General features: G+C 50.2%; 1 protein-coding gene and 1 pseudogene across 1 annotated transcript in view; both read left to right on the top strand.

Annotated features, from left to right (window-relative positions):
* Nucleotides 1-949: 949 nt before the first annotated feature.
* Nucleotides 950-13,144, top strand: LOC129403437 (40S ribosomal protein S3a-like; annotated as a pseudogene).
* Nucleotides 13,145-42,529: 29,385 nt separating this feature from the next.
* GSN (gelsolin) overlaps nucleotides 42,530-61,638 on the top strand; it is a 63,402-nt gene continuing 44,293 nt past the window's right edge. Inside the window, exons 1-2 of the mRNA XM_055146494.1 lie at nucleotides 42,530-42,577; nucleotides 58,613-58,700. The gene's annotated coding sequence lies outside the window, so the exon portion shown is untranslated. The remainder of the gene's footprint in view (nucleotides 42,578-58,612; nucleotides 58,701-61,638) is intronic.

Raw genomic sequence — 61,638 nt, 5'->3', positions numbered from 1 at the left:
TTATTGGAGGATTGCCATACAACGCCCACCTATGCTAGCACACATAAAGTGCATTCACTCAACGTTTACTTATTGCGCTCTTTGTACATAAGAAGAAGGCACTCAGGTCCAACTATCCAGGTCCAACTATCCATAAACCCTTTTATTTGGTTGACAAAACTGAGCCCCAGGTCGGGTCACTTGTCTGAGATCATGCAGCAGGGAAGTCACACTATATGCACCCTTTGTTTTCACTTGTCCTTTTAACCCTCTTTGGGGGAGGTGCCTTTGGCAGGAAGATAAAATTATGACCATAGTTTCTAATGTGCGAATTAAGATCCATCGAGTGGACCTCACATGGTCCACCCTTGCTCTGCGTTCATCGTCCCAGAAAGGTCCGCCCATCGATTCAAGGACCAAGTAATGACTCGGCTCTGGGCACTTTTGTCTTGTGTAGGTGTATATAGATAGAATTCGTACTCAACAATTACATTGGTACAAAGATTTATGAAGTTATAAAACTTTCTTCCTCAAACTGAAAACTCATTTTCAGGGAGGTGGCGCAAGGGCTCTGCCTGGCATTGGGAGTTGTGCCCCAACATAGCGAGGGGGACCCAAAGTCACACCCCCCCGCCCCCCAGAGAAGAAAAAGAAAATTTTTTTAAAAAAAAGAACTTACGGTGCTTTTGTGGAGCCCCGAAAGCATTTGGAGCCCTAGGTTCTGTGCCTGTTAGGAGACAGCACCCCACACCCCGCCACACGCCCAAGTGAAGAGCGAGCGTCCACATCGCTTTCAAGACATTTTGTTCGCTGGTTATGCCACGGGAGAGTGAGATTTCATTAGAGGCATGTATGGCAATTTGAAAACCTCTTCTTTTCTGAAAGACCTGTGAATCCAGAAAGGCTGTGACTCCCTGCCCTGTAATTAACGCTACACCCTTAAGCATATCATTTCATTGCTCAGATAGGTATGCAAAATAAGAAGAAGAATATCGATTACATGAGTTCTTTTGAAAAATATGAGATGATATATGCCAAATACTTGGCATACAAGAATTTTATGCCAAATGGTTATTATGTAACAGACATGGCAGTGTTGAAATCTAGCCCTAAAGCTCTACCTACACTTCTTTTCCTGTATTCTCTAAGTCTGATAAATATAATTGATTCGTAGTCACCGTTCAACATCTTTAAAATCAAGAGATATGCCCATGCCAAATAGAGAAGAAAACTTTGAATCAACTCCAATTAATTGACCAGCTATTAACTTAGACTTCGCTAAATGAATTACTCATATTTTCTCATTGAATTCCTACACTATCTCTACAAGGTCCATATGTAGAGATGAATGAGAAAACTATATACATTATCAAAAGTTATATAGATGAAGGGGCCGGAGCGATAGCACAGCGGGTAGGGCGTTTGCCTTACACGCGGCCGACCCGGGTTCGATCCCCGGCATCCTATATGGTCCCCCAAGCACTGCCAGGAGTAATTCCTGAGTGCAGAACCAGGAGTAACCCCTGAGCATCGCTGGGTGTGACCCAAAAAGCAAAAAAAAAAAAAAAAAAGTTATATAGATGAAAATTAGCTGTGCTTGGAGTCCAAGGCAAACCCACATAACTTCCTATTCTTGACACAGTATTCTGCACTTTCAACTTCTCTTATTTGCACTTGAAGCAGCTAAAATGTCGAGTCCTAGTTGTTGCTTAAGTCTGTGCCAAAGTCATTACGCTTTGATGCGACATGGAAAAGACATTTCTGTGAATACAGAGAGCCTGTCTGCTGAGCAGTGCAAAATGTAGACAGAAGAGAAGTCAGTTCTCTGGGGCTTTATCGATAGCACATGGGCAGGGCGCTTGCCTTGCACGCGGTGTTCAATCCCTGGCATCTCATAAGATCTCCCGAGCACCGCCAGGAGTAATTCCTAAGAACAGAGCCAGGAGTAATCCCTGAGCACTGCCAGGTGTAACCATAAAAATAAAAAGTAAATAAAATGAAGTTAAAAGGAAAAGGCAGTTCTTATAACAAGTTAGTTTCTCAAAGATCAGTGTAATGTAACTAAGGGAAATGTAACTAATAACTGTTCTATGGATGTCAAACACCTGTAAGGATTTAACTTTCTTTTTTCTTTCTTTTTTTTTTTCTTCAGGCTACACCTGGCAGTGCTCAGGGCTAACTTCATGTTTAGAGATCATTCCTGATGCTCAGGGACTATATGTGATGCCAGGAGATCAAATCCAAGTTGGCTTCATGCGAGGCAAGCACCTGACCTGTTTCTCTGGCCCAGTTAGTTAATATTTTAAGAGGAAAAAAAATTTCCTTATATAAAAAGGGGGAAAAGGGTCCCATTTTGGACCCTCTTCCCAGAGGGTGAATAAATAGCCTCCTTTTTTGGGTTCTGAACAAGCTGAGTAATAAATCAAAAGGAATCAGAGACAGGTTCCATGATCAATCTTATTATTGGCAGAAGCCAGGTCGGAGAAGAAGCTCTTAGACAAATAGCTGATAATGAATCCCAGACCAGGACTGGCCCTTTGCTGAAGGGAACTGGAGCTCCAGGGATGCTCCCTTCTTGGATATTGCCACGTTGAGCATGGCCAGGTATTCTACAATATACCAAATGAACCTATTCCTAACCTGCCCAGAAATATATGAATTGAGCCAGATACCAGGAATATGCTCAGAACAGAAAAAAAATCAAACACCTGACACCTGCCAGTTGAAACCAGGGCTAGGGCAAAAGGACTCCCCTCTTGCACCCATGGCAAGTGAAGTGTCAGGCTGAGAAATAGCAGAGGAGGGTAGGAGCGATAGCCCAGCAGGGAGGGTGTTTGCCTTGCACGAGGCCAACCCGGGTTCGATTCCCAGTATCCCATATGGTTCCCTGAGTACCGCCAGGAGTAATTCCTGAGTGCAGAGCCAGAAGTAACCCCTGTGCATTGCCAGGTATGACCCTCCCCCCCAAAAAAAAGAAAAAAATAGCAGAGGAGGGGCTGGAGTGATAGCACAGCGGGTAGGGCGTTTCCCTTGCACGCGGCTGGCCCGGGTTCGATTCCCAGTATCCCATATGGTCCCCTGAGCACAGCCAGGAGTAATTCCTGAGTGCAGAGCCAGGAGTAACCCCTGTGCATTGCCGGTGTGACCCAAAAGAAAAAAAAAAGAAAAGAGAGAAAGAAATAGCAGAGGAAGTAACCAGAATAAAGCCTGCATTCACAAGAAGGACCTGAATTGACAATTTAGGAATTATCCCACGCATTAAATGAATTTTGGGCCCAATCTTGCCTCTTAGTAGCTCTGTGGCTTTAGATTAAGTTTTTGAGGCCTCTAATTCTTCATTGCCTCTAAAACCAGGAGAGAGTAGTAGCTAATTCCTATGGTAATTGTGGAGAGAAAATGAGGTAGAGCTCAGAAATGCAGTTAGCAGTGTGCCTGGTGGTAAGTCAGCCCGCTGGAAACAGGCGCTCCAATCAACAGCTCCAGAAGCACTTTCTCCATATAAAACTGGAAAAGCAGAACAGCTTTATCTGTAATCACGGAATGCAAGAGAGATTCGAAGGATTTCTGTAGGGTAATAAAACTAATTGGAGAAAAGGTGGAGGGGGAGAGGTAGAGGCAAGGAATGGGGAACAGGTGTCTGCAGGCTTGGAAGGTTTGAAAGAGAAACTGGAAGAAGGTTCCCTGGCAAAATAATGGTCCAGATGTTTTCTGTGTATACACACACACACACACACACACACACACACACACACACACACACACACCGGTACAAACCAAGAGTCTGAAATCAGACATCGGTACTCCCTGTCCCCAAGAGAAGATATTACTTTCATGTATCTATATTAGCTACAGAAGCTATATTTTGCAATGAGACAAATGAGCTCGAAAGCTTACTGGCTTACTCCAGGATCAGACCGGATTGATCAGACTGATGTCTTCTCTCTCCATCTCTCCCTCCCCCTCCTCTTCCCTTCCCATACCTCTCTGCATGTCAGTTGTCTACTTTTCAGATTTTAGAGCAGAAGGAAAAAGTGATACAGGGAAGAGCAGGCTGCTGGGTTCTCAAGTTTATCTTCCAAAGGAACATCACTGCCCCTCACGCTGCAAGAGCCAACACCAGTCTCATGAACTCCGGTGGTCGGAGCGGGGCACGACATTTCCCATGGTGGAGGAGCACGATAATCCAACCCACCACCAGGCCACCCTCCCCATCCAAAAAGCCACATGTCAAAGAGGGGAGAGAGCCATTGAGCGCCAGGGCTGACTGCCCTAAGCATTCTCTGCTCTGTGAAATGGATGGCCATATTTGTTTGGTGAGGCGCCAAGAAAGTGGAGACTTGAACATGGGATGTGAATTGTCAGGTAACAGTCCCAGGAGGGGGCCCTTGGGAGAGACGGATCAAGCTGTGCAGGGAATCCCTACCCAGCCCTCAGTAGTTAAACTTTTCTGCACACAGCCCAGGGCCACATTCAATGCTTGGTCCTCCTGCAAAGTCACTCATCACTGGCTAATGGATGCTCTTGGATTCGGACTCCCCTCTCCTGTCCAGCATAACCCCTCAGTGCCCCCTTAATGCATCTCTACACCCCACTAAAAGGTCTATGGGACCTTTGGAACTAAGCTGTCGTTGTGTAGATGAGAAAACAGTGGCCAAACAAGAGACTGACGTCTCTTGTTCCCTTTAACTATAAAAAATATGATGGGCTGGGGCTGGAGTGATAGCACAGCGGGTAGGGCATTTGCCTTGCACGCGGCCGACCCGGGTTCGATTCCCAGCATCCCATATGGTCCCTGAGCACCACCAGGGGTAATTCCTGAGTGCAGAGCCAGGAGTGACCCCTGTGTATTGCCGGGTGTGACCCAAAAAGCAAAAAAAAAAAAAAAAGATGGGCTGAAGAGATAGCACAAAAGATAAATCTCTTGCCTTGCATGTGGCAGGCCCTGGCTCATGCCCTAGCCCTAACAAATAAACAGAAACTTTTTTAAATTTTCTAGAATTGTTGGAGCTGGAGTGATAGCACAGCAGGTAGGGTATTTGCCTCACACGCAGCCGACCTGAGTTCGATTCCCAGCATCCCATATGATCCCCTGAGCATGGCCAGGAGTGATTCCTGAGTGCAAAGCCAGGAGTAACCCCCGAGCATCGCCGAGTGTGACCCAAAAAAAGCAAAAAAAAAAAAAATTCTAGAATTGTTTTACGTTAAGTGTCGTGGTCCCTAGCTTTTTACATTGTTGTGAAGACTGGACATTGATGTCAAATACTCCGTACCATAGTCCTTGACCCTCATTTCCACTCTGATTTCCCACCAGACGTCAGCAATTTCGGACAACTTTCAAGGCTGATCCTGGGCATGGTTTCTGTTCTGGAAGGCTCTCGGGGGGGGGGAAGCAGGAAAGACAAGGGGCCTATCAATCCCCTCCCTCATACTGCCTCAGTACAAAAAGATCTGAGTTATTCTAGAATCCCCAAACTTCTGAGAACATCACTGTATCACTGTATCACTATCATCCCGTTGCTCATCGATTTGCTCGAGCAGGCACCAGTAACGTCTCCATTGTGAGATTTGTTGTTACTGTTTCTGGCATATCAAATATGCCAAAGGGAGCTTTCCAGGCTCTACCGTATGGGCAAGATACTCTCGGTAGCTTGCCGGGCTGTCCGAGAGGGACTGAGGAATCGAACCCGGGTTGGCCACATGCAAAGCAAAACGCCCTATCCACTGTGCTATCGCTCCAGCCCTCTGAGAACATAATCTTAAGGTATTTTTAGATTTAAATATTTTGATGCCCCTCACAGCTTGGTCTTGCCCAAGATCCTGTCTCTTCCCCGTTGAGGAGAAATTCGAGAAGAAAAGGGGTGTGTGGAAGAAGAAGTCTTTCCTCCATCCATATTTACTTTGGATTTACAAGTTTGATGTCTGACTTTCCCCCAGCCCAGCTAAGGAGGAAAGGTGTCATTTGGGTCGGGGTCCCTGCTTCATACCTGGTCTAATGAGATAAGAGGTGTAAAAGCAGAGTCCCCCACACACACCCCCACCCCAAAGAATTTGTTTCATCGACCAATGAACACAGGCCCGCTGAGATTAACTTTAAAAAACCCAAAACTCTCAAACAGTTGCTAAGGTCATTAGTTTTCAAGAATGATTGGGAAAACCTTTAGCTGCTTCCCTGTCCCTTAATCTATTCTGATTTCAAACAGCAGCCCTGAACGGGGGTGAGCATCTCTTATGTACTCCACAAGGGGGCGTCGCAGGCCCTTGTGAAGCCAGTTTTGGTCCTCGACTTCCTTTGTATGACCCTGCAGATATGGTGGGCCCCAAGATTGCTTCTGTCGCTGTTTCAATTTCGCTTTCTTTGAGGGAGAACGGGCTCCACACCAGGCAATGATGGGATGGGGGGGGGGGGGGGAGGCAACTCCCAGCTGAGTGCTCCAAAGTCACGCCAGGTAGTGGTTGGGGGACCACAATGTGCCAGAGATCAAACCCATGAAAGCATGGGTTCCAGCCTCGCCTTCGTCTTTCAGTTCCCCTCTTTTCCCAACTTTGGAGTAAAAGGAGAAGCTTTGGGATCAGTAGATTTGCATTAAAATCCTGGCTCAGAAGCACTGGCAAGTTTGAAAAACACGAATTTGAACTACCCAGGTCCATTTATAAGCATATTTGACGATAGCTGTGGCTCAGGGCTTGCTCCTGGCTCTGTGACTTGGGATCTCTCTTTATAGGACTCAGGGATCATATGTGATGCTAGGGATCAAACTGGGGTTGGCTGCATGCATGACAAGTATCTTACCTGCTGTACTATCTCTCTGGCCCCCAAACACCTGTCTAAGAACAAAGAGGAATACACTTGCATTCCTACCCATTCTAAAGAGATACTGGGGAGCTGGAGTGATAGCACAGCAGGTAGGGCGTTTGCCTTGCACTCGGCCAACCCAGGTTCGATTCCCAGTATCCCAGATGGTCCCCTAAGCACCGCCAGGAGTAATTCCTGAGTGCAGAGCCAGGAGTAACCCCTGTGCATCGCCAGGTGTGACCCAAAAAGAAAAACAAAAACAAAACAAAAAAAGAGACACTGGGTGATGGAGTCGGAGAGATGGTACAGGAGTTGGAAAGATGGTTTGCCTTTGCACGTGGCCAACCCTGGGCTATCTGTGAGCACTGCCAGGTGTCTCTCTGAATCAGAGAGCCAGGAGTAGCCTCCAAACATCACTGGGTTCTTAAGAAGAAAATGGAAGAAAAAAAATAAAAGGAAAAAAAAGAACCAATATATGATCAGTGCTTTAAAGACAGTTTTTCTTAGTTTTTCCATGTTTCCCATTCCCAAAGAATCTTGTCCCAGGGTTTATTAAACCTTTAATAAATTTTAACTTAAAATATTATTAAACTTTTCCCGTTCGTGATCCCTTTTCACCTAAGAAATTTTTACCTGGGGCTGGAGCGATAGCACAGCAGGTAGGGCATTTGCGAACGTGGCCGACCTGGGTTCGGTTCCCAGCTTCCCATATGGTCCCCTGAGCACTGCCAGGAGTTAATTCCTGAGTGCGAAGACAGGAGTAACCCCTGTGCATCACCGGGTGTGACCCAAAAAGCAAAAACAAAAAAATTTACCTGACCTTGCACACCTAAACATATAGAATATGTATGCAAATATAAGGTTTGGTGACAATAAGTCTTTTTTTTTTTTTTTTTTTTTTGCTTTTTGGGACACACCTGGTGATGCACAGGGGTTACTCCTGGCTCATGCACTCAGGAATCACTCCTGGCGGTGCTCAGGGGACCATATGGGATGCTGGGAATCGAACCCAGGTCGACCGAGTGCAAGGCAAATGCCCTACCCATTGTGCTATCACTCCAGCCCCGACAATAAATCTTAAAGACATTTGTTTTTAAGCAAATTTTTAAGATTTTTACAGGGCCACATTCAGTTTCCTAATCCCATAGAGGGTCGTGACCCATGGCTTTAAAAGTTAGAGCCTAACCAATTCAGTGTCAAGACACGGAGACATGCATTCTTGTCACATAGTTGAGACCTGGTCTATTCTCCCCTGGACCATTGCTAGTAACTACCACAGCACCTGGAGATTCACCTCCAGAGGGCGCCCTTCTTTGGCACCAGAGCAGCACAGTAGGATGGGTTAAAATATCAGAAATGTACTTTTCTTCTTGGCATCACTGTATCACTGTATCACTGTCATCCCATTGCTCATCGATTTGCTCGAGCGGGCACCAGTAACGTCTCCAAGTGAGACTTGTTATTACTGTTTTTGGCATATCGAATACGCCACGGGTAACTTGCCAGGCTCTGCTGTGCGGGTGAGATACTCTCGGTAGCTTGCCGGGCTCTCGTGCATGATTTTGACTGATTAATACATTTATTATGCATTGAGCTATGATTGGAGCATTTTTGTTTGTGTGTTTTTCTTTTTGTTTGGGGGCCACACCTGGCAGTGCTCAGGGCACTCTGGCTCTGTGCTCAGGAATCACTCCTGGGAATACTCAGGGGACCATCGGCACAGGTCAGGTGTGTGCAAAATAGTCAGCTCACCCCTTGTACTATCTCTCTGGTCCAGCATTTGAAGAACTACTAAAACCAAGATGTAATCGAATAAAAAAAAAGCGACTATCACCAGCCCAAAATGTAGCCCAAACACCTGAAGGCTTAGTCCCTTTGGAGATGCAAAAACTGGGGTTTGATAGGATTCTAAATGATGCCAACCCAGAGAAAGATAGACCCCGCCACACACACCAGGAAAGAAGAAATAGCCAGAACTTAAAAAAAAAAAAAGAAAAGAAAACCAACAGAAAAAGGACCTGAGGGCTGGAGCGATAGCACAGCAGGTAGGGCGTTTGCCTTGCACGTGGATGACCTGGGTTCAATCCCCAGTATCCCATATGGTTCCCCAAGGACCTCCAGGAGTAATTCCTGAGTGCAGAGTCAGGAGTAACCCCTGAGCATCACCAGGTGTGACCCAAAAAGCAAAAAAAAAAAAAAGCCTAAAAGACCACCAAAATTTTAGTCTTTTCCTACTGACAATACCCTAGCAACAGACTCTCATCTACAGAGAAAGTCTTCAAAGCAGAAAAGTTTGGGGAAAGCCTGATAAAACCCACATTGCAATCAGCATGCTCCATTTTGATTTTCTTTGGGGGTCACATCCAGCGATGCACAGGGGTTACTCCTAGCTCTGGACACAGGAATTACCCCTGGCAGTGCTCAGGGAACCATATGGGATGCTGGGAATCGAACCCGGGTCGGCCTCGTGCAAGGCAAACGCCCTCCCCACTGTGCTATTGCCCCAGCCCCCAGCATGCATCATGCTCCATTTTGGAATGGCCCTCACTCCAACTTGGGATGTGTGATCCCTTTCACTTTATGGGATTCCCACCCTCCTCCCTCCCTCCCCTCATCTCTCTCTCTCTTTCTCTCTCTCTCTCTTTCTCTCTCTCTCTCTCTCTCTCTCTCTCTCTCTCTCTCTCTCTCTCTCTCTCTCTCTCTCTCTCTCTCTCTCTCTCTCTCTCTCTCTCTCATCTTTTGGTGAGGGTACACAACAAACACGGGCAACCAGAATGGAGGTGCAAACTGACTTTCCTTTTCCGGCAAAGAACAAGCCCTTGCTCCTGCCTGGGGCCATGGCTTCCTGACAGCTTGGGAGGAAGGGACCGTTTCCCATGCCAAGCAGATCAAATGCATCTCAGGTGCCTTATGGTGCTGACAGGACTTTCCTAGAGGCAGACTGACCTGGCCTAACATCCCTCCCCCACTCCCTTGTCCAGGCACCTTTTCCGGGAGTCTAAGTTGGTCAAGGAAAAGGGTAGTAGCCATACTCCCACTATTACTATCTTTCCGATTCCCTGCATCTCCCACCAACTTCACTCAGGGTAGGGCCAGGAATTCACTTATTAGGAAGTGTTTATTTAGTTCATCTTGATTCCCCTGAATCGTTGGTGCACCCAGAAATTCAGGTGCAACTGTATAACAGCAACCAGGAAGTAAACACTGTCTCCAAATTCTTGGTCCCAGCCTGATGTGGTGACTCTCCTTTGCCAAGTCTCAATTTCCCCCTCTCTGGCCATTATCTATGTTTAATCATTTGCTCACAAATGTCTTCTTTTACCGTCCTATGAGCTTCTCATGAGAAGAGAATGTTTTTCACCTTCTTTTTTTTTTTTTTTTTTACTTTTTGGGTCACACCTGGCGATGCACAGGGGTTACTCCTGGCTCTGCACTCAGGAATCACCCCTGGCGGTGCTCAGGGGACCATATGGGATGCTGGGATTCGAACCCGGGTCGGCCGCGTGCAAGGCAAACGCCCTACCCCTGCTGTGCTATCGCTCCAGCCCCGTTTTTCACCTTCTTTGATCTAGCTCCTAGCACAGACCTTGCCCATAAGAGGTTTTGTTGAGAGAATAATAAATAATCCTTTGCAAAGATTTATTCCACTGATCTTTAGTCACTAGCCCCCTGCATGTTTTACTGAGCATCAACTCTGTGCTAGGTCCATTACTATTGTCATCTAGTGAAATTACTTCTTAGAGATCAGCATTGTTTAAATTAATTAATTAATTTATTTACTTATTATTTAGAGAGAAGGATTGAATCACACAGCAAAGCTCAGGGTCTATTTCTGGCTTTGTGCTCATGAGCACTGCCTGGCAGTGCTTAGAGACCATATGTGGTACCAAGTGATTTCAATCAGGTCTGCGGTCAATATAGCCACATGCAAGACCTTACCTGCTGTACTATCTCTCTAGCCTCTGATTTGCACTATAGCACTGTCATCCCGTTGTTCATCGATTTGCTCGAGTGGGCACCAGTAACGTCTCCATTATGAGACTTGTTGTTACTGTTTTTGGCATATTGAATATGCCACAGGTAGCTTGCCAGGCTCTGCCATGTGGGCGGGATACTCTCAGTAGCTTGCCGGGCTCTCCGAGAGGGACGGAGGAATTGAACCTGGGTCAGCCACATGCACAGCAAACACCCTACCCACTGTGCTATTGCTCCAGCCAGTTGATTGGCACTATATTACTTTTTTTTAAAATACCCCACTTTTTAATTGGAAGAAATTCACATAAATGGAAAGTTTAAGGAATAATATAACAAACACCAGATACCCTTTGGGTAAATTTACTAACTTTGACAATTGCTTTAACTGAGTTCACATACACGTGTAGACACACATAATTTTTTCCCCTGAATCATTTTAAAGTTGCTCATTTATGACTCTTGATCTCCGAAATATTTCATTTTGGCATGGCCAAGACCTCTCACAATGCAAGACATGAGCTCTACCACTGAATCATGATCCAGGACCTCACTTCTAAAATCTTTAGCCCGAATCTTAAGTACAAGAACATTTTTCTACATTCTCCTGATGTCATTGCCGTGTTCCTGAATCCAAGGGCTGATACTTATTAGGCCAAAATTCAAGAGTAAAGAGTTGATGTGAGAAAAATAGGTTTGTTTGGGGACTAATGAAGATTCTACAAGGCCCACCTACCGTTTAATAACACCAGCTGCTCCTGGACGGCTCCTGGTGGGGACCACCAAGAGAACAGGGGACTTCTGTGGGCATTAGCTCATTACTGCTGTGCTGTGAAGTGAATTTCTTCACAAGAGGGACAATGCTGCGTGATAGTCTCTGACAGGACAACAGCTTTCTGGAACCCGGGACGTCTTAGTATTGGCAGAGGCAGGGAAGACAAATCAAAATGGAAAAAATTATATTTGTATATGAGCATTATGTTTATATACAAACATTCCTGTGAGAATGACCTTACCACTGGACAGTTTAATATTCTCTTTCCCTTTGTGCATGTCTATCTCTGTGTTATAAATATTTCCTTTTTAGGACACCAGTCATAATGAATTGGAGAACCTCCTCCCAAAGGAAAGGCTGCAGACAGAAGGAAGCAGGAAGAGATGCTCCCAATGCACGGAAACCTCCAGATAACCCCCGTCCTTTCCTGAATAGGACCCTGGCCAGCCTGTAACTCTCTAAGCAGCACTGGACCCATGGGCAAAAACAAGCACCTTACAAAAGGTGGGGGTGCCAGAGCTATAGTACAGTGGGTAGGGCACTTGCCTTGCACAAGGTGACCTGGATTCAATCCCTTAAAGCTCCCTGACCTCTACCAGCATTAGTCAGTAAGCACAGAGCCAGGACTAAGTCTTGAATACCAACAGGTGTAACATCCATCCCCGACAAAAAAAAAAAAAAAGATAGTGAAAAAAGGTAACCAAGATAAGAGTAGTGGATCCATTTTCTTTTTTTTTTCTTCTTTTTTTTTTTCTTTTTGAGTCACACCCAGCGATGCACAGGGCTTACTTCTGGCTCTGCACTCAGGAATCGAACCCGGGTTGGCCACGTGCAAGGCAAACACCCTACCCGCTGTGCTCTCATTTCAGCCCCAATGGGTCCATTTTCTAAGACAGACTGGTGTGTGGTAAAAGCACCAGAAATGATGAAGTGAAAGTGTCTAATATAAAAGCTATTCGGAAAAACACTAGTCACAAAAACTCCAGGAACCAAATTATCATCTGATGGCCTCAAGGGTCATGTAGAAGACCTGCAGAATGATGAAGAAGCCGCATCTAGGAAATTCAAGCTAATTATGGAGGATGTTCAGGGCAAACAAACAAATAAGCAAAAACCCTGCCTGACAAACTTTTATGGCATGGATTTCATTCATCACAAAATGCTCCTTGGTTTGGTTTTGTTTTAATGACTAATCATTTATGAAACTCACGTTGATGTCAAGACTTCCAGTGAATGTTGTGTCTGTTCTGTGTTGGTTTCACTAAGAAACACAACCATCAGTCAGGGGTAGGGATTGGGCAGTCCTGGAAGATTTCTGACACTCAACACCAGCAAGTCTGCCCAGTTCAGAAGATTATGGAAATCACATCTCAAGAGGTGCAGACAAATGACATGAAAGAGGAGACAGATTGATTCCTAGACAGCACTGAGAAAGATGTAAGAAAGGGTTGCTCATCTGTGTTCCCATCCCATGATGTCACAGTTAGAAAAGTAAAAATTCTCAAGAAGCCCGTGTTTGAATTGCAAAAACTCATGGAGCTTCAGGGAATTGTTACTGGGGATGAGATCACTGTAAAGTTGAACGAGCTGATGGGTTTGAGTCACCAGTGCAAGAATCTGTTTAAAATTCAGACTTCAGGGGCTGGAATGATAGCACATCGGGTAAGGCATTTGCCTTGCATGTGGCCGAACCAGGTTCAATTCCCAGCGATCCCATATGGTCCCCTGAGCACCGCCAGGGGTAATACCTGAGTGCAAAGCCAGGAGTAAGCCCTGTGCATCACCAGGTGTGATCCAAAAAGAAAAAAAAAATCAGACTTCAGGGACTGAGAGACCATTCACCGGTTAAGGGATCTGCCTTACATGTCACCAAACCAAATTTGATGCCTGACACTGCATATGGTTCCCCAAGCACCAACAGGAGTGACCCAAGAGCACAGAGCCAGAAGTAACCCCTGAGCATTGCCAGGTATTGTCCAATGTTGCCCCCCGCCCTCGGCAAATAAATTTTTTCAGAATGTGTTGGTAAGATAGAGTTTTACTCGTGCAAAAAACAAAAATAAAACACTCTGGCCAAATCATGCGGTCAGCTAACACTGAAATTCAATAACATCCTGAATCTCAATTTGAATTTTTGCAAGTTCGAGTAAGCTTCCATCTTCGTTCTAATTCTCCTTGCTGGTTTCAGTATCTCTCATCTCCCTTTAGGGTTGCTGAGATTTGGAATCATATCTTATTCAAGAGTCTCCAGAGATTTAAAGGGATCATTTATTTAAGCACTGTCTTCCCTGTCCTGTTAGTTTTTATTTTTGAATAATATCAAGATGCTCCTTTGAGCTGGAGCAATTGAGCAGCAGATAGGGTGCTCGGCTTGCACGCAGCTAACCCAGGTTCGATCCCCAGCATTCTGTATGGTCCCCCAACACCGCTAGGAGTATTTCCTGAGAGCAGAACGCCAAGAGTAGGCCATGAACACTGCCAGGTGTGGCCTCAAAATGAAATTAAACTAAACTGAAAAAAAAAATTCAGATTCTCGGGGCTGGAGCGATAGTACAGTGGGTAGGGTGGTTGCCTTGCACGCGGCCGACCCGGGTTCGATTCCCAGCATCCCACATGGTCCCCTGAACACCGCCAGAAGTGATTTCTGAATGCAGAGCCAGGAGTAACCCCTGAGCATTGCCAGCTGTGACAAATATATATATTTGCTTTTATATAATCTAATATATATACATATATATTAGAATCTAATATATATACATATATATTAGATTCTCAGTACTTTGCTTCTGCTGCAGCTAAATACAAAAGGATCTGCTTGAAAACTGAGGAAAACTCAGCTCCTCGTAAAAGAAAAATGAAAGTAGACTTTTCCCTCCCTTGACGTGTGGCCTGGGGCAATTGGACAGCATTGCTCCCTTGTCAGCCATTTTCCCATGTCTGTGTAGCAGAGATTTCTGCTACACAGATGCCATGTTGCCCTTGCATCTGGTTTCTAACTGGTGAGAAAGCAAAGAGAGGAAGAGGCTAGCTGGACAAACTCCCTACCCAGACCCAGAAACAGCACATTTCAATCTAGTTCCATCCCACTGGAGAAAAATCCAGAAATGAAACCACCCTCATCCCAGTGGGTCGTCTACTAGGGCAGCCACGTGTCCAGCTACACATCAATTCATGGACAAAATACAGGAAAAAAGGTTTGGTGAACAGCTTGTAATCTCTGTCATGCAACAGTCCAAAGTGACAATCTCTGTTATACATAATTCCAAAATGCACATGTAACTGCTCTCTTAGGGTTGTTGTTGTGGTGGTGTGTGTGTGTGTATGTGTGTGTGTCCACTGTGGGGGTCACACCTGATATTGCTCAGGGGTTATTAGAGCTATGTCAGTGGTAATGGTGTGTGCGTGGGGGTGGTTTGATGCCAGGAATTGAACCCAAGGATTTGCATTTACAAGGTACAGTCTTCTACCACTTGAGCCTTTAAAGGTATCAGTCAAATTGGATTAGTACCCACCCTGGTCACCTCATTCTAACTTGATTACCTCTATAAAGACACTATTTCCAAATAAAGTCACACTGGGGCCACGGTTGGGGAAAAATACTATGGAGAGTCACACTGGGGAGACATCATCCAACCCGCAGTAGGATGTGTTATCTATTACCAACTCTTGGGCACTGATAATCTGTATCATTTGTATCAGAAACAAGCCTATGCAAATGAAGAGCACATGCTGGAAGAATATTAGTGGCTCCTGGAATTAAAGAAGAGCTCGAGGGGCTGGAGCGATAGCACAGCGGGTAGGGCGTTTGCCTTGCACGTGGCCAACCCAGGTTCGATTCCCAGCATCCCATATTGTCCCCTGAGCACCGCCAAGAGTGATTCCTGAGTGCAGAGCCAGGAGTAACCCCTGAACATCACCAGTGTGACCCCCCCCAAAAAAAAAGAAGAGCTTGAATAACCAGGCTTAGAGAGTGAGAGTGAGTGAGAGAGTGAGAGAGAGAGAGAGAGAGAAAGAGAGAGAGAAGGAGGGAGGGAGGGAGGGAGGGAGGGAGGGAGGGAGGGAGGGAGGGAGGGAGGGAGGGAGGGAGGGAGGGAGAAAGAGAAGATAAAATAATTCAAGGAAAAAAGAGAGACATCTCTTTAGGTCTCATCTTCTACATGATTCTACTCCAATGTCCTTCTGGCAAAATATCTCTTCTACCAAGACCCAAATTCTGGAGTCACTTTGGGTCAGCCTGGTATGGAACCAGGTTTTGTTTAGGGAGCTGTGGTTGGGATTCAGGGATGGGACCTCACAGAGTGAGGGCGGAACCCTTCTTCAAATCAAGAAGGGGGGTTACTCCCCGAAGAAGGAAGAGGAATGTGCTGTCCAGGCAAACCACAGCCATCTGATACACGTTGTAACTCTGGCAGTTATAGTCCTAATTTTCAGCTCCAGCAGTTCTATTCCTAAATATTTTGGCATTTAAAGGAGCCATTTAGTCATCTGGGAAAATGCAGAACTGTGGAAAAATGCAGCAGCATGTGGTGAAAAGAGCATTCACTCAGCGTGGATTCAGGAGAGCAGGCTTTGTTTTTAAAAAATATCTGCAGATGGGATAAGCCTATCCTGAGAGTGGAAGCAAACCCAGTGAGCAGCCCCAGGAAACAAAAAGAACGTTGAACGCCGTATCAAGTTGCTAACTGGAAATAAAAACAACACACTCTGAATCAGTTAGGGAAGAGAGAACTGTGAAACAAAGATGGCACTCAAAAGAACTACTAAGGCAACTTTTCAAAGGATTCGCTTTTTTTTTTAATCTTTAAAATAAACTAGTCATACCTTCCCGCAAAGTAGCCACAAGGGTCACATGAGTGAAAGTGTTTGTTTGGAAGTGCCTTATAATGATACGTGAATTAGTGTTTGGAAGTGTTTGGTGAAGGATAAGGCACTCTTTGTGTTAGACCTACAATGGGCTGGGTGGTCCAATGATGTCATGCAATATTATCAGCAAGAATTGCAATGATACCAACAAGGAGAGTGCCTTTGCTGTCACCCTGTGATCAGACAGACACCATTTTTCTTACTAAGCTCAGTAACGGGCTGGAGTGATAGCACAGTGGGTAGGGTGTTTGCCTTGCATGTGGCCGACCCAGGTTCAATTCCTCGGCCCCTCTCAGAGAGCCCGGCAAGCTACCGAGAGTACCTCGCCCACACATCAGAGCCTGGCAAGCTACCCATGGCGTATTCGATATGCCAAAAACAGTAACAACAAATCTCACAATGGAGACGTTACTGGTGCCCACTCGAGCAAATTGATGAGCAACGGAATGACAGTGATGACAGTGATGAAGCTCAGTGACATGGTGCTTTGTAAATATTTGGATCCTGGGGAAGAGAGAAAAGCTAATGTCAGTGGCTTACAGCACTGTTCGGGGGTGGGACGCCCACTAAACTAACTCCAAGGTCATATGACCTGAGTAAGGGGCGTGTAACTCCTTTGCTCCCTTCTGCTACACCCCCAATCTCCAATTATCCTTTTCCATCTGCATCATCAGAATCTTTAGGTTTCGTGAGGTTTGGGAGCATAAACTTGGAGTCTTACAGGTCCTGGTTTCAATCCTGATGCCGGTGTAATCTAGGACAGGGCATCCCTTCTTTTCTTTTTCTTTTTAATTTTTCATTAGTGAATCACCGTGGGGTACAGTTACAGATTTACAAACTTTTGTGCTTGTGTTTCAGTCATACAATGATCGAGTACCCATCCCTCCACCAGTGCCCATTCTCCACCACCAATGATCCCAATATCCCTCCCAGCAACCCCCCCATCTTCACCCCCCGCCCCCCGCTCTGTGGCAGAGCATTCCCTTTTGTTCTCTCTTTCCTTTGGGGTGTTGTAGTTTGCACCAGAGGCATTAGTGGCCATTGTGTTCCATCTGTAGTCTACATTCGGTTCGCATCTCCCACCCCGAGCTGGTCCTCCAAACACCCTTTACTTGGAGTTCCCTTCTCTATCTGAGCTGCCTTTTCCCCCAGTATGTGAGGCTGGCTTCCAAGCCGTGGAACAAACCTCCTGGTCCTTATCTCCACTATTCTTGGGTGTTAGTTTCCCATTCTGTTACTTTATATACCACAGATGAGTGCAATCTTTCTATGTCTCTCCCTCTTTCTGACTCATTTCACTTAACATGATACTTTCCATGTTGATCTATTTATATGCAAATTTCATTACTTTATCTTTTCTAACAGCTGCATAGTATTCCATTGTGTAGATGTAGCAAAGCTCATCTGTTCTTGAGCACTCAGGGTTTTTCCCAGATTTTGGCTATTGTAAACAGTCCAGCAATGAACATACAAGTGCAGATGTCATTTCTACTATACCCTTTTGCCTCTCCGAGATATATTCTCAAAAGTGGTATAGCTGGGTCAGATGGGAGCTCAATTTCTAATTTTTTGAGAATCATCCATATGGTTTTCCAAAAGGGCTGAACCAGTCAGCATTCCCACCAGCAATGAAGGAGAGTTCCTTTCTCCCCACATCCGCGCCAACACCGGTTGCTTTTGTTCTTTTGGATGTGGGCCAGTCTTTGTGGTATACGATGGTATCTCATTGTTGGTTTGATCTGCATCTCCCTAATGATTAATGATGAGGAGCATTTTGTCATGTGCCTTTTGGAGTGCATCCTTTCTTGTCCTGGGTCTCAAAAAACTGCCAGATTGGGAGGAAAACAATATCTACTTCATCAAGAAAGATGGGAGAATTAACTGTAATAATAAGCCCAAAGTGCCTGGAACTTAAGTAAATGCTCAATAAACAGTAGCTGGGTGGCCCTTTGTAACTCAACACACCGAGAGAAGAGCAAACACAGGGAGACAAGAGGCAAGCTTCCTGCAGCAGGACTGGAGTCCGAATCGTAAGCAACACGCCTGACAACACACACGTCTCCTTGTTCACGGGGCCTTATTTAACCTTGGTGACTCACATCCCGAGTTCAGCTGGCTTCAGATTTCTCTGGAAAAGGGTGGAGAGAGAAGAGCAGGTGTTCCTGCCCAGAGGTGCCCAACAAGAGAGAGGCCAGCCTGCAGGGGAGGTGGGGGTCAGCAGCTGGTCCCTAGAAAGCCCAACCCAAGGGCTTTTAACTTATAAAACACATATTAATCGAGGAATTTTTTTTCTACTGGTAAGTTTTCAGGTGGCCACTTCAAAACTCTACCCTGCCCCTTCCTGAAGAGCCGAACCCTGATATTGCTCAGGATCTAACACTGGAGCATCAAAACAAAGGGGAGGAGAAAACTCACTCTTGCCACCGATTGGCTTGGGTGGGGCCACGTGACTCAGATCTGGCCAGTGAGGGAGGAAGCGACATCTCTTTCTGTTTTTCTTTGATAAAGGACCTGCCTTTGGGCCAGGGAGCTAATTTGAGGAGTTGGAGTGTATATTTTGCATGCATCAAACCCAGATTCCTTTTGCAGGCACCGCATGGTCCCCTGAGCACCCACCCATCCACCCCCGCCCGGCAACCCCCAGCATACAACAGGACCCACCACCTGCCTTATACTCTCAGTGCACTGCAAAACTGGCCCTATCCCCATGTAGGAAGTGCTGTCCCAGCGCCAATCTAGTTTCCAATTTTTGTGACAACCAACTATCCCAAATTTGGTCACTTAAAGCAGCACAAATTGCTCTCTTAAAGTTCTGGGGGTCACGGATAGGTCTCCTGAGCATAAGAGGAAGATGATTGGTGAGCCCACACTACTTCTGCAAACTCCAGTGCGGAGTCTGTTTCTTGATGTTTCACCTTCGAGACCACCGTCGTCCCTCGGGATGTGGTTCCATCCTCCAACTTCCGGTCTTTGTCTGCTGGTCTCCACATCCCTTCCTCCCGCTTGTGAAATCTCCCTCTGCTCCCTTACCTTAGGACGTGCACCATTGCCTTTTGGGTTTACCTGCAAAACCCAGGACACTCCCTCATCTTAAGATTCTTTTCTTTTGGAGTACTGGGGGCTGTGATTGGATCCAGTGGCACTCAGGGATTACTCCTAGCTCTCTGTACTTGGGGATAACTCCTGGTGGTACTTGAGGAACATATGTGGTGCAGAGAAATTAAGGTTGACCATAACCCCTGTTGTGCTCTGTCTCTGTCTCTCTGTCTCTCTCTGTGTCTCTGTGCCTCTGTGTCTCTCTGTCTGTCTGTCTGTCTCTCTCTCTCTCTGTCTCTCTCTCTCCAAAGTATCACATCACAATGAAAAGGTTCTTGAGCTGTTTCCAAATTTTAGAAAATTTGACCAAGGCCTCCAAAGTGATTGATACAAAGTTTTCTGTGAGTATGTTCTCATTGCTCTTGAATTAATAGGAATGGTATTGCTGAGTTATATTGTAAATGAATGCTAGATGCTATAAAGTAGCATAAATTATAGTTTGTGAGAGGTGGGGCACAACTGGCAGGGCTAGGGAGCTATTCCCAACTCTGTGCTCAGGAGTTGCTCCTGGCAGTGCTCAGGGGACTATGTGATGGTGGTGGGGGGTTGAACCTGCACCTTCTGCATGCAAAGGATGCATGCCAGCCTGCTGAGCTACCTCTCTGAGCCCTCCCAAAGTATTAACACTGTATTCCCACTGTGAGTGTGCGTTCTAATTTCTCTATATAATTATTTGCATTTGATATCATGATGCTATTTTAACGTTAAGACGCTACTTTTACATTTTAATTTCAGCCATTCTGATATCATACAGTGCTGGAGCAATCTAACTTCCTGAAATCTCTTACATGAATGCAGTGACAAAAGACCTCAAAGAGACACAAGCAACCCAGAGGTCCGTCAGAACACTGAGTGGATGAACTCTGCTACATTCCCCAATGGAGAAAGAACCTTTCCTACTGCCATGGCACAGTCTCCGGGATATGTTATGTTTTGTTTATTATACTTACTTAGGGTAGCAACAGGGAACACATCAGGGCCACTTCTGGTGGTGTTTAAGGACCATGAATTACCTGGGATCAAACCTGGGAGCTAGATTTGTCCTATCCACACAGAAGGTTCCACTTCTAGGGCAGTTGTAATGGCAGAACCTGGAGTTCCTGTGAATGTAGGGGGTGAGAAGAAGTGTTCCCAGAGACATGGGGGTGGGAAGAACAGAATAATGGATTGTCTGAATCCAGTAAGCCAGATGGTGGAGTTTAGAGTCCAGAAATCAATGAGAAGATGAGGTGGATGGATGAAGGATGAAGGATGGCTTTACTAGCACTGATTAGGGGAAGCAAACAAGCAACACAGATGAACAGCCTGGGTAAAGAAACTACGGCACATAGACACAGTGAACTCTTTGACTATAAGAAAAGGGGAAATCCTGTAATTCGCTTCTACATGGGTGGATTTGGAAAGCACTGTGACCTTAGTCAGGAGAGGGCTGGATACAGAATAATCTTTCTCATCTTCGGGGGATGAAGAAACATGGTAGGGGAATAATGGATGCACAGAGGAAACAAACTGATAACTGGTTTCAAATCAGTTTGCCCTAAGAGGAGAATGTGGTGGATGGGGTGGGGGCAAGAGGGAGACACTTGAATGACGGTGGAGGAAAGTAGAGGGTGTAGTGCTGGAATTTTTATGTATGAAACCATAAGAGATTTGCAAACCATGGTGTTTAAGATAAAATGTAAAAATAGTAATTATGTTTAAATATATACATATAAAAAGGAGAAGCCCAGGATGGGATTTAAGGGAGGAGACTGGTTTATCTCTGCCTGCTGTCTCCTCGAAAGGCAAAGCTCAAGTTTAGTTGTCTCTGCAGTAAAAACCGGTCAGGCCTGGGGCTGGAGTGACAGCATAGTGGGTAGGGTGTTTGCCTTGCACGCGACCGACCTGGGTTCGATTCCCAGCATCCCATAAGGTCCTCCGAGCACTGCCAGGAGTAATTCCTGAGTACATGAGCCAGGAGTAACCCCTAAGCATTGCTGGGTGTGACCCAAAAAGAAAAAAAACACTATCAGGCCAGACATATTTAGTTCTGACACTTGGGGAGAGTCTTATGCAGTGCAGAGAGCCCACGTACTCCCACACAAGAGAACCCTTGTCACAAGGCTGTCTCACGTTTGCCTCGTGCTGTTCTATTTCTCACCACACGTCAGACCTGGGTTGACCAGATGCCGGCAACCAGACAGCTGTGGCCTTCCTTCCATGGGGCTGGTAGGTTCCTTCTGCCTCCTCCTTTGTTTCTCAATACTGTTGCTAGGAAAGCCTGATTCATCCCGCAAGTGGTTGCAGACTGAAGTGGTTTTTCTGTGTCCCATTGCAATGTCAAGTCCAAACTCCTTTCCCAGTCCACAGAGCCAGAAGCCTGAGAAAGAAGGAAGTACAAAATTCTGAATTCAAGTTTAAGACAACAATAGTCCATGGTTGTGACAATTCCTCATGACTCATTCAATAAGTATCAGGGGGAAAGGCACCACAATTTAAAAACAAACACAAACGAACATTCAAAATGGAATAATCATATCAAGCTCATTTGCTCAATACACTGATAACCTGCTCACTTCATTCACAGATTCTGGTAACGAATCCCTGAAGGAATCACTAAAGCCCCTCGTCCCTACCCCACCAGGGAATTCTGATCAAGGAAGGTGACCCAAGGAAAGAGAACTTAGTACAAGGGTTAGGTAGTTGCCTTGCATGCTGCTACTGTGGTTGACCCCTGGCACTACATATGGCTCCCCAAAGCATTACCCAATGTGGCTTCTCAAGAAAAACTAGTTCAGGGCTGGAGTGATAGTACAGTGGGTCTGACACTTGCTTTCTATGCAGTGGACACTTGCTTTCTATGCAGTTCAATCCCCGGCATCCCATATGGTCCCCCAAACCCCGCCAACAGTGATTCCCTGAGTGCCGAATGTTCAGTTAGCCCTGAACATCACCAAGAGTGGCCCCTTCCTCACAAAAAAATAAAAATAAAATAAAGAAGGAAAGAAAGTGAGAAAGAAAGATAGAAGGGAAGGAAGGAAGGAAGGAAGGAAGGAAGGAAGGAAGGAAGGAAGGAAGGAAGGAAGGAAGGAAGGAAAGAAAGAAGAAAAGAAAGAAGAAAAGACAAAGACTATTCAGTAAGGAGAATAAATGCCACTGTATCACTGCCATCCCGTTCATCATCGATTTGCTTGAGTGGGCACCAGTAACGTCTCCATTCGTCCTAGCCCTGAGATTTTAGCAGCCTCTCTTTACTCATTCTTCCCAGCAGTGCCACATTGGAGGTTCTTTCACGGTCAGGGGAATGAGACCCATCATTGTTACTGCATTTGGCATATCCAATACACCACAGCGAGCTTGCCAGGCCAGTTCTGGGGTTGGAGTGATAGCACAGAGAGTAGGGCGTTTGCCTTGCATGTGGCCGACCCGGGTTCGATTCCCAGCATCCCATATGGTCCCCTGAGCACCGCCAGGAGTAATGCCTGAGTGCAGAGCCAGGAGTAACCCCTGTGCATTGCCGGGTGTGACCCAAAAAAGAATAAATGCTGCACAATGACTAATCCAAAACGGCTATCAGCTGGGGGCTAGAGAGATAGTAAAGTGGGAGGGTGTTTGCCTTGCATGTGGCTGACCCAGGTTCAACCCCCAAGCTCCCCCAAACCTCAAGTCCCACCAGGAGTGATCCCTGAGCACTGACTGCTGGGTGTGACTTCCCTCTCACACACACCAAAAATGGAACAAAACAAAAAACCCAATAGCTATCATCCGCCTAGAAATGAACACAGTGGCCCTTGCTCTTTATTTAACCTCCAGCCGGCCTGTGAGTGAGGCGGGACAGAAAACTTTCTATTTGTTTTGGGGCCACACCCTGTCGGCTGTGCTCAGAGGTCAGTCCCAGGGGTGTTGGGAAACCTGCAGGGACGGTGCTTGAATTTGGGGCTATTGCATGTAAAATATGCTCTCTAGCCCTTTGAGCCATGCCCCTTTCCTGAAACAGATGATAATTAAAGGAATTTCTCAGAGCAGCGCCACAACCCCCTAGAAGAAAGTCAGTGGAAGAGGGGGAAGAAAGCATGCTTGCTTTAGGAAGCCCTTAGTTAGGATCGGGTTATTTTTGTTTTGTTTTGTTTTGCTTTGGTTATAGTTTTGGTTTTGGTTTGGGGCCCACTCCCAGCGGTGCTTAGGGCTCACTCCTGGCTCTGGAGTGCCAGGGATTGGACCAGTGCAAGACAATCACCTTATCCACTGTATTACATCTCAGACCTTGAGCCCTTTGTTCTTTCTGTGACTCCTCCCTCCCTCCCTCCCTCCCTCCCTCCCTCCCTCCCTCCCTCCCTCCCTCCCTCCCTCCCTCCCTCCGTCCCTCCCTCCCTCCCTCCTTCCTTCCTTCCTTCCTTCCTTCCTTCCTTCCTTCCTTCCATCCCCCTTCCTTCCTTTCCTTCCTTCCTCCCTCTCTCCCTCCCTCCTTCCTTCCTTCCTTCCTTACTTCCCTCCCCCTTACTTCCTTTCTTTCCTTCCTTCCTTCCTCCCTCTCTCCCTCCCTCCCTCCGTCCCTCCCTCCCTCCCTCCTTCCTTCCTTCCTTCCTTCCTTCCTTCCTTCCTTCCTTCCTTCCATCCCCCTTCCTTCCTTTCCTTCCTTCCTCCCTCTCTCCCTCCCTCCTTCCTTCCTTCATTCCTTCCTTTCTTCCCTCCCCCTTACTTCCTTTCTTTCCTTCCTTCCTTCCTCCCTCTCTCCCTCCCTCCTTCCTTCCTTCCTACCTTCCACCCTCTCTTCCTTCCCCCTTCCTTCTTTCCCTTCCTTCCTTCCTCCCTCCCTCCCTCCTTCCCTCCCCTTCCTTCCTTCCTTCCTTCCTTCCTTCCTTCCTTCCTTCCTTCCTTCCTTCCTTCCTTCCTTCCTTCCTTCCTTCCTCCCTCCCTCCCCCCTCCCTTCCTCCCTTTCTTTCTTCCTTCCTCTTCTCCTTCCTCCTCTCCTTTCCCTTCTCCTTCCTCCCCTCTTTTCTCTACTCCTTCCTTCTTTTCTTTCCCCTTTTTCTTCCTTGTACTCTTCCATAAGAATTTGTTCATTCTTGCTAGTGGCCAGGCCTCAGCTTGAAACTGAGACTCCAAAGGTAAATGAGGCTCCAGAGAGATGGTGCAGTCAGTAGGGCATTGCCCTGCACGTGTCTGAGCTGCCAGTGACCCTGCTTTGATCTCCAGCACCACATGCGATCCCCTGGGCACCACCAAGGGTCACTCCTGAGCACTGAGCCAGGGACAGCCCAGGAGCACTGCAGGGTTCTAGGACCACCCCACGTTCCCCTCACCAAAAACACGAATAAAAATGAAACATAGTTACTTCTCCGGATTAACAAAGCCCAGGAGACAGATGTACTCAAAGCTGAAACTGCATAGAACGTGAGGCTGCAGTGAGGGAGAGGGATCTTAACTGGATCTTGGGAGTTCCCGCAGAAAATTGAGACAGAAAGACTGTGAAGTGACTCTTGTCATTTGAATTCCTTCCAAAATTAGATGGCCTTATGACGTGTTCCTCCCAGAGGACATATTTATATTTATAAACTAATGCGTCTCCTTCTTCCTGGTTTTAGTGGGCAGTAACTACTTCTTCCCACTCTCTCTGCGGGCTTCCTCCGTCAGACTGTCTGGTGAGAAACCGCCCTGGGGATGCCCGGGACTTTCTACTCTGCTCACCTGTGATTGGGCCGGGTGGACACGTGAACAAGCTGGGCCAATCAGAATCCTTCTCCTGGGTCTTGCCAGGGATCAAGGACCATAGTTGCGGCTCTTTTGCAAAGATTTTGAATGTACGTAGTTTGTGGGGTGGCGATTCAAATGGCTATTTTTTGAGAAGTAGATAAAGCTGGTTTTCAGTGAGAAATAATGAAGCACATGCACAGAGAGAAACAGAGAAGGGTGCGCTGTGTGTTCCCGATACCCTTGCTTCCCCATATCTTCAGGCCAGGATTCTGCTTCTGGAGATGTTACCGCATCCAAGTTTCATACTTCTCCCACAGATTATGTCATTACAGAATGCATGCCAACAACAGAAGCATCTAGAAAATTTTATTGCTCTTGGTTTTAGGGTAAATATTTTCATTGAAGTGATACACACAGCTGATTCCTCAAAGACCCATTTGTGATTGTTTAAACCATTACTCAACATTAAATATAAGACTAACTCTTCCCCAAACATCTACTGAAAATTCCCAAGTGTCGGTCGGTACTTAGGGCTTGGAGAGGAATAAAATCTAGATCAAATCATCCAAAGTCATCACTTCTTGGGGTCATACCGTTAGATTTGGAGAAAAAAAACACTCTAAGTGTTAGTTGGAAGAAATCTGTGTTTGTATCTGTATTGCAAGCCATAATGCCCACAAGAAAAGAAAGAGACAGAGAGAGACAGAGAGGAGAGAGAAGAAAAATTCCTGCCATAGAGGCAGCGGAGGGGGGCCACAGAAGGGAAACTGGGAACTGGGGCCATTGGTGGTGGGAAATGTACACTGGTGAAGGGACAGGTGTTGGAATATTGACTGAAACCCAATCATGAACAACTTTGTAATTGTGTATCTCACTGTGATTCAATTCTAAAAAATTAAAACTAAAAAAAAATTAAAAGAAAAGAAAAGAGGGGCTGGAGCAATAACACAGCGGGCAGGGGATTTGCCTTGCATGCGGCCGACCAGGGTTCGATTCCCAGCATCCCACATGGTCCCCCGAGCACCGCCAGGAGTAATTCCTGAGTGCATGAGCCAGGGGTAACCTCTGTGCATCACTGGGCATGACCCAAAAAGAAGAAAAAGAAAAGAAAAGATCTGGTTTCTCGTAGTACCCACTTTGCACTGAGCCCTGGGAAAGATAGAGAGCTGGGTCCACAAACCACCCATTTCCCTAGAGGAAATATATAAAAATAGATGTGGTCGTCTGAGAAGGGCCAATTGTTTATTTTAATTTAAGGACTTAGAAAAGGAGAAAATGAATTCTGATCTGGGCTGGAGAGGCGAAGTTGAATTTTGGCTGATGGAAAAGTAGGAAAAACCTTTTATGCGGGTGGCAACATGCGCAAAGGTACTGAGGAGTAATGGTTGAAGATTCAAGGACAGGTTGAGGAGATGAAAGAAGACTCCTAGGACCACAGGATTATGAGTTGGGAAGGAGGTAGTCTTGGGAAATAAAGCCGGGGGTCCCCTCAGGACGGACCACAGCATCCCTCCCTCTCCTCTTTCCTGACCACACAGCAGGGAAGTCAGTGGGAGTCACCTGACCAGCTCCACCAGTGAGCTTTATAGACAGAAGGTGCAGGTGGCAGTTCTGGGTCAGTGACCAGGTTGCCACATGATCCAAGTGGGTACAGCTCCAGCACGGTGGCCCCGTCAGCAGTCTGGGTCCGTGGCTGATTATGGGGGCCATGCGCCAGATAGGAACCAGGAGTAAGAAATACACCCATTAAGTCATCAGGATGCAGAGGTCAGCTTGTTACTACAGCAGCACTGAGTCTGTTCTGACTGATACATCCAGCTGAGAAATGAGGGTGGTTTTTTTCTTGGAGTTGGAGAGGGGACCTTAGGACTCCCCAAACAGGTAACATGATCAGATTTGGCAGATTCTGCCCTTCCTGATTGCCCTTATCCACGTGCTGTGACATTGGTGTCCTTTAGCACAGTCTCATCTCGGGACAGTGTGGACTTGCTCAGCTCAGCTTCTACCTCTCTCATTTGCCTCCCTCCACCAGATACGGATTCCCAGAGCTGTCACCTCTCTCTGAGGGTCCAAGACCTCCTTCCCTTGCTTTGCGCTGTAGGCATTGTTCTGGGCATTGTGTATCTGCCACCTAAAGTAACAGGGCGCGTTGGCTGGATGAAGTTGGGGGGTTCACATGAGCTTCTCCCCAATATCCACAAATCATGGCTGCCAAGAGAATAGCCTGTGGCCCAGCTGCATGGGTGAGCTTAGTACAAGCAACAGGATGTTCTCTGGTCGTGGCTGAGTGATCTGTGACAATGACTCAGCCCTCACAAAGCACCTCGTGGTTCAATTGGCCTCTCACAAGCCTCCTTTGCTAGTTGCATTCCTCTGGCCCAGTTGAGGGCTTCATCATCCTCGTTCTTGATCCAGCCCATTGGGGTCCTTGTGGTGACCCTCTTGACATGCTCTTCTCCTTCTCCTGTCTTCAGACCTCCTTCCAGTTCTTTCTCCCTTTTCCACCTCCTCCAGAGTCTTTCCTTCTTTCTCCTCTGTTCCTCTCTGGTTATTTAACAGGAGATTTGGTGATCAAGGAAATCAAGGGACTGAATAATTAGCTTTGGGAAGAAAAACGTTAAATATTCAAGGATTATGAGTTGGAAATGGAAAATTTAAGAGAGAGAGAGAGAGAGGGAGAGAGAGAGAGAGAGAGAGAGAGAGAGAGAGAGAGAGAGAGAGAGAGAGGACTATGGCTAGCCAGAACTAAGGACTATAGTGAAGATATTTAAGTGGTTACTATGTTTTTATTTAGTTTGTTTGGGGGCTGGAGCGATAGCACAGTGGGTAGGGCATTTGCTTTGCACATGGTCAACCTGGGTTCGATTCCTCTGTCCCTCTCAGAGAGCTCTGCAAGCTACCAAGAGTAGCTTGCAGAAAAGGAAAAAAGGGAAAAAAAAGGAAAAAAGATCCCTAAGCAAGCTCCCCGTGGTGTATTCGATATGCCAAAAACAGTCACAAGAAGTCTCACAATGGAGACGTTACTGGTGCCCGCTCGAGCAAATCGATGAACAACTGGACGACAGTGTTACAGCGCTACAGTTTGGGGGCCACACCCAGTGTAGTTCAGTCACTGCCCCCAGCACAGTACTCGGGAATTACTCCTGGCTATGCTTGGAGGAAGTTACCACAGTTTCAATGCCATATTATGGAGCAAAGATGATAATGTTGTCATTGATTGAAAAATGTATTTGGGGGGCAGAGAGATAGCACAGTGAGTAAGATGCTTGCCCTGCACTCAAGCTCAGTGCCTGGTACCGCATAAGGTCCCAAACACCACCAAAAAAGATCCCTAAGCACAGAGCCAGGAGTAAGCTCTTGATCTTCCGTTTCTTTTTTCTTTTTCTTTTTTTCTATTTCTTGGTGTTTGGGCCACCTCTGGCAGTACTTTGGACTTAGTCCTGGCTCTGTGCTTAGGGATCACTCCTGGCCATGTTCAGAGGGTTACAGAGGGTGCTGAGGGTCAGCTGCTTGTGAGACTAATGCCCAATCTGCAGTGCTGTCTCTCCGGCCACCACGAGTAAGTTCTGAACAATGCCGGTGTGGCCCGATCCCCACCCCAACACACACACACACACACACACACACACACACACACACATGCACTCGCACGCACACACACACACACTAGCACGAAGAATGACGCTTTTTTTGGAGGGGGGGGCAGGGAGGTCTTTGATTCTGGTTACTGTCAAAACTCCGAAAACCTTAGTCATCAGAGCAGCAGAAACATCTTTTGTTCTGTGTCTGGTCTTTGACCCCAGGTCCAGACCCAGAGCTCCCAAAGCTCCTGGAATCTTGGGTGACAGGGACACCCATTGTTTTCTTGAGAAGGGTCTGGAAGGTTGTGAGATAACTTCTTGATAGGAACTGGAATCTAAAGAAGACCCAGCCATGACCGAAGGCTTGGCTCTTTCAGGTACGCCTGAGGCAGGGAAGGGCTGGAGACTGAGTGAATGATTGGTCACACATATGTGACAGAGGCTCCGTGACAGTCCGGAGCAGCCGGCTTTGGAGGGCATCCAGGCTGGGGACCCTGTGGAAGTCCCAGGAGGGGGCGCGGTCTGAAAAGGGTATGGGAGCACAGGCCCCTTCCCTGTTCCTTGCTCTCTGCAGCACTTTTATTTCTTTCTTTCTTAAATGTCTTTATTTTATAAAGTAGTTCACAATATTTGATTACGTTTAATATTAGAACATCAATCCCACCACTATTATACTTTCCCGCCACCATATTTCAGATGTTTCCATCCCGAACCCCCACCCTTGTCCCAAAGCAGAACCGAAATAATTTATTTTGTATCTTAAAATTTTATTTATAAAATAAAATAAAGAAAGAAAATAAAATTTTATTTATAAAAATAACTTAAAATGTTATTTATAAAATAAAATTAATATTTATTTTGTATTTAGAATTTTCATAACAAACATAATTTATGTTTGTTATGAAAAATGACTGAAAATGTTCCCAAAAAGTTTCCTTAGAGGAAAGAGTGTGGAGATTGTTTTATTTCACCCACGGGCCATTAAGCCCTTTATAAGAGATCATGAACATGTTGTTAAGGTTGAGCTTTGTGTGTTTTGTATATATATCTGTAAAAAAATATTTCCCTCTAAGATTGGTTTCCTCCTACTTTAAACCCCATCAGATGTGGTGTGGTACTCTTGGAGTGTGGGTGGTGTGAGGTATGAGTTGTCACGCAGTCGCAAATGCATCCTCTGCAGCACTTTTATAATGTTTTATAACCCTTTTATATTGTTTTATGTCATTTCCCCTTCCCTTCTGTTGATCTGACGCCTGAGAGTCACATATATGCTTGGTGTAATGTTCACTTGTGTGACTGTGGTCTACTTGCACAGTTGGGGTCGCTGTCAAATTGTGGTGCTGACGCACACATAACTGTGATAAAGCCTGAAGTTGCTCATGGTGCTGGGATCTTAGCACTACCGACCTGCTGGACCTGGCTCGCTCAGTGCGTGGCATGGGATGGAACTCACCTCAGGATTGCATGAGCCACTGAGACATCCCTACACCCTGCCTCTTTCCATAATAGATCGCTAACCCAGTCAGGACATTGAGTCACGTAAGTCTTGTGAGTCAGTTATCAAATTCACCAAACCGGAAGAGGGGTGATGAGAACCCATGATTTGATCAGAGGTGCTAGACGCCTGGGTTCATGTTTGCCGTTGAAGTGGAGGTAAGAGAAGTCTTGTGGGCCCGAGCCCCTAAACTGTGCAGCCTGATACACACACCAGGTGGATGTCAGAAGTGAAGTGGATTGGGGACCACACAAGCCGGGATCGCCAGGATTGGCTGCTGTGGGGGAAACCCTAACACACGTCCGACTTGGAGACGCCGAGGGGGAGACATCTGATACAAATCTAGCAGGTTAAGGAAGCAGACATTTTGAGAGGGTAGCTTGGCCATACTGTATCACTGTCTCACTGTCATCCCGTAGCTCATAGGTTTGCTCGAGCAGGCACCAGTAATGTCTCCATTTTGAGACTTGTTGTTCCTGTTTTTGGCATGTCAAATACACCACGAGTAGCTTGCCAGGCTCTGCCGCGGGGGCGAGATACTCTTGGTAGCTTGCCGGGCTCTCAGAGAGGGACTGAGGAATCAAATCTGGGTCAGCCATGTGCAAGGCAAATGCCCTACTGCTATGCTATCGTGTAAATTGATAATCAATGTCTTGCCTATAGGGAAATGGTAGAAGCTCAATATGGACGTTCAATCCCCAGGCTAGACCGAGTGTGACAGAAAGCCATGAGTGATCTGCCATAGCAACACTTTGTCACCCCTGGTGAGAATACAACCCCCCCCCCAATTCTTCATCCCTCTCCATAATAACAACAATAAAGGCAAAAAAAAAGGAGATTCTGCACCAATAGTAGGAAAGAGAGTAATTCCACCTGTATACACACCCACACTTCAGTGGCACCGTGACTCAAACTTCTAAAATATGAAACTTGGAGACACCGAGGGGGTGACATCTGATACAAATCTAGCAGGTGAAGGAAGCAGACATTTTGAGAGGGTAGCTTGGCCTTACTAATTAATGTAAATTGATATCAATGTCTTGCCTATTCATTAAAAGGCTACTCCAGTCATTGGATTTCTGTGGGGATTGTTTTTTACAGGTTAGCCTGGACCAACCCCATTATTATTGGTTTTTTGGCAGCAGTCAAGCGAGCAGAATCCAGAAACAAGCCTTATATTTATTTCAAAGAGAGAGAGTAACAGCTATCAAGTTGGTGGCTTGTGAAAGCTTATTTTGAATCCTTTTGTGCCCCATGCCTTCCTGTTCTCTAGAACTATTTCTTCCATCCATCCCTCCATCCATCCCTCCATTCCATATCTATGAGTGTCTCACTGTGTGCCAAGCTCCTTGCTGGGCACAAGGAACATCACTGTGAACAACACTGTGAACAAAACTTGACCCCGGCCCCGTGAAAAGTGTGCTGAAAGAACTAGAAAAATACCCTGATCATTAGAACGGTGCAATGACAGACATTTCAGTTCAGTTCAGCAAGGACCTTTGCAGGAGGGTGGGGGAGTGGTCCGGAGGGCTTTACTAGGAACTTTCACTTTTGGTTTCTGGGCCATATCCAGCAGTGCTGTGGAATTACTCCTAGCTCTGTGCTCAGAGATCACACCTATGAGTGCTCGGGGGATCACAGGTGGTATGCTGGGAATCAAACCCGGGTCAGCAAATGCCTTACCTTATTTCTTCTGAATTGTTCCTCTTTTTTCTTTTTTTCCTTTTGGCTCATCAAGGAAAGATACACTTGAAAGTTCCTTTGAGGGTAATTCACCTTGAACTGCCTAAATTATGCTCTCCCATCTGTAACGGGAAACTGAAGTTCCTCTGGAGAAAAAAAAAAAAAAAGCAGGGGTGGAGGGGGAAGTTTCAGCTCTCCTTAGGGTGGGTATGTGGGCGGTGTTTACGAAGGGGCTCCTGGCTGTCCAGAGAAGGGCTGTGTGAAAAACTGAGAGCCGTTTCGGGGCTAGGTCATGGGGAGCTGGCAGCCCCCAGAGACCCCAGGCACCCGCAGGGTCAGCTGTCTGAGTCCACGGTCAAATTGCAGGAATGTGTGCCAGGGAGAGAGTAGCGCTCCAGCTGGCCTGCTGGGGCGGGCACAGGCGGGCTCGTCCTGTGGGGGCAGCTTTAGTCTCATGTCCTGGAGAGAGAGGACCACCAGGGAACTTCATTTGCAAACCAGACCTTGGGTGTCTTGGGCCAGTGGTTTGTGATTTGAAAAGAAAATACAAATGACGCTGAAGTGCAGATGTTTGCACCACACCCAGCGGTGCTCAGACGGCACTCCTGACCCAGTGCTCAAGGCACCGTGTAGTGTCCGGAATTGAAACTGGGCTTCCTGCCTACAAAAAATATACTTCTGGGCCTGAAAAGATACCACAGGGGTTAAAGCATTTGCCTTGCATGTGGCTGACCGTAGTTTGACCCCTGGCATTGTATAAGATTCTCTGCAAGCCCCTTCAGGAATGATCCCTGAGCACAGAGCTAGGAGCACCACTGAGCACTGAGCACCACTGAGCATGACCCTCGAACAAAATAAGGCAAGTAAAAATGCTCCAAGCCTATCTCGTTTTTGTTTGTGGTTTTTTTTCTTTTTGGGTCACACCCGGCGATGCACAGGGGTTACTCCTGGCTTTGCACTCAGGAATTACTCCTGGTGGTGCTCAGGGGACCATATGGGATGCTGGGAATTGAACCCAGGTCGGCCACGTGCAAAGCAAACACCCTACCCGCTGTGCTATCGCTCCAGCCCCATCTATTTCATTTTTCAAACATTCATATGAGTGACTAGACAACAGCAGGGGACCTGACCTAATGTCTAGAGTTTTGACCAATTGACGAGATCTTATGAGAACAGGTGTCCTGTGCTCGGCACAGCGAGGCCCAAACGAGAAGGCGCAGAGCGGGAGCAGGGCTGGAAGGGGCCCTGGTTTCCTGAGATACCCGAGGTGTAGAGTGAGTGACTCGCCTCCTCGGATTGTTCTAGAGGAAAGAGGCTGGACAAGCACAAACTTTATATTGTGATTCCCTGGTCAAGGCCCTCTGGACTCCTGCAATTGCTGCTGAAGACAGAGGTAAGACGAGAAAGAGGCGAAGGGGCCGAGGGGAGAGAAAGGGCAGCACCAGAGAAACGGAGAAGGGGAAACCCAGAGGAGGGAGCTCTCGGAATCAGCTGTTGGGAGCATGCATGTGTGTGTGTGTGTGTGTGTGTGTGTGTGTGTGTGTATGAACAGACATGGAGCATCTCCAAGTTCCAAAGGAGGGAGCTCTCGGAATCAGCTGTTGGGAGCATGCGTGTGTGTGTGTGTGTATGTGTGTGTGTGTATGAACACACATGGAGCATCTCCAAGTTCCAAAGAAGATGCAGCTTTGCTGGCCTGACTGTGTTCCCACTACAAATTGTGGCACAAGCTGCAGGACAGATGTGAAAGGCCCATTGTTCCGTGCTGTGATCCTCTCACTGTAAAAGGTGCCGTCCAGCGTACGAAGCACTGCACCCTCCCGCCCCACGGGTGGCCTGCGGGGACAGCTGAGGGCCTTCTGGTCCGCTGAGCCCAGCAGAATGGGGCTGGGCTTTCAGGAACAGCTGGGCAGATTCCTCCAGAACAAAAGCCAGCTCTTCCTGCTAAACCCCTGGCAGGCGCAGGCTGCGAGGCTGGTGGGGCCCCGGTGCCCTGCTCTAGAAGGGGCTTAGCTCAGCTCCCAGGGGGCCTTGGAGCCTCCAGCCACGTTAGACACTTCCCAGCTAAGAAGCATGGACAAGCGTCTGCACCTCTCTGAACCTGTTTCTCCTGCCACGAACTGGGAATGCGACTAGTTGCCATCAGAGATTTGTTGTCAGACTTGAAGATCATGCCCAGAGCGGACACGCATGAAAGTGGTTGGACCCTTGCTGGATGGCTCCTTCCCCGTTGCTGCTGTTGTGACAATCAGGGTCTCACACCCACACTTGATTGTGGGGCTTGTGCATCTTGATGGCAGTGCTCAGGAGGGCTTGCACTTCCTGACTGTGATGACTGCACGGAAGCAGGGATCGGCCCCTTCAGTTATGGTGCTTACACACACCTGGCTGCCAGGCGCCAGGGCAATAGCACTTCTGGGCAGGAGGGGTGGGGGGTGGGGCGCAAATCTCAGACTACAGAGCTGCCGGGAGCACCAGCGATTGAACTCGAAGCTCTGTGCTGGCAACGCAGATGCTCAAAGCCGAGGAAACGCGTGCCGGGGCCGAGTCGTTTGTCTTGTCTTGTTGTCTGGTTTCTTCTAGACTCAGTTCGGGCACCCTCTATTCTAGACCTGCTGCTACAAGCCACTCCCTTAAGTCACCTCCCTGCCCTTTCCCAAGGGTCTCCCGTCACACTGGCAGCCCTGCTACCAAACCCTCTGTGCCCCAGGCCTCACAGCCAGCACTTGATCTGAATCACTACCTCTCATTTCCTGCTGTTCTTGGAGGCCAGCACTATTATCAGATGAGTAACCCCCAAACCCAGTAGGCAGTCTTCTTGCAGCCTGTCTGGCTCCCCCAGACTCTCATCACCCCCATCCAGAACTTCCTCTGTCTTCCTTCCCACAATGCCCTACCGGACTCGTCAGTTTCCCTGACACTGGTCCTGCAAAACAGAAAGACTTCTGGTCCGCTGAGTGATTCATCTCCATCCTGGTCCATGCAAAAAATCTAGGCATGCAGCTGGCACTTAAAAAAAGCAGAGAGCAAATAAGAAGTGAGGCCAAAACAGAACATCTGGAATCTTCACGTGGGTATAAATAAAAGAAGACAATAACAGCAACAGAGGCTGCAAAAATGTGTGTGTGTGTGTGTGTGTGTGTACGCATGCATATTTGTGTGTGTGTGTTTAAGGAGTTTTCTGAAATACTTTCCATCTCTAAAGCATATTTGGTTACAATCTCTTAAAATAGTTTTATTACTTTTTAACCCCAAATATCTTCCAAATAAAGGACTGGTGAGTTGTCATTAAGCATTATATAAACCATGCGGAAAAAGCCTAACATCAAGATGAACTGACATAGTTTCCATCACTGAGTCAGAGGTACAGCAAAGGGCTCCTGGTTCCCTTGACTTTCTCTGTGTTGGTGGGTGAGAGCCCTGGGGCTGTGGACAGAGACCTGGGCAGGAATTGAAATCCCGGCCGGCTGCTGCTCACCTTAACTTTCAAAAATAGCTGGTCTGTACAACTGGAGCTAAGATCTGACTTCGAGGGCAGCCACATAGCTTTGCTGAAATCATAAAATGACCAGCAGACAGTAAGTTCCCCCAACGTCATTGTTATCACTTGGATTTTAATTTGTATTATTATAAAGACCGGAGCAATAGCACAGTGGGTAGGGCTTTTGCCTTGCACGAGGCTGACCCGGGTTCAATTCCTCCGCCCCTCTCGGAGAGCCAGGCAAGCTACCGAAAGTATCCTGCCCGCATGGCAGAGCCTGACAAGCTCCCCGTGGCGCATTCGATATGCCAAAAACAGTCACAAGAAGTCTCACAATGGAGACATTACTGGTGCCCGCTTGAGCAAATCGATGAACAGCGGGACGGCAGTGCAACAGTGCTATATTATAGAGACATTTTGACCCTTCTGTGTAGCCGTGGGCAGCTGCAACAGGCCTGGAAGTTAAAAGGGCGTCAGGATGCTTTTGCGGTTTTCCTGAAATTCTTACCGGGATAAAGGGAAGGGTAGAATCAGCGACCCTCCAGGAAGCCCCTGCTGGTGGCATTTTGGCAGCCTTCTCTGGGGCACAATGACAGAATGGGGCCACCGGGCAGCAGTGAAGCGGAAATACACCAACGGTGGGATTTACAACCGTGCAGACAGCGATTGTACAGAGCCCGTACTTTCAAGCTCTTATTAAAATAATAGAGCAAACACATCCCTGCCTGGGGCACTCAGGAAATAATAGGATCCGCAGCTCCTGAAATGCAAAGTGCAGCTGCACGCCCTCATTTCCTGTCACTTTCCCCTCTCCCGGATTAATGCCTTCACTTACAGCTCGCTGAACTTCTGCTCCGTTCCAGGCCCTTTTCACACAGGAGGTATCTTGGATCACCCAACTCAACACATTCCCTCCTGTCACTGAGTTCCTGTTGATGAGAGGGAGGCACATGTGGGCACTCAGAATGAAGAGTTTAAGGGACCTTCAGCTGTTTTCCCACGCCCGGGTCTTGGGCAGGTGCAGGTTAATGAATCTACAATGAGCTTTGAGGGCCTGGGAGGAGAGAAACTGATTTGTCCCCTTTCCTGATTTCTGTGGGTCAATCTTCCCACCGGGCTGACTTCGAGGACAGCACTGAAGTTGGGAAGGGCTGAGCAGCGGCAGACAGTAAAGAGTTTGTGTATCACCGTAGATCGAGTTAAAATAACCCAAAAGGCATAGATAACAATATAGCAAAATAATTAGGAAATAAGGAAAGTTGAGAACTTAGGGCCTTCATTTAATTTTTTTTTAATTTTGGGGGCTGGAGCAATAGCACAGCAGGTAGGACGTTTGTCTTGCACGCGGCCGACCCAGGATTCAATTTCCAGTATCCCATATGAGCATCGCCAGGGGTGATTCCTGAGTGCAGAGCCAGGAGTAACCCCTGTGCATCGTTGGGTGTGACCCAAAAAGCAAAAAAAGATTATTTTTATAAAGTTGTTTGCAGTAATTTATTACATTTAATATTCAAACGCAAATCCCACCACCATTGTACCTTCCCACCACCATATTTAGAATGTTTCCACCCCAAATCTCAAACTGTGCCCCCCAAACGGATCCAAAACCGTTCATTTTGTATTGCTCGTTATGAATAATCTGCTAAAAATGGTCAATAAAGTTTCCTTAGAGGAAAGTGTGTGAAGATTGTTGTATTTCATCCTCGAGCAATTAAGCCCTTATATAATAGATTACTAACATGTTTGTTAAACCCTGTCAAACGTGTGCTACTCTTGGTACATCAGTGGTGTAGAGTACGAGAGGTCGCTCCAGGAATTCTAAAATTTATAATACAATTATACAGCAGATTTGCTCTGGGAGAGGTCATTGATGATATTATATGGAGCCAGGGGCAGTTTGTGGGTGTGACTGCCAAGCTACTGGTAAACTTGGGAGATGAGAGGAGGAGGCCCATTCCCGCTCCAAGCGTGCTTGGAGATTTCAGTCACAGGTCCCACATACCTGGGTCTTTCTGCAGATTCACTCATGGGTGAGACTCGTCTGAGCCTGGGGAAAATGGTTGTGAGCATGGTGGCGATTGTGTTCTGGAGGTTTTCGGCTGCTGGAGCTCTGTTGGGGTATGGAGGGAAACTCACCTGCCCCCCTCCAAGTTGCCCCCTTTAAGACAACCTGGAGTGGTGTCTGGAGGCATCTCTACGGCATATCATTCTATGTTGCTCTCTTTTGGGAGCTTTATTTACTGAGTCTCTGGAGGGCCTTCACTTGTATTTTATTTCATTATACAGTTTTATAAAGTTCTTTTGATTTAGGGTTGTGTTTAGGGTTATCAAGTTTCTTGAAAATTTAACCACAAGCTCTTGTGAATCCACTCGGCCTTCCACAGAGCCAAGGGGTCTTGCTGGAACAGGGAACAGACATCTCCCTTCTTCTTCTTCTTCTTCTTCTTCTTTTTTTTTTTTTGTATATTGTTTTTGGGCCACACTTACGCGTTAGTCCTGGATTTACATTCAGGAATCACTCCTGGAAGGCTCAGAGGATCAAATGGAATGCCTGGGATCAAACAAGGCAAGGAAAACTGTACTGTCACTGTCCTTATCACTCTGGCCCCAAACGCCTCCCTACTTTCAGGCATATTTCTGTCACCCTCTACATCTTGCCTTGTCTGTCCCCTTCTATAAAATACTGCCCCCTCCCCATGCCATTCTCCTTTTCTTCCTTCCCAGATGGTCAGCATCCTTCACCTAGTGAAGCTGTCTTCTCTTCCTTCTTCTCTCCCTCTATCTGCTACCTTGGAACAGCCAGGTTTATGGGGTAAGACCCAGTTCACTGTCTTGAGTCAACTGGATCAGAAGTGGGGATCACGTGTGTCACAAAGATTTCAGCTTCCTGCTGATAAAAGCCCTCTTGAGGCAAGTGGAGATGGCTTTCTGATCTGGTGCCATGTACTTAGGCAGCTGAGCAGAGATGAAAGACAAGGCAAGTGCATTTTCCCAAGCACCTTTAGTCTTCAGCCCTGCTCTGATCTTTCCCCAGAGTCCCAGCTGCCCCGAGCCCTTCCCTCAGGTTTCTCAAGCTGTTCTAGGACCTCTTTGGAGCACTCCCTTAATTAAGCCCCTTGCACAAAACTCCTATCTTGTGCTCTGCTTCTGGGAACCTGCTATTTAAGATTCAACATTAGATAAAGGTATATTGGTCCTGGGAGATAGTACAGAGGTCAAGGCACTTGCCTGGCCTTCCACTGACCCTGAGTTTAAAACCCTGGCCCTGCCTATGATCCCCCCAAGCACCTCCAAGCATTGCTCCCAAGCACATCCTCCTGTGACCCACCCTCACCCCTCAAAGCAGAAAAATATTAGTCCTAATAACTTACTTTTTCCTGAAACTCCAGGAGAGATATGTCTCCAAAAGACCTCTCTGACCCAGAAGTCTTCACTTCCAAGTCACCTCTGCACTGATTCAACCCTTTCATGTAGATCAAAATCTTCCTTGAGAAGAGAACCATCTCAGCAAGGAAACGAAAAAGATCAGGGGCCTGAGAGCAGATACAGCAGGTAGGGAGTTTACCTTGTGCGCAACCAACCAGGATCCAATCCCCAGTATCCCATCAGGTCCCTAGAGCCAGCCAGGAGTGATCCCTAAGTCCAGAGTCAGGAGTAACCCCTGAACCTCACCTGGTGTGACCCGAAAACCAAAATTTAAAAAACAAGAGAGAGTGAGAGATGCTATTGACTCTGAAGGTGAGGATCCAGTGATCATAGGCTCCCTGGAGTCTGGATCCTAGCGGGGAGCCCCAGAAGGGGAAGACTGGGAGGACGAGACACTGAGACAGAGAGGGTGTCTCAACTGCCCCGCCAAACAGACCCCGCCTTGAGTGGAAGATGCAGGCTTGGCCCCTCTCGCTCGGTGGCTTTCATGAGCTTTGAAGAGGGATATTTTTAGTGAATTTTTTTCCCACAAATTAAAGGCCTGGGGCAACCTCAACATCCCATCTATAAAAACCATTCTTCCATAGCATTGTGGTCACTTGGTGTCTCTGATAAAGCTTTGGTGATGCTCACGGTGTTGAAATATTTCACTCTGAGTATATTTGTTATAACGAAGTGTGATGGTGATCGTTGATAAGACCATAGTGACCTTCACCAGGAAAATAATTGTGACCCCACTGAAGGTTCTGATGAAAGTTGTTGTTGCTGTTGTTAGCTATAAAGTATTTGTGTACGTGTGTGGTGCTGGAGATCAAACCTGTGGCCTCACATATGCCAGGTTTGGGACTCTCCTGCTGATCCCCATTTCTAACCCAGCAATCAAGTATTAAGGTACAAACATTATTATTTAGACATAATGCTATTGCACATTTAATAGACCACAAGGGAGTAGAAGCGTACCTTTCATATGCACTAGAAAAACCCAAAAGTCATATGACTCAGTTCATGCCACATTTGGATCACAACGGGGTCTAGAACCTTTGCAATATCTCTGAGGTGCACCTGAGTGTCCTGAGCAGCACATGTTTCACATGTTGACATGTCAAAAGCAAAACATGAGGAATTTTCTGAGACCTCCATGTAATGTTGGCAGTCTTCATCAAAACCACCATTGCTGGGGCCGGGGCGATAGCACAGCAGGTAGGGCGTTTGCCTTGCACGTGGCCGACTCGGGTTCGATCCTCGGCATCCCATATTGTCCCCCAGGCACCGCCAGGAGTGATTCCTGAGTGCAGAGCCAGAAGTGGCCCCTGAGTATCGCTGGGTGTGACCCCCCCAAAAAAAACAACCACCATTGCTGTTTTTAATTCTCTCCAGAGACAGCCTCTGCTAATGGCTCTTGCTAGTGGAGCAGGCACAGGGTTATGAATGCAAGCCTCTGCATACTTGGCCTCAGTTTCCCTCCTTCTAAACTAAAAGATGCAGGCTGGAGAGATAGTACAGGGGTGAGGCACTTCATTCCTTGCATGTGGCCAATCCGGGTTTGATCCTGGCACCACATAGCACCGCAGAGCACTGCCAGGAGTGAATCCTGACCATAAATCCAGTAGCAATCCCTGAGCATCACTGGGTATGGCCCCCAAACAAACCAAAATAAATGAATGAAAGGTGGAATCAGAGTTTCTCCACTGTTTTCTCCATCCCAATCTGATATACCCCAGATCTAAGGAGACAGAGGTTTCCCTCTCTCTGCCAGGGAGAGGTTGCCGATGTTCAAAATGATATGCTAGATAATTCTAGGGCCCATGTAGGCAAGGGATGATAATCACAGAGCTCAGAACCAGTCTGTGTTTCTGCCTTTCTTCTTCACCCTATTTCCGAAGGGAACCATGGAAACCTCCAGGGGGGAAAAAAAAAGAAAGCAGAGCGTGGCATAGAGAGGGTATGAACCTTTCTGGGGTCGGAGCAGCCTGCTTTGGCTCTCAGAGAGAGTGGTACAGGGCCGTTTGTTCCCCAGCCAGGAAGGAGAGTGGAGGGTGACATGGGCTGAGCATGGGAAGGGGCTAAGGACACAGGCATGCAGGTGTCACCTGCATCAGCTCGGGAGAGCACCCTACCCCTTTCTGGTCTTGGTCTTCTCCTCTGCAAGCTGTTCGTGCCTGCTGAGGTGGGGTGGAGGTGGGGCACACTTCTTAGGAAGCCCAGGGCGTGGCACCGGGTTCAGGAACTGGTTCCTGCTATCTGGACAATTGCACCAAGGGAGAGTAGGATTAAGAGGAAGGCTGGCATTCCCCTGATCAGCCTGGTGAGGTTTCCCTGGCTGCTAAACCATGGAAAAGTGGGGAGAAAGGAGGAAGTGGGCGCTTGAACTTCCCCTCTGTAAAACTACACCGTCTCTGTTCTGATGGCCACGCCAAACCCCACATCTCACGTGGTACATTCATTTCTCCTGTGTTCCAGGCAGGGTCGCTGGGAATGATGCATGCGTCACGCGGTCCGGTCTCCTGTAGTCAGTTCTGCTGGAAGGGGGTCCTGCCCAAGCACCAACAGAACTATTATTTCTCCAATGCATTGGGAAATTCTGTTTATTTTACTGTGCTGAAGTTTATCCAGGAAATAAAGGGAGGGAAGGAAAGAGAAAGATCCGAGGAAAGAGGTAGCTCAAGATGCATGATCAAGAGTACGAACAAGAGAAACACGTGACTTTGCAAAGTGGAAGAAGCAAGTCCGCACCCTGAGCAGGGAAACGCACCCTAAAGTGAGAAAGGAGGCCTCGGGCAGATGCAGCAAGGCAGGGCTTGGACAGCACACACCTCAGGAGGAGATGCCCGTATGTGCCAGGAGATTCTGTTAATAGGACCTTGCATTCACTTTTTTTTTTTTTTTTTTTTTTTTTTGCTTTTTGGGTCACACCTGGCGATGCACAGGGGTTACTCCTGGCTCTGCACTCAGGAATTACTCCTGGCGGTGCTCAGGGAACCATATGGGATGCTGGGAATCGAACCCCGGTCGGCCGTGTGCAAGGCAAAGGCCCTACCCGCTGTGCTATCGCTCCAGCCCCTACATTCACCTTTTTTTTTTTTTTGACAACGTGCCTTCTCCCCATCGCCAGAAATAATATCCGCACCACACTAGCAAAACTTCCATTTCTGGGGGGTCCCGACTTCCCGCCTAGGTGCTAGGGGTCTCTCCCCCAAGACCCATAACGAGTTTTGCACCCGCTTGACGGGGCAGGAAAATCGGAACTTGGCTCTGCAGAGCTTCGTGCCCCGAGTTACTACAGGACTAGTAGGCGTCAGGGGCTTCCACCCCTGCCACACAGAGCCAACGCCCCTGCTCAGGGTTCTGATTCAGGGATGAGGCATACACCGGGCATTTCTCGGTCCTGCTTCCTGACCAAAGTGGGGGGATTCTAACCCCGTCAGGGGGTCCAGCCGCTCCTAGCAACCTCCTCCCCCTCCACCCGTCCTAGTGTAAAGCATGCGAATGTCTCAGTAGAGTGGGATGGGCAACGTGACCCCCCGCGGATCTGGAATGCCAGCCTGCAGCGGCCAGGAGGGGCAGGTCCCGCCCTCTCCCGCCACCCCCCTCCTCCCCCCGCCGTGACTCCCCTGCAGGCTGGCCCGGCCGCCCCGCCCCGGCCCCGCCCACCCCGCCCAGGCCCCGTCCACTCCACCGCGGCCTGGCCCCGCCCCGCCGCCCCCAGCCAGCTGAGCACAGCTGGACCCGGTCGCTGCCGTCGCCAGCGCCGCAGCCGCAGGTAAGGGGCAGCGGGTGGCCCCGGGACCCCGGCAACCTGGGGCTTCCGAGCATCTGGGTCCTTCCTTGTCCCTCGGCGCGGCTCGGCCCCGCAGCGCGCGCATCCCTCTCCTCGCTCGACTCCCAGGGGCGCCGGGGCGAGCTGGACTCAGGGACGGGGGGGGGGGGGGACTCTACGGCAGGGGAGGAGCGGGTCCCCCCACGCCCCCCCTCCACCCCGGCCTGGCCGTGCAACCCGAGCTGGCCGAGCTGGGGCGGGAGCTGGGCCTGGGCTCACCCCACCCCTGGGCTCACCCCACCTCGGCGGCAGACGGGGCTCTGCAGGTAGCGGGCCGGGCCGCGGGCGCAGCGTGGGGCGGGGCGGGGTGCGGTGGGGGGCACACGGGCTGGGGGCGCGCGCCCGCGGGCCCAGACCCCGGGCGGATGCTCTCCCACCGCCCGGGCAATGAGGAACCGGCCACTCCTTCCTCTCCGGGCGCCCCAGGTCTGTTGGAAAGTTTCTTCCTTGTCCTTTGAAACCTGGCGGCGCGGACGCCCAGTGGGCGCGGCGAGTGTGGCTCTCCCGCACGCACACGGAGACTTCCGCGCGGGCCCCAGACCCAGGATGGGACCCTGCTTCCCCCCCCCCTCTCTGCCTTTCTCGGGTCGATACACCCCGCCCCCCTCGAGCCCACCCCGGCAGCGGGCCTCTGCTCCAGGCCGGGGCGCGCTGGCGGTCGTGGGCGGTGGCCCAGGGCGGGCTGGACTCTTGCAGGTCAGGGGCAGCTGCTAGTGGGCAGGGCACATCGGCGTTTCTTGGGCGCCCGACACCCACCCTCCATCCAGCCCTCACGGGCTCCTCGCAGCAGGGAGGGATCGTTAATACCCACCCCGGTCCCTGAAGGGCACCCGCTGCCCAGCCCTCCTGGAGGCCCCGCTGCCTGGGAAGGCGGCGCCCTGGGGAGGTGCCTCCCACTTTTGTGTGTCCTCTGGGGACGGTTCTAAGCCTGGATCCTGCACATCCTGTTCTCCCAGGACCACATTTCCCAGCCGGGCACTAGTCTGGCTGCAGTGCACTGTCCAGTCTGGCTGCAGTGCACTGCCCAGTGGCCAGCGCTCACTGGCATCGCGCCCCTGCCCCCAGAGGCTGTGCCTGCTCCGCTGTCCCCTGCCCCGCCCCTACGCCCAGGAGGAAGGGCCAGGCTGGGGTCCAGGCTCGGTTCTGGCAGGCTAGGCTTCAGATCCTTGAATGCTCCCGGTGCTCAGTGCCTGAGACACCCCCTCTCCCCCCCACTTGGGGGTGCTAGCTACTATTTCTTGGGATTGTTTATCCCGGACGCGGTTAGGAGCAGAGGAAGGAGGCTTGGGGGGGGCCCGGTGGGGGTGGGGCAGTCAGCATCCCCTGCGGCTTTATTTTCCTTGCCAGGGCCTCGTTATTTATGAATGTTGGGGAAATGATAAACAGCTGGGCAGCTGCAGTTGGCACCCAGTGACACAGCCGCAAAGGTTTCCGTGAGAATCCGGAAGGAGAACTTTCATCCAGAATTTTCCATAGACTGTGATTCTTTAAATTATTATTATTATGGACTAACACGCACTTGAGGAAACATGTTGAGAAACACCCTAGAATGTGGTGGGGGTTGCCGATGGGGCTCCCCCAGTGATGTTTCCTTCCTTCCTTCCTTCCTCCCTGACCTGACTATTAGGGGCATGCTAAGTGCCTGGGACGCCAGTGTCCTGGGGACAGACGAAGCTCTCTGTCCTTAACCTGCCTGACATCCAGCATGGTCCCACGAGCAATGGGACATTATTGCTGCAGCCTGTAAGGGGGTGGCTGTGTCTGTTGGGGGAACCAGCTCTCTCAGTGATAGGGATCATTCCCCAGGAGGTAAAGGAAGTGTGGAGAAAGACATACGAAGAAGCAGAAACAGCTTGTGCAAAGGGACAGAGGTTTTTTTGAGCAATGCCTGTGGCCAGCCTGGAGGCCGAGGGCAGTTCGGTGGGGTGGGAGTGGAGACTATAAATAGAAATGGAAGGAGGGTTTGAATTTGATCCTGAAAGCAAATAGGAGCTGCGAGAGGGGATGGGACCAGAACAATTATTTCACTGATGAGGCTCACGCCTTGGTTGTGTGAGGGCCTGGGTGTGACCCCCAGCACAGTAAAAACAGGCCAGAGCCCCACAGCTCTCTTCTTTCTGATAACTCACGGGGGTAAAGGACACTGAAGGAACGAAACAGGAAACGGAGACCGGTCTCAACCAGAGAAGCGGGTAAGGTACGTTCTGGGGCTTTGACCCCGCCATGAATTTTGTCTCAAAAGTAGCAACTGGCTTCTATGGACAAAATAAGGTTGCTATGGCTTGTTGTTGTTATTATTATTATTTTTGGATCATACTCAGTGGTGCTCAGGGCTAACCGCTGGCTCTCTGCTCCGGGATCATTCCTGGTTGTGCTAGGGGGTCATATATGTTGCTGAGGATTGAACTGGGGTCGGCTGCAGGCAAAACACGTGCCTTTATTTTTTTTTGCTTTTGCTTTTTGGGTCACACCCGGCAATGCACAGGCTCTGCACTCAGGAATTACTCCTGGCGGTGCTCAGGGGACTATATGGGATTTTGGGAATCAAACCTGGGTTGGCCGTGTGCAAGGCAAACGCCCTCCCTGCTGTGCTATTGCTCCAGCCCCAAAAACAAGTGCCTTGACCCCTCTTACATTGTTGGTTTTTTTTTTTTTTGGGAAGGGGGGCCACATCCCGCTGTGCTCAGGGCTTACTCCTGAGATCCGCACTCAGGGGTCACTCTTGGCAGGGCTCAGGGGACCATATGGGGTGTCGGGGATCAAACCTAGGTTAGCCACACACAAGTGCCCTACTTACTGTACTATCACGCCAGCCCTGACCTTCCGTTATTCTGGTTTTGGCTTTTTCCTCTTTTGGTTTTTCATTTGTGTTGTCAGGGATTGAACAAGAAAAGCACGCATGCTAACACTGAGTCACATCCCTGAGCTTTCTCTTTTTCAAACGATTCTGAAGGGGGAAAATGCGGTTGAAGAGTCAAACATGGAAAAGAGTATGAGGGCTGGAGTGATAGCACAGTGGGTAAGGCCTTGCCTTGCATGTGGCTACCCGGGTTCAATCCCTGGTACTGCTTATGGTTCCTGTAGTACTTCAGGTGAGACCTAAAACCAGAAAGAAAGAGAGAGAGAAGAATATGGAGTAGGAAGCCCTCCATGGTGGGTGCAGCCCCCTCCCCACACCCCGCCTTTTTATCCATAAAGATCCTCAGTTAGTAGGGTGTGACTCCTGCCCAACTGCACCCAGCCCACAACCATCCCTGGTCCCTGTCCTCTCCCCCATTGAGGGTAATTTGGGTCTTCCCTGGGAAGATGCCAGATGATTTCCACATGGTCTCTGGTTCTCGGTTGAAGCGCTGGCCTCTGGTTTTCTTTAAGAAAACTCTGCTGCTTATACCTGCTGTCACTGACGACATGGGTTTGTTTGCCAGGAAACACAGGGCTGAAAGGAGTTGGCAGCGCTGGTCTGGGGCACGGAGCTCCGAGCTTGGTTCCCCCGGTGCCTCGGGGCTAGTTCCAGCTCTCTAGGCCTGGCTTTCTTCACCTGCAAAACAGCGAGCTGTTGTCAGCCTGATCCGAATGATTTCAAAGCCCCCTTTCATCAAGCATCCTTCGAGCTGGGATAGTCACGTCCTTTCATAGAGGAGGTGACTGAGGCTACGGCTCACTCCTGCAGCTGTGTGGGTACCAGGCAGCTGTGCCAGGATGGCAGAGTTCTGACTCCCGCACCATCGTGCTTTAAAACTGCTTAAACAGGGGCTGGAGCGATAGCACAGCGGGTAAGGCATTTGCCTTGCACGCGGCTGACCCGGGTTCTAATCCCAGCATCCCATGTGGTCCCCTGAGCACCGCCGGGGTAATTCCTGAGTGAAGAGCCAGGAGTAACCCCTGTGCATCGCCAGGTGTGACCCAAAAACCAAAATAAATAAATAAATAAATAAATAAAATAAAACTGCTTAAACATTGCCCATTCTCGGGGCTGGAGTGATAGCACAGCGGCTCCCCGTTTTTGCCTTGCATGCGGCCAACCCGGGTTCGAATCCCAGCATCCCATATGGTCCCCTGGAGTAATTCCTGAGGGCAGAGCCAGGAGTAGCCCCTGTGCATCGCCAGGTGTGACTCAAAAAAAAAAAAAAAAAAACATTGCCCATTCTCTTGAAAGTTTTCTGGTTGCTGACCCCGTGAGAGGCTAGGGGTTGGCGGTGGTACTCACGGAGGCCGTGACAAGGAAAGTGAGTCCGTGTGCCTGACTGGGGACTTCAGCCCTGCCACAGAGAGGCCTGGAGGGGCCTCCCCGAGCTGTGTGACTCCTGGTGCCCCTCAGGGCCGAGAGGGAGACCAGTGTCCTCTCCACACCAGGGAACCAGGCTCAGAGAAGACCCAAGGCCTCCCAGTGTCACTTGGGGAGTCGACTGGTCCGGCCAATACCGGTGCCCCAGTGTTTTTATTTGAGAACTTGCCTGGAAAGCTTTCGGGGCAGGCCAGGAAACTGGGGCTTCTATAGCTCCCCGGGACTCACCTTGCATTTCCCAAGAACATGCTGGCAGATGCAGAGGGGGTGGAAAAGCAAGCCCCCCGAGATCCTGCGTTTTCAGGGGGAGGAAAGAGACCAAAGTTTAAGCCGCCTGCTGCAGCGGCAACAATGCTAAGTAAAAATATCTCCTCCCTTGCGTGCATGTGTCATATTTCAGCCTGATGTGGTCTGTGAGTTTGGAGACCACAGGCAGACTGGTTCCTGCTGCTCTCTGGCTGCCCTGGTTAGTCCGGCCCTCCCCCCTCCCCCACTGAGACCACATCAGCAACTTCTTTAATTGAGCAGAGCAAAGCACGGTGGGCAAGGCCGGGAGGTCTGGCTTGGCCGCTCCTAAAGTACAGGGTGCCTGGTGCTAACGTGGACCTTTCGCTGGACCCACTGTCCACCCGCGCTGGCTGGGGGTCGGGGTGGACAGGATCATGCCAGGCTGCCCCCCTGCTGCTGGCCCCGAGTCAGAGAGCTTTGCACCCACCCAGTGCATGTCTGCAAGCACCAAGTTGCCAGCACCAGTGACAGCGGGAACTGCAGCTGCCCATCATGAACTTGGACTTTGGAAGCTGACATTGTTGTCCCATTGAATAGATAGGCAGGTTGAGGTTGGGAATTTGTCATGTGTCTAGCCTCTTTGTCTTTATGTTTCTTTCCTTTTATTTTTATTGTTTTTGGTGAGATGGGGGTGAGGGGAGAGTTTAGGCCATACCCAGCCGTGCTCAGGATCTAGTCATTCGTGGTGGTAACCAGGGATTGAACCGGGGTCTGCCTGACGCAGGCGCCTCAACCCTATTATCTCCACCGCCCTGTTTCATCTTGGAACTGCCCGGGGAAGGAGGAGAGAGAGACTCTGCTGTGTGATGAGAGAAGAAATGACTCACTTTCTCTTCTCCGGGTCTCAGAGGAGCCCCGAGATTACCGTGAGCTGCTCTGTTTGGCAGAGAGGAAAACTGAGGCCTGAGCTTGTCCACCACCGGGCTCTCCCAGAGTCTGCGCAGTTTGTGACCCCCAGAACCGCTCTCCCCATGAGCATTCAATGCTTGGGTGAAAGGGTAAAGGGTTTCCACGTCGACTGTAAAGTATCCCTGAAACCGACTCTTCCCAAGGGGGGAATCCAGAAATGAACGAAGCCGGGGGACCTTTCACGGAATGCCAGGACTGGTGGGAGTGGATGCGTTTATTCTGCGGGACTCTTTTAAGCAAATAATCCCACGGCTCTCAGCCCCAACCGGGCTCTCCTCGGGATCAGGCTGATTTGCCAAGAAAAATACACATATGGCATCAGCGAGCCTTCTGGGAGCGGCCAGGCCCTGGGGTTTTCCTTCTCGAGGCGGAGGCTGGGTGGGTCCTTTGTGGGTCCGAGGTCAGTACGAGCGAACGTGGAGGGAGTGGCCGAGTGGCATGGGTGGGCTGTCATGGGGCTAGGGATGCATTTCACTCCCTTCCTCCAGGGGGTTTTGTTTTGGGGGGATGGGGTGTTGGAGCCAGAGTGGGGGGGTGCTCTGGGTCATTCCAGTCAGTGTTTATGGGACCATATGCGGTTCTGGGGACTGAACTGGAGTTGACAGTGTGGAAGGCAAGCGCCTTCACCCCTGTACTGTCTCTCTGGGACCCTTCACGGGCTTTACCCGTGGCGTATTCGATATGCCAAAAACAGTAACAACAAGTCTCACAATGGAGACGTTACTGGGGTGCCCGCTCGAGCAAATCGATGAGCAATGGGAGGACAGTGCTACAGTGATCCTCATCTGACAGTGCTCCAGGGCTCTCCCTGGCCCTGTGCTCAGCGGTGACCCCATCAGTCATCAGGAACCGAGCGGTGCTGGGGCTCAAACCCGGGCCTCCCACTCAAACTCTGGCCCTCTGGACCATCTCCCCCACCTCATTCATTCATTTAGCAAATACACTTGTACAGTTCAGCCTCTGCGAAGGGGCATCGGCAAAGACCCCAGAGGCAGAGAGAAGCCGGTCCTCTCTACAACGTTGGCTTCACTCGCCTTAAGGTCTTCATACTTTCTCCTCTTTCAGCGCCCGCCGTGTCTGCCTCTGTCAAGCTCGGGCTTCAGACCCTGCCATTGCCTAAAACGGAGCGAGCCCCGAGCAAGCATTCCAGCGCCGTACCGAAAGGTTTTTGATGGGTGGGTTGGTTTGCTCTCCTGACTCATAACCGCCCTGGGAGGTGATTTCTAGTACATAGCCTTCCCGTTTAATGGGCTCCCCGAGAGGGACTGGCCGTGTTCTGGGATCCCTGAGTTCCAGTTCAGGAAGTAGCAGTTGGGTGGCACTGTGTCATTCAGCAGGTTCAGCAGGGTTGGGGGGAGGGAGGAGGGAGGGGGAGCCGTCCCGGGACCCTTCCTGTTCCCGAAGTGGATCTGTTTCCCCTGGGGAGCATGTTCAGAGCCTTCTTGCTACCCTCCTGCAGAAGGTGGGAAATGCCAGCCTTGCTTTTTAATGGTCTTTTGGAGGGAGACATAAAAAAAAAGGACCATGACATTTGTGGCTGCGTGATTTCCAGCTTTCATAGATTTAAACTTGATTAGAGCTGCACGAGGGTTTCAATTGAGAGCTTTCGAGAAATGTGGATTCTCGGGCACCACCCTAGGGTTGCTATATTTAGCAAGTGAAAGCACAGGAGGGCGCCAGTGAAATGGGAGTTCCAGATAACGCATGATTCTTTCGCATGAGGTGCCTGCTGTAATATTTGGTTCTGCTTGCCCTCCTGCCCCCGTGCATTGTTTATCTGAAACTCAAGGCTCAAGGGCCATCCTGTATTTTATCTGGGCCTGGTGAACGAGTGTCTGCATTTGCACAGGGTCACTGTGGGGACCCAGTCTGGTTCCGGGCTAGGAGTGCTGTGTCAGGGCTGGCCACCAAAGCACAGGAAGGACCTTTCATTGGAATGCTCTGTCCCTAGGGAAAAGCTCTGTGGATCAGGAGTCAACTGACCACCTCCTCCATCATCTGCATGTGTATGTCTTTTATGTGTGGAATTTCCTTCCTTCCTTCCTTCCTTCCTTCCTTCCTTCCTTCCTTCCTTCCTTCCTTCCTTCCTTCCTTCCTTCCTTCCTTCCTTCCTCCTTCCTTCCTTCCTTCCTCCTTCCTTCCTTCCTTCCTTCCTTCCTTCCTTCCTTCCTTCCTTTCTTCCTTCCTTCTTCCTTCTTCCTTCCTTCCTTCCTTCTTCCTTCCTTCCTTCTTTCCTTCCTTCCTTCTTCCTTCCTTCCTCCTTCCTTCCTTCCTTCCTTCCTTCCTTCCTTCCTTCCTTCCTTCCTTCCTTCCTTCCTCCCTCTCTTTCTTTCTTTCTTTCTTTCTTTCTTTCTTTCTTTCTTTCTTTCTTTCTTTCTTCTTTTTTTGTCACACCTGATTACTCCTGGCTCTACACTCAGGTATTACTTCAGTCGATGCTTGGGGGACCATTTGGGATGCTGGGGATGGAACCCGGGTCAGCCACATGCAAGGCAAATGCTCTACCCACTGTGCTATCGTTCCAGCCTCATGTGTTGAATTTTCTTAATACTGGGCATGCCCACACTGTTGTCAGTGGACAGGAAAGACCCCTGTGCAATGTCCTTTGCTTTGCCAAGAAGTCCAGACCTCAGGCTATACAGATAGTGCCGTGGGGAAGACACTTGCCTTGCATGCGGCTGACCCAGTTTGATTTTTAGCACCCTACATGGTTCCTTGAGGCCTGCCAGAAGTGATCCCTGAGCACAGAGTCAGGAATAAGCCCTGAGCACTGCTGGGCCTGATCCAGAAATGAAAGAAAGAAAGAAAGAAAGAAAGAAAGAAAGAAAGAAAGAAAGAAAGAAAGAAAGAAAGAAAGAAAGAAAGAAAGAAAGAAAGAAAGAAAGAGAGAGAGAGAGAGAGAGAGAAGGAAGGAAGGAAGGAAGGAAGGAAGGAAGGAAGGAAGGAAGGAAGGAAGGAAGGAAGGAAGGAAGGAAGGAAGGGCAAAGAAGGAAGGAAGGGCAAGGAAGGGAGGGAGGGGGAAGGAAGGTGAGAGTGAAGGAAGGGGGAGGTGGGAGGGGGAGGGAAAGGAAGGAAATAAAGGAAGAAAGAAAAAGAAGTCCAGATCTGACTCAGGCCTCAGTCTCCTCATCTGTAAAATGGACTGTATCCTAAGCATTCCCCTCCAAGGGAACGGAAAGGCCCAGCTGAGAGAGCCCCAGAGAGGAAATGGGGTCAGAGCTCAGGCCCGGGCATGGCTCTGCTTCCCTGCTCAGAGCCAACAGCCTTGGCTGTGTGCCCAGCTGCAGGCTTTGGCGGGATTGTGGTGATTGGGGAGAAGACCCCTCGCCGGACTCCTGCCCCCTCAATGTCATTTCTAGGCTCCTGCAGCTGGGCCTCGTGAACTGAGTGGGCTCCTCAGCCCAGAGAGTATCAGCAGACACTGGCCAAGCCCACTGTTACTGCTCCTCTCGGGAGATCTCAAAGTGGGATGGATGACGGGTGTGAGCCCACGGACTGCGGTGATTTCTGAACCCAGGCCTGGGAGAGCCCGATTGCCCCAGCAGTGTGGCTTCCCCTGCTCCGAAAGGGGGACTGGCCCTTCTCTGCTCCTCGGGGGATGCTTTTCTAAGTGTGGTGACAGTGGGGTGCGTTTCCTCTAGCAGGGATACTAGGTCCAAGAGCCTGTGTGTACCATGGCACAGAGAAAGACGCCTTGGGGCTGGGGGGCTGGAGAGCAGGAGAGGGGTTAGGGTGCTGGTCTTGCATCCCTGGCACCTCATGGGCCCCTGAGCATCGCAGGTGCACCCCTGGAGGCTTGGTCGTCCCCAGCGGTACAGGGCCCTCATAGCACCATGCTTTCAGCTGCTTGCATCGAACCCTCTGGCTTGATTAGCTGGGAATGGCCCCAGAACTCCTGAGTACCATGTGGGAGGCCCACTCCCCCAAACGGAAAAATGCCTTTGGACGTCTTCTTTTCTCGGGAGAAGGGAAGCATCCCCACTGTTGTAGCCAGACGCAAAACACATCTAGGAACGTCTGAACCTCACCCTGTGTTTGAATCATTTTGGGGTTTGGTTAAGATGCGATTTTTGGCTCAGTAGGTCTGGTGGGGGGGCATGGTATGTGATCCTGCATTTCTGCTTGCTTTTTTTTTCTTTTGGGTCATACTCGGCAATGCACAGGGGTTACTCCTGGCTCTGCACTCAGGAATTACTCCTGGCGGTGCTCAAGGGACCCTATGGGATGCTGGGAATTGAACCCAGGTTGGCCGCGTGCAAGGCAAATGCCCTCCCCACTGTGCTATTGCTCCAGCCCCTGCATTTCTTTTTTGTTTGCTTGTTTGGAAGCCACACTCAGCCATGCTCAGGGCTCACTCCTGGCTCTGTGCTCAGGGCTCACTCCTGGCAGGGCTTGCGGGACCATAGCTGGTGCCAGAGATCTAACCTGGGTCAGCCGTGTGCCAGTCAAGCACCTGACCCACTGCACTGTCCCCAGCCCTGACCCTGGAGTCCTGAGGTGCTTCCAGGGCCCACGCTGCCCACACTGGTTCTTAATCTCCCATGAAGAGCCAGACAAGAGCCAAATCCCTGTATATCTCATCTTGGAGGCCTTTTATTTTTTTCCCCTTTGCTGGATTTCCCCCCACCTCTCCCCAGCTGTCTGTTTAGCCCACAGTTGCAAGTTCTGGAATCTGTACAGCTCTTGAAATATTTCGCTGGCTAATTGCGGGGTGAGGTAAATCCCTCTTTAGGGGAGAATGACTCAGAAGGAAGCCAGCTGAAGGGGAGCGACGCAGCCGGGACCCGAACATTTGGCTTAGATAAGCATTTCCACCGGGACTTTTAGACTCGAGATTGTGGCGCTTGTTCTCAATTGCTCTAAAGTTTGCGAACTGAAGCCCTGGAAAGGCCATGGCCTGTTTTTAAATGCCTCTAAGCAAGAATGTCTTACATTTTTCAAAGGTTTTAGACAAACAACAACAACAAAGTCCCCAAGCCAAACAGGGAAGCGCAGAGTCTGAAAAGCCTGAAATATTTACTGTCTGCCTCTTGCCAGTGAAAGCTCCAAGTCATCAGACCTGAGAAATCCAGCCCTATAGCTCGAAATGTCGGGCCGTCAAGAAGGGGGCTGGGTGGGGCTGGAGCAATCCTACAGCAGGTAGGACACTTGACTTGCACAGAGCCGGGTTCAATCTCCGGCATCCCAGGTCATGCCCTGAGCACTGCCAGGAGTAATACAGAGCCCCGAATAATCCCTGAGCATTTTGTGGCTCAAAACACAAAAAAGGGATCTGAAAAAAAAAAGGCAGGAGGAGGGGCTGAAGTCAGATATAGTATAGCAGGTAAAGCATTTACCTTGTACTGGGCTGACCATGGCTCAAGTCCCACCAGGAGCAATCCCTGGATGCAAAGCCAGAAGTAAGCCCTGAATACCACCAGGTGTGACCCCCACATCTGGAGGGCTGGTGGGGTCACCTGATGTGGGGCGGGGAGGGGAGTGGGAATCATACAGACAGCTTGGCTGTGTGGCCCGGGACAGGCTGCTCTACCTCTCTGAGCTTATGTCTTCCCTTTGGACACTGAGCAGGAGCAGAAGCATGGATGGGGCTAGCTCTAGATTCCGAGAGGGCCCGATAAACACAGAGAGCCTGTGTCTGACTGAACACGGGGAGGGACTAGGTGGGGCTGACAGGCAGGATGAGGAGACGGGTGGCAAGGTGGCTGATGTTATTTGGACCCTTCTGGGACCCTGGGCAGACAGCTCAGGGACAACAAGCTCACTCAGTGTCCAAGTTATACACACCCACAGACTCTTCCCCCGAGGAGCTTGGAAGGATGTGGGGTGGGAGCATCGAGGAGCACTGGGCTCTGAGGACCTCTGTCTGGCTCTTCCCACACCCCCTGGACAGAAAACTCCTCTTGTACCCAGGTTTTTTTTGGTTTTTTGTTTTTTTGCAGAGGTCACGCCCAGCTATGCACAGGGGTTACTCCTGGCTCTGCACTCAGGAATTACTCCTGGTGGTGCTCGGGGGACCATATGGGATGCTGGGAATAGAACCCGGGTTGGCCGCATGAACCCTACCCGCTGTGTTATCACTCCAGCCCTCTTGTACCCACTTTAGGGGTGCAGTTTCTGACCCACCAGCCTTGTCAAGCCGGGCAACCATTTGTTCTGGTCCTGCTCAGGCTTCATAGTAATTCAAACTTTGACCCAAGAGCAGCTGGTATTTCTGCATGTCCCAAGGATGTCCGAGAGATCCAAACGGTCCTTGGCAGTAAAAAGCTTCCTTATCCCTGCGGATAGGTTCGGGCCGGGATGGAGGGCTTCCACCTGATCCTGAACCCCCTCCCCACAGGCCAGCTTTCCCCCTGCTGGGCAGCTCCATTGGAACGTGCTTCCTCCCCTTCCCAGATTCTGCCGCATAATTATCCAGGACTTGAATTCTTTTTCCTTTGTGCATTCAAGTGGGGAAATAAGCACTATTTGAAGTTTTTAAAAATATGCCAGTCTTATTTATGGGGGGGCGGGGTGTGTGAACAACAACAAAAAAAGGGTCTGACAAATACGTAGTGAGGAGGACTAGCCTAAGCAGACGTTATTCTGGGAGACAGAATCCAGCACTTGTGCGTATAAAGGGAGTAAGGCTGGGAGGAAAACCTCTGGCAGGCCCCATCTAGAGCAGAGGCGGTGGACTGGACTCGGTGGTTCGGGAGACTTTGTTTTCCAGTCACGGGAGCCTCCAAGTCCTAAATGAAAGGCAGACCCACTTGGACTTGGCAGAGTTCACGGGAAGCCCAGCCCAGTTTGGAGTCCTGGCCCCGGATCCAGGGGGAGCGTGCAATGCTCTTTTTGCCCATAGAGGGCAGCACCTGCACTGCTAGCGGGCTCCAGGGGGGACCGTGGGCGCACACGTGAGCATCTGCTCAGACCCGCGTGGGCCTGCACGTGACTCGCTGGGGGCGGCCTTGGGTGTCTCTTGCGCTTGGGTGGCCCCAACCCCAGGCCAGGCTCGGGGGTGTGGGAGCAGATCTGGGTTTGGTGGCGAAAGCGGGCTCGGAGTCAGCCCCTGGAAAGCCAGAGGCCCCTGGGAGCTTCGAGAAGCTTCTCCCGGTCAGGGCCTGCCGGAGGGGAGAGGAGGGAACGCTGCCCGGCTGGGAGCCGGCCGCAGGCGTGAGCGCCAGGAGGAGAGAGGAGCAGGGCTGGGAGAGAGTTCTGGAACAGGGTGTGGAAAGATTCCGAGAGGGCCATAGACACAGAGCGCCTGTGTCTGACTGAACGGGGGAGGGACTAGGTGGGGCGGGCAGGCAGGACCAGGAGACGTTCCTGAAGGATCTGGAACCTTCTCTGGGGCCTGAGTAGGAGCATGCTGGAGCGTGAGCAGACTCGCTCAGGGCTCGTTCCGGGCTCGTTCCGGGCTCGTTCCGAGGAGGCAGCACTGAGGATGTGAGGGAGGAAGCCTGGAGTGGCCTCCCGTTTGAGGGGGACGGTACCCTGGGCCTCCCAGACAGAGAGCACCGGGGTAACAGTACCCTGGGCCTCCCAGACAGAGAGCACCGGGGGACAGTACCCTGGGCCTCCCGGACAGAGAGCACCGGGGGACAGTACCCTGGGCCTCCCAGACAGAAAGCACTGGGGTAACAGTACCCTGGGCCTCCCGGACAGAGAGCACCGGGGGACAGTACCCTGGGCCTCCCAGACAGAGAGCACTGGGGTAACAGTACCCTGGGCCTCCCGGACAGAGAGCACCGGGGGACAGTACCCTGGGCCTCCCAGACAGAGAGCACTGGGGTAACAGTACCCTGGGCCTCCCGGACAGAGCACCGGAAGCGTTGGGTTGGTTGTAAGTCTTGGCAGGCACCAAACACCCAAACTCTGCTTTGCTCTGGCGCAGGGAGCCAGGGAATCTCTGGCAGCTCTTTGAGGAAGACCCTTAGAGCTCGGGTCTAAGTGCAGCATATCACTAACTGCAGCATGTTAGTGATACCCTGAAGAGTGTCTCACTGACCCCTGCCAAAACAGAACCGTCTGCACACTGTCTCCTCTACGGATACTCTTTGGGTAGCATTCTCAGCTGTTTTTCATATCAGACAATGCAAAATATATTTTGTATTGTCTTGTGCTTGGGGACAGGGCTTGGGGCTCGGGATAGAAACAGCCCAAATTTGGTGGTGGGAAGGTGTCATGGTGGTGGGATTGGTGTTTGAATATTAAAAATAAAATATTGTGAACTACCTTGTAAAATAAAAAATAAATTCCCTAGATCTAGGGGGCTGGGTGGGGGTGAAGGGAGCTTGACCCCCCCATCTGCCAGGTCCTTGCCTACCTCTTCCCACCCCACCCCACTTCGGACATGCGCTGGCCTCACCCCAGGCAGAAATTCACCAGGAATATCATTTCCTGCCAGCTCAGAACAAGCCCCTTTTGTGTGTTGGTCCCGGGGGCCTCGGACTCTCTCCACGGCTCAGAAGCTGGTGTGGGCAGAGAGACCTGGTGTGGGCAGGGGCCAGCTGGCTTGTTCACTCACCCAGGATGCTGCGGACCAGGATGAAGATGAGGCTTGTCCGTGAAAGAAGGGGAGGGGGCTGCTGGGAAGCCCGCTGGGGCCCTCGTCAGCTGGTCACTCTCTTTACCCCTCTGGAATGACCATCCACTGGTCTTGCTATTTGCCTGACCTGGAGCCAGGGCCGAAGCTTCAGAGGCAAGGCTGCCCAGGACAACTCACTGTCTGGGGGCCGGGAGGGGGGTTCCCCCAGGCAGAGAAGGATGGGACGGCCTTGCAGTGATAGAGCCCAGCTCACGGCTCGGGCAAGCACAGAGCCTGCTCCAGCTGCGGTATCGGTACCGAAACCGCACAGTGTAGCGCGAGCAGGAAACAGTCACAAGGATGCCATTGTTTCTATTAAGAGTCAGCATATGCCCGCCACAAAATCCTTGACATATTATATCTCATCCGATCCTTAAAATGCCCCAAGGGGACAGGCACAAATACAGTCCCTCTTTTATAGAGAAGGAACTGACTCGGAGGGGGTAAAGTTAACTCGTCCCCCAGTTACACTTCAGTTAAATGAAGGGTCATTTTGTTGAACTCCTCCAGAATCCTGAACCACAGCTCTGAGGTTCCTTTGAGGCTGATGAATTCAGCTTTCTAGTCACAGATGGTCTTATTCACAAATGGCACTTCAGGCTGGATTAATAGAGGTATGGGGTCCAGATCAAGGGAGGTGAGGTTTCTGCTCGCTCTGCCTCAGAAAGGACGCGTCTGAGGGTCTAACTCCGGACCCGGGGCTGCCCAGAGGAGCAGAGTTCCTTAGGAGGGGGTGGCATGAGGGAAGCTGACACCCGGAGCTGGAGGGAAGAAGGGGGTACAACGCACAGAAGAGTTGAGGGCTCCAGGATGCTGCCTTCCTCTCCAAGGAAGATTGGGGAAATGGGATCACAGTTCTGCTCTGGGTAACCTTTGGGGGGCTGTGCGACAGGCGAGGCACAGGGAACACCAAAGGACCACAGCGCCGTCCAGCCAGAGCCTCCCGGGGGGCCTCACAGCCTTGGCAGAGAGTGTGTCCTGGGAGGAGGTGTGTAAGAGGGGCTGGGGGCCACCAGGGAAGAGGGAGTCAGGAAATTTGCTCCTACATGGATGGCCAGGGAGGGTGTCATGTTGGGTGCAGTGAGTCAGAGGGAGAGGGACGGACTTAGAATGACTGCACGCATTTGTGGGATATTAAAAAAACAAACATAGTGGGGAGCTGATACCCAAGAGCAGTAGAAACAAGGGCCAGGAGGACTGGCCCGTGGGTGGAAGCTTGTCACAAGTGTGTGTGTGTGTGTGTTTGTGTGTGTGTGTGTGTGTGTGTGTTGGGTGGGTGGGGGTGGAGTGCAGTGAGAATACACAAGGGACCATCGTGACAGTAATAGAAATGATCAATCTGGACAAGAACTGAGTGCTGAAAGTAGGGAAAGCGATATGCATGATAGCCTTTCGGTAGCTGTAAGAAGGGGAGGGAGAGACAGAGACAGAGAGGCAGAGAGACAGAGACAGAGAGACAGAGAGGCAGAGAGACAGAGACAGAGACAGAAAGACAGGCAGAGAGAGACAGACAGATACAGGCAGAGAGAGACAGAGAGACAGAGAGGCAGAGAGAGACAGAGAGATACAGAGACAAAAGCAGAGAGAAAGGGAGAGAGAGAAAGAGAGAGAGAGGAAGAAAAGTGCCTGCCATAGAGGCAGGCGGGGAGGGGTGTGGTGGGAGGGAAACTGGGGGCATTGCTGGTGGAAAATGTGCCCTGATGAAGGGGCAGGATGATGGAACATTATGACTGAAACCCAATCACAACTTTGTAACTGACTTTGTAACAACTTTGTAACAACTTTGTAACTGACTAGCTCACTAGGATTCAATTAAAAAAAAAAAATGGGTCTGCGGATGCTGGTGGTGGGAAACGAGGGGACACCCAGGGGGAGGTGAGCAGAGGCCCTGGACCCCGCCGTGCTGACCACCTTGGCCCTTGATCCACAGGAGGTGCTGACAGCTGAGTGCAGTGCTCCCGCCTTGGTCCCCGAATCGCCCCCCGGAGCAGCCCACTTCAGCCTCGCAGCCCCGCAAGGTACGTGGAGCGGCGCAAACGCCCCACTGGCCGCCTGGCCCAGCGCTGGCTGCCCAGGGCGTCTGGGGGGACCGTGCGGGCAGCTCCCAGGCACTCGAAGGGAATCCCTGGGGTTCTCCTCAGGCGCCTGTGACCTCATCTCTCCGTGCCCTCCCAGGGGAGGGGAGCCAGGCAAGCAGACTGGGTGGGGACAAGGCTGGGCACGGTGCCCGGGCACCTGGGCCCCACCCGCCATGCTGCTGGCTCCCGTGTGGCTGCAAGAAAGTTGCTTTTTCCCTCTCTGCGCCTCCCTCTAGTCCCTCTCCCACCCTGCAAGGAGGTGCAGGAATTCTCACCCCGGGCTCTGGAGCTGGGGTGGGACCCAAGGAGGAGGAGGAGGAGGAGGAGGTTGAATGGGGTGAGTCACCGGGAAGGTGGATGAGTCACACCCACCTGAGTATCAGGTTCACATGTGAGAGCCCTGGCCTGGAAAGCTGGGGCCTGGCCTTGCCCATCTTTAACCTGATCTTAATTTCCCTCCCGCCCACCTCACCAGGTGGTCCTGGGACGTTCCCCCGGTCTCAGACTCCAGGGGGCGCTAGTGGGGGAACACAGGGCCACGTGGTATTGAGGAGGAACCCAGCCTGGCGCAGGCACAGCCGTGAATTTGCCCTTAGCCCTGAGTGTCACCTGGAAAACACCTGTGGCTGGTGACGTCGCCCGCTCAGAGGGGCGGAGTGGCGTGCGGGGGGCCTGGCGAGGGCCCGAGGGGCGTGTGGGAGGGCGCTCAGCTCCTCTTCTCCCCACACGCCGTGACATGCCCGTTCCTTGGCTCCTGACCGCTTCCTCCTCGAAGCAGGGGGACTCCTCGAAGGCCCAGGAGGAGGGTCCGCTAGCCGAGGGAGGACCCCCAAGCCCTGCGCTCGGTTCTGATGCTTTTTCTTGGATTTTGTTTTGTTTTGGGGGGTCACACCTAGCAGTACTTTGGGGCGGACTCCTGGCTCTGTGCTCAGGGATCACTCCCGGAGGGGGTCGGGGGACCAGATGGGAGGCCGGGGATCGAACCCAGGTCAGCCGCATACAAGGCGAGCGCCCTTCCTGCTGTCCTATCACTCTGGCCCCGACGCTCCGGCTTTGGATACTGCCAAGCCACGCTTGCTCCCTGAGGGACCTGTCACACGCTCTCTGGGGCTCAGGGAGCGGGCCGGGAGCTGTCTCCTGGCAGAGCCTGCACCCTCAGGGAGCCTCCTTCCTCCCCTCCCCGCCCGGCCCCCTGCAGGGGGTCCCACTTCCCCACCCTTTCTGCTGAACTTGGGCTCAGCCAAGGAGACCCCAGGGCCCCCTCCTCGTCATAACCCCAGTGCCATGCCCCCCCCATCTCAGGCCTACCTCTCTGCAGCTGGGAAACTGTCTCCCCTGGAAGCTGGAAGCGCCCCCTCCCAGACCTGCGGCTACTAGCACCTCCCCGATGGCTCCGGCGCCCCCTGGGGGTGGGTGTACGCACTGGGAAACTCTTTTGCGCTTCCTCTTCTCTCTAGCTCCAGCTACCCTCGCTCTTCTGCACAAACACCATCAACGGGATTCTGACCTCCTTGTTAGGAATCCTCCTTTCTCCCTCCCTCCCTCCCTCCCTCTTTCTCATCCTTCCTTCCTCCCTTCCTCCTCCCTCCTTCCTCCCTCCTTCCCTCCCTTCCTTCCTTCCTTCCTTCCTTCCTTCCTTCCTTCCTTCCTTCCTTCCTTCCTTCCTTCCTTCCTTCCTTCCTTCCTCCTGCCCTCCCTTCCTCTCTTCCTTCCTCCCTCCCTCTCTCCCTCCCTTCCTCCCTTCCTCTCTCCCTCCCTCTCTCCCTCCCTTCCTCCCTTCCTCTCTCCCTCCCTTCCTTCCTTCCTTTTTTCCTTCCTTCCTTCCTTCCTTCCTTCCTTCCTTCCTTCCTTCCTTCCTTCCTTTTTTCCTTCCTTTTTTCCTTCCTTCCTTCCTTCCTTCATTCATTCCTTCCTTCCTTTTTTCCTTCTATTTTTCCTTCCTTCCTTCCTTCTTTCCTTCCTTCCTTCCTTCCTTCCTTCCTTCCTTCCTTCCTTCCTTCCCTCCTTCCCTCCTTCCTTCCCTCCCTCCTTCTTTCCCTCATGCACACATTCACTTGACAGGTATTGGCCCTGAACGGATGTTGGAAAATCAGCCAAGTACAAGATTTCTCCTTCCTCGTGTTCTTACAATGAGTGGTTCTGAGCAGAGCAATTTTTCCCCTCCAGCTGCAAAGGAAAAGTACTTCGGGAGCCAGCATGTTTGGGGGAGGGGGGAATGAGGGGATCTTGCCGGTGCCACCCAAAGGAGAGCAGCGGGCTGGGGACAGGACCTAGGGGAGCTCGCTGGGGAGAGAGACCAGCATGCCCCGGACTGTGTGCAGTGCCTGGGGCAGGGAGGGGGCCAAGAGCTTCCAGGCCAGGGTCCACCTTGTCATCAGGGCCTGCCTTAGAGTTGAGATGTGACCCTGAGGTCACAGGGCACTGTCAGAACTTTGCACCGGTGCTAAGAGCCCCCAGGGTTGCACCTAGCGATGGGGGCGGGAGGTCAGGTGGTGCTGGGGACCAGACCCCGGGCCTCTGACATGCAAGGCAGATGTTCTACCCCTTGTGCCACATTCTCGGTTCCACTATTACGAAAGATGGTGGTGGGGGTTGGGAGGGTGCTCCTAAGCAGTGCTCAGGAGACCTGCGGCCTCTTCTGGTGTCTCTTGGCCATCTAAGTAGGCTGTATAGCTTGCTGCGTACATCTGGTGATATGCTGCTGCTCAGACCCAAGGCCCTGGGGCCACTAGAGCTCCACCTGTCAGTGCTCAAGACTCCATGTGGTGCTGGAGTTTGAACTCTGGGCCTGGCACGTGCTTGGTGCTCCCTGACCTCTGACCTATCTTCTTGGCCTCTCTTTGCGGTATTCAAGCAGGGAAGACGCTCGCCGGGATGG

The sequence above is a fragment of the Sorex araneus genome, chromosome 1, assembly GCF_027595985.1.
Source record: "Sorex araneus isolate mSorAra2 chromosome 1, mSorAra2.pri, whole genome shotgun sequence".
Lineage (NCBI taxonomy): Eukaryota > Metazoa > Chordata > Mammalia > Eulipotyphla > Soricidae > Sorex > Sorex araneus.
The sequence above is the reverse complement of the archived record's forward strand: the minus strand, read 5'-3'. Positions and strand labels throughout refer to the sequence as shown.